General features: G+C 42.0%; 2 protein-coding genes across 2 annotated transcripts in view; one reads left to right on the top strand and one right to left on the bottom strand.

Moving 5' to 3' along the window:
- Window positions 1-14,382: 14,382 nt before the first annotated feature.
- On the bottom strand, window positions 14,383-36,476 carry LOC134224640 (uncharacterized). The gene is made up of 3 exons (XM_062704104.1): window positions 36,231-36,476; window positions 35,863-36,066; window positions 14,383-16,158 (listed from the first exon to the last, which is right to left on the bottom strand). The coding sequence occupies exons 1-3, from the start codon at window positions 36,302-36,304 to the stop codon at window positions 14,490-14,492; spliced, it is 1,947 nt and encodes a 648-aa protein (XP_062560088.1). The 5' UTR covers window positions 36,305-36,476; the 3' UTR covers window positions 14,383-14,489.
- Window positions 36,477-50,953: 14,477 nt separating this feature from the next.
- The window catches only part of LOC134224636 (uncharacterized), a 155,019-nt gene continuing 149,580 nt past the window's right edge, over window positions 50,954-56,392 (top strand). The window contains exon 1 of the mRNA XM_062704077.1: window positions 50,954-51,038. The gene's annotated coding sequence lies outside the window, so the exon portion shown is untranslated. The remainder of the gene's footprint in view (window positions 51,039-56,392) is intronic.

Raw genomic sequence — 56,392 nt, 5'->3', positions numbered from 1 at the left:
TATTTTGAATGCGAATAATGTCTCGTCCTCTTGGACGGATATAAAAACACGTTAATCTTGTATCATCGTGACCGACGCGATGTTAAGACGTTAGATTTCCAATTAACATCTATAAGAAAATCTGCCGAGGAAAGCCTCAGCAGTTATTACAGCCGCGTCAATGAGTTATTATCATTGATAATTGCTCAGATACAAACGGACGATAAACTGCGACCGAATGCCGCAGCACATATCGACTACTTCCGTGACAAGTCACTCGATGCATTTATCAGAGGATTGGATAAACCTCTGAGCATCCTGTTAAAAAGTACAAACCCAAAAACATTGGGTCAAGCTTACAACTTCTGCACTGAATATTATAATTTAGATATCCGTTCTGCCCCCTTCCGAAACGAACATGGTGGCCAATCATTGCCTAAGCCAAAGGAACCTCCAAAAATACCTTCCAGGACACAGTTTTTAAATCCCAAATTTCTACTACCGCCACCATTACCTCCAAGAAGGCCTAGTGTGCCTCAAAATTATGCTTTACCTCCCAGAGTCCCCTTGCAAACCAACCCATTTAGGCATCAACCTTCCCAAAATGCATTCTCATACAATCCATTTTCACAAAACCCCTTCAGGTCACCTCAAACTTCCCAAAGAGTAGAAGCCATGGAAGTTGACCCGAGTCAACAATCGAAATTCGTAAATTATGGTAATCGGCCGCCAATGAATTTAAAAAGGCCAGCTTCTCAACAATATCACCAAAATGTCAAACGACAAGCACATCCGTTAGAAAACGCATACCCTGTTTATGATTATTATGATAATTACGATAATTACAACCAGTATGCTTATCAGTACGATCAATCGTGCTACAACGAGTGCTATCCAGATTATCCGAGCCCATATCCCATGCAGGACGGCTCATATGACGAAGCGCCTCCTGCTGACAGCTTTGAAATAGGAGAAGCCTCTGGTACCGCTCCGCCAAAACAGAATGCTACTGAACAACAAGAACAGCACGCAAATTTTTAGAATGGCTCCCCGTTGGTAACCCCAACGATGCCTTACATAAACCTTCAAACAAACATTGGCGAATTCCCCTTTTTAATTGATACAGGGGCAAATATAAACCTAATACATCCAATGCTAGCATACAATTATTCATTAACAAAACCGTATCCTTTCACGGCAAATGGTATCAGTAGCGCTAATGGGAAATTCAGCGCTAACTCGGCGATTGATATTGAATTTTTTAGACCAAAAATACATTACCGAGCACAATTTCTACTACACGATTTTCATCCATTTTTTCACGGTATAATAGGTACCGGAATATTAAACGTACTCAGCGCAAAGATTGACGTCAAAAATAACACTCTCCAGCTAAGTAAAGACAATGAATTTCTGACTATTCCCCCACACAAATTGTTAGTTCCCTGGAAACAAATCCAAGACCATCCAGTTGCCTACCCCAACAATTGGCACTCGAACCACGGGCAAGCAACGTAGACAAAATGTTCAGAACGGCTCATCTTTCAGCCGACGAGAAGGACAAATTATTCGAGGTGATTGAACGGCATCAAGAAGTGTTTCATCAGCCCGATGCAAAACTGACTTGCAGTACCGTAATTGAGTGTGCTATAAACACCGCGGATGATATTCCAATCCACCAAAAAGTTTATCCATACCCTGCTGCATATGCAACAGAGGTAAATAAACAAGTTAAAACACTTCTCGATGATGGAATTATAAGGCCATCACGATCCCCTGGGACGTCCCCAGTGTGGATTGTTCCGAAGAAATCTGATGCCTCCGGAGACAAAAATTTCGAATGGTAGTAGACTACCGAAAATTAAATGAAAAACTTTATCAGACAGGTACCCGATGCCTGAAATAAACTATGTTATTGACCAATTAAAAGGTCAACAATATTTTATCACCCTCGATTTGGCATCTGGTTTTCACCAGATAAAGATGAAAGAGAGTGACATCGAGAAAACTGCTTTCTCGATTAATAATGGCAAATACGAGTTTACTCGTATGCCATTTGGACTCAAGAATGCTCCCGCGATATTTCAACGTGCAATCGATGATATATTAAGGGAACATATTGGGAAAATATGTTACGTCTATATTGATGACGTAATCATATTTGGCAAAACACTCGAAGAAGCACTTAAGAATCTCGAGATAATTTTAAAGGCGCTGAATGATGCTAATCTGAAAATTCAATTGGATAAGTCAGAATTCTTACATAAAGAAATTGAGTTTCTCGGTTATGTCATCACATCTAAGGGTCTTAAACCAAACATAAAAAAATTGAAGCGATAGAGAAGTATCCCGAACCATCAACAATCAAAGAGCTGAGATCATTCTTAGGAATGATGGGCTATTACAGACGGTTCGTAAAGGACTTTGCGAAAATCGCAAAACCCCTTACAAGCCTTCTGAGAGGGGAGGATGTACCTCAAATAAAAAGATCAAATTTAACGAAGTGGAATCAAACTGTTTTAGGAAAATGAAAAGTATTTTATCTTCCTCAGACATTTTAATTTATCCCGACTATAGCAAGCCTTTCATTCTCACAACCGATGCATCTGATTTCGCCATCGGAGCCGTCTTGTCGCAAGGTGAGGCAGGTAAAGATAAGCCTATCCATTTCGCCTCCAGAACTCTCTCGAAATCCGAAGAAGGATTCTCAGTACCAGAAAAGGAGATGTTAGCCATATTTTGGGCACTACAAACGTTTAGGAACTATTTATACGGTTCCAAATTCAAAATTCTCACAGATCATCAACCTTTAACTTTTTCTCTATCAGCAAAAAATACAAATGCAAAGCTTAAGCGTTGGAAGGCATATTTGGAAGAACACGATTATACCATTGAATACAAGCCAGGCAAAAGCAATGTGGTTGCTGATGCTTTGAGTCGAATAGTGTGTTCCATGACTGCTACACAACACTCAGCAGAAAATAGTGATCATTTCTATATCAAATCTACGGAATCTCCTATTAATGTATTTAGACACCAGGTTATTTTGAACAAAGGTCCCGATAAAGTCAATACAGAACACCCTTTGAAAATTTCACCAGAGTAAATGTTTTTATCAGTGATATTAACGACAATTCTCTATTGCAGGTATTGAAAACCATTTTGATGTTAATATTTTTAACGGACTCTTAACAACTAAGTATTTTATGGGTAAATTACATGATGTGTATTAAACTTACTTTGGAGATAAAAGCTGTTAAAAATCCGTTTCACTCAACGTCATCTCCAGGATGTCCGAGAAGAGAACGAGCAGTGGGATTTGATACACAAAGAACATTTTCGTGCGCACCGCGGCGCAGATGAAAATAAATGGCAGCTTTTGAGGAAGTTTTATTTTCCAAAGCTTTCTCAAAAATTGCATGACTTTATAAAAATTGCCGAATCTGTCATGAAAATAAATATGATAGAAGCCCTATTCACTTCCCTATCCAAAAAACCCCAATACCTAATCGACCGTTTCAAATAGCTCACATCGACATTCTTTTCATAGACAATCTTCAGTACTTAACTTATGTCAATAAATTCTCAAAGTATGCTCAAGCTCGTTTAATTGAATCGAGAGCCGCTGTAGACCTTATTCCGGCTGTAAAGGAAGTGTTATCAAAATTTAGTTTTCCTGAAACCTTGGTCATGGACCAGGAAAAGTCATTCATGACGGGTGAGCTAGTAAATTTTATAACACCAACAAAATCACGCCATATATAGTGGCTACTGGTCGAAGCGAGATGAATGGGATCGTAGAACGCTTCCATTCGACTTTACTAGAAATTTATCGAATAAGCAAAGCTGAGAATCCAAATCAAACCCTACAAGAAATCATGGACATTTCAATAATAAAGTACAACAACACCATTCACTCCACCACGAAACATACCCCATACGAAGTAGTCATTCCCAGCTCTCAAAGCTCGACAATATGTGAAACCGTTTATAGAAATTTGCTGGCGACACAGACTAAAGACCTGAAACGTCACAATCAAAAAGACAAAACATACAGAAGTTAAAGCAGGAATTGACGCATACGAAAAGACAAGACGTAGAGTAAAAACGACCCCACGATATAAAAAGATTAAAATAGCTAAGGTCAATAAAAGTACAATAAAAACAGATGACGGTAGACGTGTCCACAAAAACGACATAAAAATCAGACAAATTTGACTGACAAACTCCAACCTTTTTCAGAATCTCATCCCTACTGACAGAAGCATGGACGTTACACATACAACGACTGGAACAACCTATTTTCGTCTTCGACCACGGAATGAGCAGATTAAAATATTCATCGTATCGTTACATCCACCACTTCAGCATAGAGTCATTAAGAACACATGTCGTAGATCTCAGGAATAGATTTGATGAAATAGATAAAAACCAATTTTCGGAAATAATACTACAAAATTCGATGAAATTAATAAGTCTTTGGAAAGTATAATCCCTATTAGAAGGCAAAGAAGATGGGATGCTGTAGGAACTGTTTGGAAATTTATTGCTGGGTCACCTGATGCAAATGATTTAAAATTGATTAACAATAGCATTAACAATCTCATCTACAATAATAACAAGCAAGTCAAAATTAACAGAGAAATGACTCTTCAGCTAAAGGAATCCGTTTTCAAGACTAAAGAAGCTATTCAGTTATTCAAGAACAAATCTTCAGAACTATATTCAATAAACATTCTCTTTAACCTTAAAGATTTAAACGAGAAAATTGGAGATATAATAGATACGATAATGTTAGCTAAATTAGGGATTTTAAATGGGAAAATATTAACTAAAAATGAGAAGGAAATGTTTAGGAAAAGATTTGGAGAGGAAAATGTAACTGTCCATTCGTCAGCCGAAGTTGTCACCTATGCCACTACTTCAATAGCCACCAACAACCAGGAGATCATACTGTTCATCAAATTGCCGAAATTGGATCCTCGAGTTTTCATAAGATCCTGGTTTGCCCAACCTTCCACAATCGACAACAAATACACACGACCAAGAAATATTTCTTAATCCACCCATCTGAAAAATTTACAGTCCACACGCTAGAACCAACAATTTACAATTTGGAAGATACTGAAGTAGCCGATTCCTCATGTATACCCAATCTCTTGGACGGAAAAACAGCTGTCTGCAACTATACATCAAACCCTATCCAACAAGAAGTCATTTCAATTGACACACACCATATACTTGTCAACACCGCCAAAAACTTCACCTTTTCATCCGATTGCAGCGGTTCTGAGAGGATCCTCTCCGGATCGTATTTAATCCAGTACGAGAATTGCACCATACAGATCAATGGTGTCCCATACACAAGTAAAACCAGAAACATTGCCGGAAAACCGATATATCTCCCTTTGGACGGGATAACCATCTCTAAAAACGGAGACGTTTTGAACATCAGCATGGAACATCTCCACAAACTCCAGTCAGAAACCCGAAAGGAGTTGGATCTACTTCGCTTGGAAACCAAAAGCCTACATTTTCCACATTGGCCACTGTTTGGAGGAATTGCAATCCTCCCCATCATAATCGGTATTGCTATTTTCTTCAGTATTTTCTTCCATAGGACTACCAAGATCAAGCTGCAGACGGTACCAAGCAACAAGGAACATCATGGAGCAAAGGAGCCTAGGCAGGGCTTGGAAAATTTCAAAACCTTTTCCATAGTGGATACTATGAACCAGGAGGTTCATCTCTAAGGAAGGTCGAGTTAACGCCCGGCCACCCGGACTTAGCACATTCCATCGATGGCACCACCGACGTCAGCGATTTGGGTGCCCTCGGCAACGGCGACGGCACGGAGCTCGGTCAGCAGTATCATCGATTGGCATCGAGGCCAGGTGTAGGGTGCTGATATGGCATTATTAGGTTAGGTGGTAGGTTACATTAAGACAATAAATCAGTTTAAGTTTAGTAGTCAATCGACTTGGGTCTTTTTTAAAAAGAAATCCCAAACGCGAAAACGCGAACTCGCGCAAGCCTAAACAGGAGCGCATCACCAGAAGATATCTAATCGTGCAAGAACTTCGACGGTAGACGATGGTCATCGTACGCGTGGTTCAGCATATCGAACTACGCGATGAAATCCAGCGAGTGAAAACTAAAACGTTTTGCAAACGCATCGGAAATCTCAATCCTATCTACACTGATGATGGTCGGTGGTCAGTGGACGACTCAAGCATTCCAACTTATCCGACGAATCAAAGCACCAGCTGATTCTTCCGAACGCAAGTCCAGTCACACATCGCCTGATCCGAGAAATGCATCACGAACTTTTGCATGTTGGACAGGCTGGGCTTCTTTCTGCAATCAGACAGCAGTTTTGATTGCTACGCGCTCGATCAACCATTCGACAGGTGACTAGGTCATGCGTGAAATGCTTTCGATCGAATCCAACAGGCATTTCTCAGCTCATGGACGATCTTCCAAAACAACGAGTGAAACCATCCCCCGTCTTCAGCATTACTGGTGTAGACTATGCCGGACCGATGTCCAAAGGTGGTCAAAGCTTACATCGCGGTTTTCGTTTGTATGGCAACGAAGGCCGTACACTTGGAGTTGGTGTCCGATCTGACAACCGACGCATTTCTCGCCGCCTTGCAACGCTTCGTGAGCCGTAGGGGAGTTGTTTCGCAAATTCATTCTGATAATGCGACAAATTTTCATGGTGCTAAGAATGAGCTCCACCATGTATTCGAGATGTTCCGGAACCAGCACGACGTAGACAAGATAGTAAGGTTTTGCCACTTGAAAGAAATTGAGTGGCATTTCATTCCGCCAGACTCTCCCGAGTTCGGTGGCCTGTGGGAGGCTGCCGTAAAGAGTACCAAGACACACCTGAAACGAGTGATAGGAAATAAAATTGCTGCTCGTGGCGCGAAAGATAGCACACACAAATTCAGGCTACTATGTTGCACTGCACATTTCAGTGATGCCCTCAAAGAAGTTTGACGATCATGACTAAAGATTAGCAACCTGTCTTAAAATCGATTACTAATTATTGGGACGATTAATCAACACGCGGTTTTCGTTGGGTGAAAGCTGTTGAGTATCCCTTTTAGCTATGCAGGTTTTCTTTTAACCTGCGCTTAATGGGGAAACGTCAATAAAAGTATAATGAAAAAATAAATTTCCCCATACTAATTTGCATGCAAACTTGAAACGGCTTGTGCTAAATCAGTTTTAACCCAAATGAGCTCAAATTTTCAGAGGACACCCAGAACATGGTAAAGAATCAGATGAGCACTGTGGAGCAAAATCGATTTTATGAACCATCCTACTAGATATTATAAATTCAGTAGAAAATCGAATTATAGCCGCTATTGAAATTGGATTTTTCTCACAATCCATACGTTAAGCCTAATTTCGGAAGTAGTGCGCTGTATAGCACATCGCCAAATGAAAACAGCGCACCACTTCCGAAGTTAGGTTTAACTAGGGATCCTACATTCAGAGATATGCGAAAGCGGCCATCTTGAGCCAATCGAGCATTGTGAACTGTCAAAATCTGAGCCAAATGAACATCGTTATTGTTGCAGATCGAAAGGTATTGTGATTTTGGTGAAATAGATTTTATGAAAAGTTTTATCGAATAAACAATTTGTTTTGCTTTCGTAAGTAAAAGTAGTCTAGTTGATGCATTATATCGTGTTCATTCGCTATTTAATTTTAGCGAAAATGCACTGCTAGAGGATAGACAAAATAATCAAAAAGTGTCTTCGAATGTAAAGTCATGTGCAAGCCTAAACATTTTTCATTGCGGCAAGTGCTGGCAGCGTTTGTTTACGAAAGTAACAGCGTTGCTAAATCATCTGGAAAAGTATTCGCACATCTCTTAATATAGGATCCCTAGGTTTAACGTACGAATTGTGAGAAAAATCCAACTTTGTTAGCGGCTATAATTCGGATTTGCACTGAATTGATAATATAGTTGCATATGCAGTGGACGATCTCATCTCAAGGTGAATAGACGCGTTTGTTCACTCGTTAGTTTGTTTTCGCTTGTGCCTTATTCGATCGTCAACGGTATTCACCGTCGAAATGTATAGTGAAACAACGGTGAAAAGAACGTTGGCATTCCTGTTCCCAGAGAATGCTGCTCAGCCGTCTTTAGTTGATATGGCTCGCTTTGTAAAAGCACTTAAAGGAGACTATTTGATGATGGATGCGGCGTACAAAATTTCGGACGAGAAGTCCGTATTTATACGTTTCAAGACCCAGGAGGCTATGATGTTTTCACTGAAAAACAATAGCGAAGTGCTTCCATTAATTACACGAATGGCAAACATGCAATGGTACGAATGTCTATAGCGGGAAGAAACTCTCGATATGTGCGCGTTTATGATTTGCCACCAGAAATATCGGATCTGGAATTATCAACAGTATTGTCTAAATATGGCAAGGTAAAGCGAACTGTGCGTGAACGATTCCCAGCCGAATTCCAGCTGGACATGTTTACTGGAGTACGTGGAGTATACATGGATATAGAAAATGCGATTCCAGAAGTGCTTTATTTTCACCATCGAAAAGGGAGGATTCACTACGATGGCATGAAGGTACACACTTAAATTTTTTCACCGATCTCGGCTGTGCAAATCTCGGTTTAAGTTCGTTTGCTGATATATCGGCTGAATGGACGTATGATTACGGTGGCTCCTTTGAGTGCCGCAGTAAACAAATGACTTTTTCAGCTGAGATATCGGCAGAAATTCCCGAACCGAGCGCTCGGCTGTGCGAATCTCGGCAAAAGAATCAAAAAATGCCGAGCGGAACTGAGTGTGTAAAGTGCTTTACGTGTAAGGCAGACACCCACTTGAAAAAGGTTTGTCCGACGAAGAAAGAACGTTTACGTGTTAATGCAATTCAACAGAAGCAAGCGATCGAGATGATAGAAGATGATAGAAGAAGCCCTGGCTGCCGTCGGGAATGGTAATGATACCACCAACAACGGTGAACGAAACACGAACATCAAACCGAAAGCGAAAAAAATGAACGCAAAGCAACAGCAACCAATGGATTCCGTTGCAAAGCACAACGCAAACAAGCTACCTAGAAGCGAGAGTCAGAGTGATGACAGTCCCACTGTGCTCTCGTCGGGATCACCTATCGGGAAGCGGCGGTTCAGTGTACCAACGTATGAGTGGATTGCAGATGAAACCGAACGTAAACTAATTATTGAAGACGACAAGGCGAGAATAGCAACAGCACTTAATATTCCGCTGGAGCAGATAGAAGTTTATCATGATTAGTTTTTTAATTTAGCTTTAAGTGAAAAATGATTTTTTTTGTATCAATACAAAAAGGAGATAACGGCTCCGCAAAGTGTCATACACGACTGAGCCTAATAAATCAAATATTTGAATAAAAAAATAATTGCATATGCGATTATTGATTTACAATCAGAAACTTGTTTTCATTTTCCACCAATTTTAGCTATGCCAAATAACTTTTGTTTTAATTTTAATTGTAATTTATTGTCATAAGTAAGAGATAGGGTAAATGATGTACTTTGGACATCTGAATATATTTTGGACTTTCGGTTATATTTTGCGTGTTTTTCGATTTAGCTTTCTTTAAATAAATAGGAATCATGTGTCTCTTTGGCCTTTTTCATAATCACATTTATAACCACATTTATATAACAAAATAAACAAAATATAGCCAAAAGTCCAAAATATATTCAGATGTCCAAAATACCATCGTTACCCTACTGTTGAAACAATTCGATGAAGTTTAGAAGGTGGAAAGTTGGATGGGCCATTGTGGTCTACATGGCACAATAGGAAAAAAGGAGGTATTTTTGGCCAAAATTATGAATCCTGCAATAAACGGATTTCATCATAAAAACAAAGATAGAAAAGAAAAATATTTTTTCTGATTCCGATTTTTTCTGAGCCTTCTATGGGGTATGGGACCAATTTTCGGCATAGCATCGACATAGATTTTTGTCATATTCTACAAAACCAACGGAATTGGCATGCAATAAGCCTGCTTGATGCGTTGCGTTGCGTTGTAACGGAGTATTTCGTAGATTGCATACTGATAGTTGTCATGTATATTCTTTACCTTTCATACCCCAATTGCTTATGGATTTCCATTTGGGATTCAATGGAAATCCAATTGGGGGTCCAAAATGATAAAACATGAAAGCTATCATTGCCGGCCACGCCCATCTTCTCCGTTACTAGGAAAAGGAAGGAAATGATGATATGACATCTACTTAACGAGAGGCCAGCGACTCACCGACGCCCTCATAGATGTCAAGGAATTGGATGGTGGGTAGGGTATGTGGTTTAGGAGTATCATTATAAGCAAATGATAGAAAATTTGTGGAAATACGTTGGGAGTGACTTTGCTAAGAAATTTATGTCACTCCATTATCCTTGCCGATGATTTTCCTCGGATGGGACGAAGGTATTAACCTTGCCCTGGCTAATAGCCTAGGTTTAAGCGCCTTTGCTCGCTCTCTGAAACGAAAAAAGAGCAAAAAGAAATTAAATTCCCCTTCCCCCCTGATATGATAATGATTTTGATCAACAAATGAATTCTAAGTGGATGAATAAATGATCAAACGGCTGCAAACAAGCCTCTATTGTCGTAGCAGAAGCAAACCCGCCTCAATACGACAGGCAGAAGCACATGTTTGTGATTCAAACGCGATCGACTGTTGTTCAATTTCGATACACATAGTTGGGTAGAGATGTGAAATATTGCTAAAGTAGGATTCGATGGATACGGGGAATTGAATTAAGCACTAATGATAGTTATGTTACAAAAACTCGATAATTTACGAAAGCTCGTTGAAACACATTTTTGCGGCAAATGTAATAGCCTGGTAAATGTAAATATGCACTGCATAAAATGGTAAAACAGAATGTGTACTCACCATTTTCGTGTTCCCCAAAACTACTTACCTCCCACTGACATGAATTGACCTACCGTCAGCATACATGTATGGCTCTCAAATCTGATGTCCGAGGACACACCAACCCACGTCATTGGATACCCACGATCCTTGGATGCATCTGTATATTGGTCCTCTGTGCCACCGCCTAACCACGCCTAGCAACGCCATCAGGCTTGAACTATCTGCTATCGGGGCTGATGGGACATCAAACTTTGCATACTCCTGCTTTGAGACTTCGAAAAAGACATCAGCCAATGTGCACGAAAAGGCGTTCCTTCATTCTTCGGATTGGCGACGGTAACCTCCTCCGCCCTGAAACTGCGCCGAAATCCACCTTACAGTTTTATAGGTACAACTTTAAAAATCTCTTAAAATCAAATCGATGCTATACCACCAGTAACATTATAGCGGATATGGTTGTTCTCTTGAAACCTCATACAGCACTACAATAAGCAATGATATGGAAATGCTAATATCATCTTCCAAACTTGGACGTACATGTTTTGATAGCATTAGAGGCGAAAGTATAGAATTGATAGTTCCGTTAGGATACGGCAGGCATGAAGAATGTTTTTTTTTAGAAGTCGATTTGAAAGCGAGCGGAGGGCAATATTTGTGATGGCACATATCGCACGACCTTCCTTCTGCCAAGCTCCCGTATGAAGGGGGAGGGAAGAATATCAGTGTGGAAGCTGATATATCTTCACTGGCAAAAGGAAGGTGGTTTGACTTGCTCATATGCCATCGCGTGCGGAAGGATTTGCTATCGACGAGTACTGTCTCCAAATTTCTAATATGACATCAGCATTTAGTCGAATAGGATTTTTATTGCACAGTTCTGTTTTCTCATTGCGTAATTTAGACTACAATAAGTTTTTGTTGGGGTTTCTGATTGGCTAGATAAAAAGGTTCTCGACATCGTTCAAACGGTAAAATATTTGAAATATGGATTATTGCCCTTATTAAACCACGAATTATATGCGTACGCGTATTTGTTACCGCTATCAAAGCCGCTTTTTTCTCGAAATCCAAGCTTTCTTAACAATCAAGCCCGGCAACATGAGCATCAATTATATTAGTTACACTCTGTCTCAATGAACAATGTCATATAAGCACAATGAATATCAAAATATTTTTTTTAATTGGTGTAAATCCCATTTCGCTATGTAAAAAAATCATTCTAAAAGAAAAATTAGATGGATCTTACTTGCATATTAGCTGTCGTCTATAGTTTCTCCAGGAGAGTTGTTGAAGACTTGTACAGGACGTTCACTGTTGTAGTGAGCATCAGTGCGTTCGCTTTGATTTGGCTTCATTGGAAAGTGCTGGGTACACTCGGACTATTCACAAGTTTACATCGCAGAATCCCACTATGGTACCTCCATAACTCATCATTCCTGTAATAGACGGCGGTTGGTAGTAGTTTTATCCAGTTCGACGAGCATCCGTTGCGTAAAATTCTCCAGAACTGGGTCCTTGGGCGGGGCTAATGTAAAGCAAACATCGTCCAGCTGCTAACTTCAAAATAAATCCGGTTCATTTCAAGATCCTCATTTTAGTTTATTTTTTCCTGCTTTCAATTTATTCAGCACTTTTGACTGGAGCAATCGTTTTCGCGTTCGTATTCTTGCACAGCTTGCTCTGATCCCTCCATGCAATAAGCCTGCTTGATGCTAGATAAAATATTAATGGTCATACACTGTATATTCGTGTCACAGACAAATGGACGCAACAAAGATTTCCTAAAATGATCGAAAAAGTACTATTAGCTTCTGGCGTTGAAAATTCACTGAGTAAAACTTATTAAACCAACAAAGGAGGGCAGAACAGATTCAATTAGCGTCATATTGTGACATTAACGAAATGGAGATTCATTTATTTGATATTTCATTAAGATTTCTTTCATAATTATAAAAAGGTATTGTGGCAAAGAGTTAATCACGCTACTCGTCCAACACGTTATGACACGTTATGGTTAAATCTATAATTCGCTGCTATAATGTACAGTGATCGTTCGCTAATTGGGGCACAACCTCACCCCAACTAACGAATGCCGTTCGCTAATTGGGGCGTTTTGACAAGCGTCAATGTTGTTTACTTTTTGCATTGAACAAAGCATAATTTTACGCGCCAGAAAATATCGATCCCGCCAAACACGGAAACAAAACGTCAACGCGTTTTTGACATCACATTCTGACGTTTAGGTGCTTTTTAATTGGGTTTCGCCCCAATTAGCGAACCCCCAACTAAAAAGCGCCCCAACTAGAAAAACCCCAATTAGCGAACGTTCACTGTAGTAATGTCAAAATTTTGAATTTTGAACAACTTCCCTTCTCACTGCGTAACGCTTTTTATATGATAGATGATTTTTTCTTGAATTCTCCGCAACGTTAAGGCATAACCCTTTCCCTTAAAATGTTATGTGAATTGTGTTCGTCACCAAATTCAATTAAAGTGGCATTATTGAGTAACTCAGATTAAAATTTAAAAATAAGAAGTTTACCAAAACACCTGATTAATCCCCCTAGCGGTAATGTTGTCTTTCTCGTACATTATAAGAAAATGTATTTTGGCCATAACTTTTGAGCCCATAGTGCGATCAGGTGCGATCCAGCCTATTTTTATTAGGGAACAATGGACCAACGTTCTCTGACGAATGAAACTTGTTGCGAGTTAATCGGTTTAGAGTAAGTGCTTAAAAAAGAGTTAAGACCATTTTTGATCACACACATACAGACATTCACACACACACGTACACACAGACATCACCTCAATTCTTCGAACTGAGTCGATCAGTATACAACACTATTAGTGTTTGGGCTTTTTTAAATGCTTTTAGAGCGATCATATAGCTTCTACGTATACTTAGTACACGAGAAAGGCAAAAATGGGCAGTTTTTAAAATTCATGTATCTTACAAAATTGTGAATTTGGGCAGAATTTTATTCATGGTCCTCAAAGTTTTACTGCGGGGTATTGCGGGGTACCAAACTGTTTTGTTCGTTAAATATTGCGTAAATATGCTTTTACAAAACTACTAAAAACTAAATTCTGGACGGAGCAATTACTACATTATGAAGCCTATTACATAGATCTGTTTAAGAGCTTTGTAACGATATATAAATATGTTAGTTTTGAGTCGAAAACATGGCAAAGCTGTCCGTTTTCCCAAAAAACGTAAAAATATAATTACTAGGAGGGGCTAGTTTGAACGCCCCCCACCCCTCCCTAAAAAATCTAAAAAATAAAAACCGTCCTGATTATAGAAATATAGGTTATTAGCTGTGTATTCATCACATTTTACTCGCCCAAATCGAAAATTGGCCTTTTGGTAGTTTTGGTCACACCTTTATATGGGGCTGTCCTATTGTGCATGGGTGGGAGAGTGTTAATGACATATTCTTCGGATATGTTTTCGATTGGCAAAAAGCACATGGGCGGAATAGCTTTCATTAAGTATATTAAAAACTATCAACTTAAAAATCTTATTATCTAGAATGGTTATTTAACTTTGTACATAAATAATATTCTTCAGGTGAAATTGCGCAACTCACCAATTATCAATGTCACCATCGATTACTTCAATCACCTTATACTCCTGCCCATCCTCCAGTTCTAGATCAATATCGCCCTCTATAATTTCGATCAGTTCTTCTGTCTCTTCCTGCTGTTCCCCAGAACTACTCGTATCGTCGTCATCCACTTCCATTATCTCCATATCGTCTTGATTACTTTGGACAACGCCCTCGCCATCATCGTCGTCGTCATCGTCATCGCTGTACGCTTGGTAGTAATAATCATGCACGATCGTGGTCTCCTTCACTTCACTCATCACCACCTGGATCTCGGTTGTTTCATTCGATGGCAATATCGCTTCGGATCGCGATTCCTGATCGTTTATTTGACTTTTCTTGTCGCTATCGACTGATTTATCCTCTGGTGTCGTCTTCGCAGATTGTTTGGAGTCGTTGGAAGTGTCGTCGGGTTCGATACTTTCCGTATCCGAACATATCCGCAGTTGGTTGGGTTTCAAAGTAATTTCCGCAGGTTCCGTCTTCTGGTCCTCACTGTCGTCGTCTTCGTTTTCGTCGCTTTCGTCATCGGAATCAACTTCGATTATATCAGTCCGCTGTTCAATGATTGCGCAATCATCGTCATCATCATCATCAGCATCATCATCCGCGTCGTCGTTTTCGGCCTCATTTCTATCTGGTTCTACCTCCGATGGCTCCGATTGAGGTTCGGTTGGTTTCTCCTCACTTGGTTTGGTAACCGACGCTGTCGAAGGTGCTTTTGTTTGTTTGCTCACAAATGGGCCAAGATCGCAATGCTTGGTGAATCCCATATTTTGAATTTCGTGCACGCAGCTCTCTTCCACGCCGTTAAACCGCGCCATGGCATACTCGAGGATATAGCCCACTGAATGGTAGAGATATTTCACATCCCTTGACTCTGTGGCAGCTTTGTAGGAGTTCGAATGTAGTAAAGTGTTGATTTTGGAAATCACGTGTAGGGAGTACTCGGCGACATTGAGAAGTTGGCCTTCAAATTCCTTCATATGGTTGCCGAATGGGGTGTCCGGATGCTGCTTGTACAAAAGTGATTGCAGGGCGCTAAGCGGCGGTTGGTATACCGGTTTTCTCACTGTAAGTTTGTCGTTTGCTAATGCCAAAAGACTGCCCGCTGCTGTTGCTGCTGTTCGCGGTGGAAAGGATCGTCGATTTGTGTAGGTTTTCGAAGGTTTTGAGTTGTGCGAATTAACTGGGGCAGTTGGTAGATCTATGCTGGTTGTTTCTGTCTCACCTGAAACAACAGGCTCATTGAGAATTCTTTCTTCCGGTACATGCTTTGGAGATGTTGACGAAGTGTTTGCTGGTGGAGACTTGGCAGCTGATGAAGAAGGTAGGTCAGGAGCGGAATCCACAGGTTTTTTATTCAGCTGCAATGGAACCGTGGGTAGCTCGGCATCAGAGCCCTTCTTCGGTTGTCTTCGCACTTGGATTAACTTTCCGTTAGGTAGACGAAACGTTTCTTGTAGTGCTGCGATCCTCAGGTCCACTACATATCCGTTGATGGTGTGGTAAAGGGGGAGTCCCTCTACTGTAGATTTGTCTTTGGATTTGGTTTTATCAGCAGTTCCGTTATGACTGCTTGTGGTGTTGGCCTGGTTGTATTTGCATTTTCTGGTTTTGTTTTTATTCAAAGCATGTGCTTTATCACTAGAAATAGAATATAAAATATAAATACTGATTAGGTAGAGGTTGAGTACGTATAATAAGCGATGGACGGAAGAATTCCTCTGTCGGGGTTACCCAAAAAGAGCATAATTGTGTTTGGCATAACGAATGGAATGCCTGGAAAAGCCTAGAACCATTTGATATTACGACCATTTGGCATAACGAATGAAATAGCCTGGAGTCATTTGGTATTACGGCCGTTCGGCAAGCACAAAAAAGGATTATACAATGTTCTATTGTTCTATTTATGTCTTATTCTGGGCACATGCGTGCTTTTCAAGGAATAATTTACTATGCAAATACGTGCTTTCAAAGAACTAGTCTACTGTGTTCTTCTTCTTCTATGGCTCTACATTCCAACTTCAACTTGGCCTGTTTTCCAACTTAGTATTCTATTAGCATTTCCTCAGTTATTAATTGAAAGCTTTACTATGCCCGCCATTGCATGAGTATGTATCTTGTGTGACAAGTACAATGGATACACTATACCCAGGATGTCGAGGCTGTGAAATGCTGAGTTGACATCTGGGAAGGAGCGACCTACACAGCTCTGGTCCTCACAATTTCCAATCTCACGCTTCCACGGGTCTTCCGATGACAATCGACCGCCAGCTAAGGGTTTTGTACTTAGCTGGTAGTGTAGCCTGGGCACTGTTGTCCTTCTGACATCAGCTAGAGTGAGTGGGTGCGAAAAAAGGGACCATCGTCCCTAACCCCTAATCCCAAGGCGTTAAGCGACCCGTGCCGAGGGGATGCATGGCCAGGGAGGTGAAATAATGAGCTAGGCCTTTAACGGAGCCTGTGGGGTACCTGGGCACCCTCCACAGTAATTGTCCCTTACCGCGTCATGCTGGGCTCTGGCGTGGTGGACCTCTTTTCCCGAGCAACTCGTGGGACCAAAATGGAAAAACAAGTCAATTCTTCAATTAGTGGTAGTAGTGTAGGCGACAACCCCTTCGCAAGAGGTGGGTTGTTCAGGTCTCCGCCTAGGAGACCAGAAGCAATAGTCGGCAGCTCGGTGCGCAGCGCCAGCGTGGGTTACTTAACCATCTCCCAGGCTACGCCGGTAGAGGTTATAGACGGCCCATGGATTGCGAAGGCGATGAACCGCAAACCCAATCATCGACTTTGTGTCATCAAAGCATAATATCAGTAAGGACCTCAAGAGGAGCTTGCTAAAACTTCGAAAGTCGAAGTTGGACGCCAAGCTGGAGAGGGTGGTCGGGACGGCCAAGTGTAAACCCGTGAAATCCGTGGAGTCGAGGTCTATCCAGACTGAGGCTCAAGCGGGCAAGGTCGAATCGACCGAGGGCGTGCCAGCGAAGGCGGTGGTGCCAAAGTCTACCCAGACTGAGGCTCAAGTATTCGCGGGCACGTCGGGGGTGACTGCTCCAACGGAGCAGACACAAAACGGGGGAGACAGTCTCCAGGGGATGAGCTCCCTGGGGGCCGCTCCAAAACGCGGAGGGTTACTACCCTGAACAAGGGTAGTGGGGCTGGGAAACTGAACTCCAAAACCGGGGGAGGAAGGACCTGGAAAGGTCCGTCCACTCAGGAAAGACGGACGGCAGGTTGAAAGTTCTCAACCGCACCAGACCAGGGAAATAGAGGGGGATGACGCCTCCTGGACCCTGGTCAAGAACAAGAGGAAACCGAAGACGTCAAGGGCCGAAAAGAAGGCCCAGGCGAATGAGGGTAGCAAGAAGTCTAGGGTAGGCGCCAATCGCTCCAGGGGCGATGCCCTAGTCATCACGGCGAACGAGGCTAAGTACTCGGATGTTGTGAAGGCGATGAGGAGTGACGTCAAGCTCGGTGAACTCGGCGCCGATGTACGTCGAATAAGACGTACCCGGATGGGCGAGATGATACTCGAGCTGAAGCGGGGCGTCTCGCAAAAGGGCGCCGCCTACAAGAAGTTGGCGGAGGAGGTCCTAGGCGAGACGGTCAAGGTGAGGGCACTCACGACGGAGGTGAATCTAAGGGTTAAAGACCTGGACGAGATCACTGAAGTCGAAGAGTTCGTCACGGCAAGCAAAGCTGTGAACAGCAAGCACCCCATGGGGGGTTCGATGTGCCCGGCGTTTAAGCGTGCTGCAGGTAACGCAGCTGGCTTGCTCGGCCTCGCCCGAGTGTTTGGTGTGCGCAGGTTTAGAGGAAACGGCGGAACACGTGTTGTTCGTGTGCTCACGTTTTCGCGCAATGCGTGAGCACATGCTTGCCACATGTGGTCTGGACACTACCCCGGACAACCTAGTTCGGAGGATGTGTAAAGATGAAGTTGGCTGGAACGCCGTTTTATCGGCTATCGCCCAAATCGTCTCGGAGCTACACAGAAGGTGGCGCATGGACTCAAGGATGGCTAGTTCAGGCGCAAATAAGAGGTGGTCCAAAGGATCGGAGTCGGCTTCATAGGTCATACCGGTGGTCATGCTCTGTGGTCGAACTCGATCCTTTTATCGAACAAGTGGCCGCGCGAAGAACAACATGGTATCGTCGCTTTCGCGGCGTCGGTCAACCGGGCGGGTTCCGAGCCCGAGGACGGAAAGGGGTCCTCGTCAAGGCTGGGGCAGGCGTAGGCCTCGCGTCGGCAAGTCCCTCTGTGTGCTGGCGAATAGGCCCTATCGCAGAAAGGTCAATTTGGGGTGCACGCGGCATCATCATTCTTGATACCAGTCGTGCAGAGGGAAGCAGGCGCGAAGTCGACCCTTCCCACCTTCCGAGGACATAGGGCGTGGTAAGGCCACCTGGAAAGCCGGCAACGCGCAGGCACGATACCATGGTGTTCTTCAAAAAAAGCGAGTTACGATGTTCGGTGCTGCAAGGACACGCAGCTAACCTCGAGGGTGCGTTGTGCACTGGCCCCCTTTGAAGCATTACTTTCTGGTTGTACCGAAGGGACTATGGGCTTGGCGGCAATGGAAACGGTTTAGCGGGTCGGGGATGTAGTCCTGCCTCCCTCGGTGATCCCTAACCCCGCACTTCCTGGTCAACCCAGGATGTCTGTTGAGCAGATTCCCCCTCCATTGTTTAGGAAGAAAAAAAAGGCTGTCAAATTGCACTGTCGCGTCGCGTCGCATCGCACGTCGCGTTTACTCAGGCTTCGCCCTTAGGTAAGATACACCTTCCGTGTATTCCGCAAAACTTAAAGGCAGCACAGCTAATGACGTTACGACTCATACTCTCCCACTCCATCACCATCGGTGTATTCTGGAAAGTGTAAGTTCTCGGATTTACGCTGGTGATCTGGCCCAGTGACCCCTCGTGCATCACGAAAATTTGAAAAAAAAAACCCAGATTAATCCACCTACAGTGAGATTTTGACCCTTCCTTAGTCATAAGGAAATATTGTCAGACTCCAATATTTAAAACGAGATAAAATAACTGAGCTTCCCACGGTGATTGAACGTATAACGTGACAAATTAATTGCCTACCAAAAGGCGGATTTCATGGGTTGAGTGACAACAAAATGAACGAAAACGCACTGTACGTCATGCTGCCTATCTATTAGGCGCTCGTCGGATTGAATAGCTATTGTAACATGGTTAGTAACTAGCGTAACGCTGGTGGCATATACATATACTCGTAATTTACAGAGACCTCGATATTAATTAATCCAGAACTAACTAAATCAGTCATTGATCTGAACGAAACTTAATAGCGTTCAATAATAACATATATTTCGCCTTATGGATGTCTAATTTTGTAATACTAATCATGTTTAATACCTTAAAAATGAGTGACATTTTTATGTTAGTAAATTTCGGAATTTGCACACATACGCACACATACATGCATATAAGTGGTCTATTAGCGTCTCAAAACATGCTCACATTTGCTATCTAGCTTCCACTGAAGAAATTTTTGAAATCCCTTTAAATTTTTACGTTTTTGCTTTTCTGAGAAGATTGTTTGGTACATGCTTCTATATGTTGCTCAATTAAAATCAATTGTTTCTTTGAAACAAATCAGAAAAATATGCATATTTCCATATCATATCATTTGTCATAATTATATTTTCATTATTAAAGTGAATTTGTTCCAAATATCATACATTTTACTTCATAATTTAAGAGATTTATTGAAAGATTAATACGTAACACGCCTGCGTAACGCATACAAAGCGAAATTATATACACTTCCGAAGGAAGGGTCAAAAAGGAGTAAAGGGGATCAAGTCTACCCAGTTCAGAAAAGTTAGTCCTATTCCATCTAATTCTAACACTTAACGGGCGGTCTCTTAAAAATGGGAATTTCAATACTTCAATACTTTTCTATGAGAACATTAATGCTTCCAGAGAAATATTTCCTTATGTGAATGAATCCTTGGAATATTCAGAATATTGTCGCCCAGACACGTTTACTCCAAAATGTTTAGTTGTTTCAATCATGCCGTCAAAACAGAAATGATGCGCGCGGCATTGTAGGGTACGACGGGGCAAGACCTTCTGAGCAAGAATGCTTTTCTATATTACAATACAACAGTTCTTTTTTGTTGTATCTTATCTAACATCTAGACTAGAACGTGAATAAAAAAAAACGGTAGTTCCGATAAATGTGACTTAATTAAAACTCTGTTTTTGACTGGTTCAAATACACTACGGTGCAAGATGAGCATCCCTACGGGGCAAGATTTTCCGTTTCCGTGGTCAAACATTTCACTGTGAATATTTTAAATGGGTTCTAAAATATTCTTTGAAGTAGACATAGATGGTAAAGATTTTCATTGAAAAATGTTTATGTTTTTAAAAACTTTATTTTCTAATGCTTATTTCTTATAAGAAAATTCAAGTTTTCACCAACTTTTGCTAATTCATTTTATTTTATTTTTTAAATATTTTTTCAGTGTCAAGTCTTTCGTTGGACTATAGTTTAACAGTGTGCGGGGTTATTTAGAAAGAAAAAGGCATAATAGCGGTAACATTAAGAGGTGATCTTCTTGCCCCGGGTAGCGATCTTGCCCCGTCCTCCCCTACATTTTTTTAAGCGAACAAAGATCGTGAGAAAAGTTACATGGCGGACAATTTTGAACATGAAAATGTTTCGAAAACTGTTGAAGGATTTTAAGTAGACCGAGCTCCATTTTATTCAAAGGTGATTGGAAGGCCAAAGACACGAATCAACTCATCAATAGGATCAGAAGCATCATCGGGAAATGGCCGTTGTCCATCCACATTTGCTATTATTCATTAACTTTAAAGACTAAGGCCAACTCTTTATAGAACTGTACTTCTTTGTAGTTTTCTTGCCGAGCCATTCTTTTCATTCCCGCTATTCAGTGGCTACCCGTTAATTGTAACTTTACAGAAACGTATTTCGACAGTAAGTTCGTCTTCCGTGTCTCGTACTTAACTCGACTTACTCACTTACGGGTTAAGTACGAGACGTTAAAGGTCAAAATTCATAACTGTAAAGTTACAATAAAGTGGTGGAATAAGATGGAACAGTACTGACTCTTCCTAGGGCACACAATTAAACCAACTTTCAAAAACAGTGGTGGTAGTGCTACTGAGTGGGTTTCATTGGCGGCATCTGGAGTTAGAAACATGTTTTTCATAAATGGCGTTATGGACGTCCCGAAAAAAAAAGTTTTAAGTTTTGTAAATCAATAGTTACTTGATTGTTTTCAATAGTTTCACTATTTTTACACAAAATTGATTATATTAGCAGTCTTAGACTAATGAAACCATAAAGTTTTGCCAAATACTGTTTTTTGTTGTTGAATGGTAGAAAATTTGATGGAGCTTTACTACACCTACCATGGGAAGGAAAGGGTTAAGTTATGGATCATTCACAACGTACCGTATGGACTTAACAATCCATTATTGTTTCCTCAGCTTAATTCGATCAAATATTCGTAGGAAAGAAATGGACCGTTAACCTGAAATCCGGAACAAGCACCATTTGAAGGAGGCTCTAATGAACGAATGGGATGAAATATCATTCAAATATACGTAAAAGTTGGCATATTCAATTCCCAATTACATGTAGCATGTTGTTAATACCAAAGAACTCCATATGGATTACTTAAAACTAGTTTAGGAAACATTATTTGAAGTAATAAGCCAAGAATACTTTTTTCTAAGGCATTTTGGCGCATTTTATGTTAATTGCTCTTTTTTGTAAACACAAACAAATAGGTAACTGCATAGTTTATGTGCATTTGTATGATTGGTAATTCTGCCGTTGGACGCATAAATGTCACATGTTACAAACGAAAAAAAGGCCATTTGCAGTTTCAAAATACATTCATCCTATTATCGCAAAATTTTGCTTTTTCATTGACTTTGACCCAATAAACTATAGAAGAATATTCATATTTGTTGGGCCGGACTCTTCTTCTTCTTCTTATTTGCATTACATCCTCACACTGGGACAGAGCCGCCTCGCAGCTTAGTGTTCATTAAGCACTTCCACAGTTATTAACTGCGAGGTTCCTAAGCCAGGTTACCATTTTTGCATTTGTATATCATGAGGCTAACACGATGATACTTTTATGCCCAGGGAAGTCGACACAATTTACAATCCGAAAATTGTCTAGACCGGCACCGGGAATCGAACCCAGCCACCCTCAGCATGGTCTTGCTTTGTGGCCGCGCGTCTTACCGTACAGCTAAGGAGGGCCCCGGACTCAAACATTGCTAAAAACAACTATTTTTCCCACGTTTTTCAATCAAAACCCGGATGTGACACTTATGTCGCGAAATTCACTGGCCAGGCGAAAAATGTACGCATATTTGTCACACTGTGAACTGAGAGATAGGGGGAATGACGGCTTTGGCAGGTTTTGTTCTATTATTGGCAGGGGGTTTTTTTTATGACTGACTAGGCTCAAATTTGGCCTAAACATTCTTTGCGTATCAAAGAATATTGTGGCCAAATTTCATAAAATTTGGTTGACAAAAACCCCCCTGCCAATAATAGAACAAAACCTGCCAAAGCCGTCTTTCCCCCTAGTTGTTGTTAATTTGTTTTTACATTTCGCGAGCGACGATTGTATTTCTTTGGTGTGATTTTTTGCTGTCGGTAGAAGTGGAACCGGAAATGGAATATCCAATACAGACAATCCAGTGGCTGGAAAAGGACTTCCTCGGGTTTGATTTAAAAAATGACACAGGAGATCGTGTTTTGTTTGCGGAGCCGGCAAACATTCCATTATCGGTACAGCCAATACAGCCAACGAAATCCTTAGCTGTTTTTTCAAAGCTATTATGAAGTACGCTGACCTGAAGACAATTATCTTTTGGTTGGATAATTGTTGTTCGCAAAATAAGAACTGGTATTTAGGGTAACGGCTGTATTTTGGACCGGGCTCTTATTTTGGACCACCTAGCTGAATTTTGTATTTATATCACACAAAACTAAATAAAACGTGCAATATTTAAATTTTATTGCACAAAGAAACTATCCATAAGGTATTTCCTACATTTGTTTCTTATAAAATATTGCAATTATTAAGAATATTTTCACGTATTTACCCATGCCGGCTGGATTAGACCAAAAATAAGACGACATTGTAAAATTGAAGTCAACTTTCAAAAGCTGTAAGTTTATTTATACATAGATTTAAATCACGTGAATGATGTTGTTGACTTATTAAAACCTAATTGAAGCAGTTTCATAGGGTAACGGCTGTATTTTGGACCGGGCTCTTATTTTGGACCACCTAGCTGAATTTTGTATTTATATCACACAAAACTAAATAAAACGTGCAATATTTAAATTTTATTGCACAAAGAAACTATCCATAAGGTATTTCCTACATTTGTTTCTTATAAAATATTGCAATTATTAAGAATATTTTCACGTATTTACCCATGCCGGCTGGATTAGACCAAAAATAAGACGACATTGTAAAATTGAAGTCAACTTTCAAAAGCTGTAAGTTTATTTATACATAGATTTAAATCACGTGAATGATGTTGTTGACTTATTAAAACCTAATTGAAGCAGTTTCATATCTCGAACGAAACATTGTAAGTTTAAAAACAGTATTCTGAGGCATGTTCAAAATAGGTTCATTTTTATTGAACTGAACATATTTTCGACATATCTTTTTTTAAGTTCTAGTTCTCTTAAACTTTTGTTTTCACCAACCATTTGTTTCTCTAGTATCAAACCATTCATAAATTACTGTTCATACCACATTTATAAAATACCGTTTATTGATGTAAGCCCTAGAAAATGTCTATTAACCCAACATGTAACTGCTTTTATTATTTCCGTACGAAAATACTGCCTATGATCGCATATCAGTCCCACCTTTGCTGTAATTCCTATCCATATTTGTCCCATAATATGCGATTGTGAGCAGAATAGTTGAGAAATCTCTACGACAAGAACCAATCTTTGCTATAGCTCTCCGTCCGTGCTGTTTGCCAATGCAACAGAGTTCCGCGTTCTACGATTATGTTTCGTTTTGAAAAAGAATATGCAATGAGCAAGGAAGAACCAGGCAACCCACTACTATCAATGGCGCAAATGGAACAGATCTAACAAACTACATAAAAAATATGCAGGGTATGTATGCAGGTGTATACATCACGGCAATGGGCCACAAGTTTGTTTTGCTTTGATGATGCTGTACCGAGTGGTACTGACATTGAAATTAGTTTCAATACCCTAAGCTTGTAGATATTGTTCTAAGCTTTGAATGCCTATAAAATGTATTGCTTCACAAGGACTTTCAGGATGAAAACGTCGAAAATGCTGGAGATCACTAATTTAATCTAATAGTAACATAGCTTTGTAAGCAATACAAAAGTATTCGAGTGGTCCAAAATAGATTCAATAGGTGGTCCAAAATAAAAACAGGTGGTCCAAAATTAAATCTTACATATCTTCAGAATTTAAGATAGTTTGGTTATTTCGGTGGGATTTATAACAATTTTACCTACAAATCCTACTATTCACCACTTTTAAGTTGCATAGGGAATTGATCAAGCATTATTACAAAATCTAACTTTTATTCGAAAAATTGTTTGGCCATCTCCTAAAGCGGTCCAAAATACCTTCCTTACCCTATCCCATCGCATTACTCTACTGATAAACAATAATGAAATGCAGGTCAAGCGCATACTGTTGGAGAACTTTCAATCGGGACATACGTTTACGACCGATGACTCTTTCCATGCGGCGTTTGATTCCAAAATGCGTCATGAACATGTCGTCAGTTATGAAAACTTCAAGTCTGTGGTTGGCAATGCATAGAACAATGTTGACGTACTTGATATGCAAGCAACTGACTACTTCAAAGCTCACCGTTTTGGAGGTTCTATACTATTCCCCAGAAAACCGTTCCCCAGAAAACCATACCCCAGAATTCCATTTCCCAGAATGTACCATTCCCCAGAAAACCAATCGCCAGAATGTACCATTCCCCAGAAAATCAATTCCCAGAATGCACCGTTCCCCAGAAAACCATTCCCCAGAATGTACCGTTCCCCAGAAAACAGAATATATAGATAAACATGAATTCATTTTCTTGTTTTCTTACAAACATCATCGCAAGACCATAATTAAAATCATTTTCTCTTGATGAGTTGGATGTGCAATGGCCAAATAGGGTATCTGTTCCTATATCAATAACAATAAGGCACAGTGCACATAAAATACATTGATTTCTCACCCAATTATCAAGTACCGTGAGAATAATTATGCTCAATTCACATAATTTTTAATTGAGAACAATTTGGTGACTTCAAAAATGAAATAAACATCACATTTATGAAGTATTTAACTGAAAAACATCATCACCACCATGCACCCATTTCAATAACATTCTAAAATAGTTAATCCTATGCCTGTACCTATTTCAATAATACTACTTCCAACATAAACTACGCACACTATTACTCATGTGTATACGTAACGATATGATTGCAGTGATGCCGAATTCTCCAATGTTTTTTTATTTATTAGGAACAACTGAAATGTTATTAGAAATATAATTACAATATTTCAGTTTTTTTTTACAATTTTCCATCTTATCAGTTCAATTTTATGTTTGTCATAATTTATCTTTTCGATATACCTTATTTTGCAAAAATGTCAGTTGAGTTTCACATTAAAAGTTCCTACAAGCCTTTTTGAAATAACAATCTAAGTTGGCAACCCTTGAGGATACAAGCAAGATGTAAACAGTTTGGAATACGGACAAGGATAATTCAGACATAGTTCGAAATAAACCTATATCAAACTATAGGAAATCGCGCCCTTTTTTTTTTAAATATAATTGTATTAATAGTGAAAATGTGATGTGCTTTATGTGCTGTGAAGTGAATTTCATATGTAAACATTTGTTTTAGCTTGAAATTGAGTGGAAAACAACGTTGTGAAAACAGGTGTATCTGTTAGTAGCAATCGAGCAGTGCATCAAACCAGCAGCTCAGAGGTAGGAAAATATGTTTTATAGTTTTGTTTCTCATAATTTGAGTCTTGTGAACTGAAATATAGCTTAAACGGAATTTTAAATAATATTATAAACATTGAAGAATGTTGTCCATTCATTATTATGTACGTTCGATGTGAGACATTGTATTTAAATCGATTTTCAATTGGGTTTATTGACGATTGTGATTAATATACGGGCTGTTATTAATATGGGAGCATTTACCCTACAATGTGCCTTTTGTAATAATGACCATAAGGTGCCCGCCAGAGTAAGGTTCCTGTCAGAGTAGACGCGTCTACGCGACGTCGCACGAAAATTGCACGCAAAGAAATGACAATCAATAATAAGGAGCTGTCAAATCGTATGGACGCTTCGTTTCGCATTGCATTTCGCGTCTACTCTGCACCCTAATCGTGATGTGCGGTGCGACGCGACGCGACCGACGCGACTTATACGCAAAGGAATAAACTGTCAAACTGCAATGTCGCGTCACGTCGCATAGCATGGTCACGTCTATTCTGGCTTAGCGTAGCATATTGTCATGTCTATTCTGACTTCAACCCAAAACAGAAAAAAAATATCTTCTTATTTTGAAGCATGCCTTGATTGAGGAATCAAATAGGGACCCACGCATGTGCCCGGAATAAGGCAATCAAGTCAATGATTCCTTCTTTTAAAACGCGCATTTGCTCGCAAAAGGGCAAATGAGTCATACATTTTTTTTGACTCACACATTTGCCTCAAATACGCCTTCTTTCAAATCATGCGTTTGCACGGAGTGTAGCAAACAAGTGGATGATGCCTTCTTTTGAAATGTGAATTCACTCGCACTAATAAAAATCTACAGTTTCATTGAACAAAAATTAAAAAAAAAAACAAATACTGCCGTTACACGCATAACTGTCCCATGTACATATGAATGCCCGCTTACTATAAGCATTTGCCGGAAATAAGGAGAATCATAATTGAACGCTTCTAGAAAAGCACACATTTGAATAGCGGGCAGCAGGGACTATGTCCAAGGGCTTGACGACCCCTCCCCACTGCGAGTTAGGGGACCTGCCTAGGATGTGGTGGGGTTTGACAGTGGGCTCTGTTAAACTTCTACAAAAAGCTGCATGTATCCGTAAGCAGGTCCTATCAAAGCGACCGTGCGCCGCTCAAAGCACACTAGCCCAACCCAGTGGCATCGACAACGGCAACGTCAACGGACACGAGCGGAAATCGAGATATACAACGAATCTAGGGCTGACAGTTGTGTCATTCCACTCCTTGAGTAAAGCCGGGTGACACCGTCTTGAAATGGCGGGTGGGCTAATGCCACAGCTGCCTTCCGTCCCGTAAAACCGTGGCAGGCCTTGGGGCACGCCGTCCCAATCCAGCCGTCTGGCTTAACCAACCAGATGGGAGTAGGACCAGTTGATTCCTTCCTGGCTTACGCCGATTCGGCTCTGAACACCGAGGTGTCAACCCCCGCATGGCCTCACTGCATCTGCAAAGATAACCATGGGATCAAGAAGGCGACTATTCCAGTTGGGTTCGAGGGCAGCCCTAAGGGGGACCCAACAAACATGAATAAAGCTAAATTAAACAAACAAGCATCGGAAGTGAACCCCTTCGCAAGGAGAGGTTTGGAGAGATCTCCACCCAACGCATCGGGTGCGAGAGAAATGGAGATGAAGGACACGAGTAGCGAAGTAGTCGTCGTGGAGAGCGATAACGATACGCCAATAGTCGATAAGCAGCAGCACAATGCAGTGGAGGTAGGGTCGAGTGGCATCCTGCCGAGCTTGACCGTCGTCATGGTGCAACTCGATGACATTATCGACTTCACCAATGAACGGGGCAATATGTCGAGGGAGCTGAAGCTGAAATTGCTTAAGCTTCGCAATTTGGTTCTTGCTGCCAAGCAAGAACAGGAAGTGCTTGCGGCCAGGCTGGAAGGCTGTGGTAAAGCGGAGAAGAGTACACAGACTGCTCCCTTCTTCTCCCATAGTACCACAACCATGGCACAGGAGGCGTTAGATTTTGCCCTCAGCGACAGAGCGGTAGAGAGGAGAACAGATAAGCGAGCCAGGGACTCGCCTGGCATTAAGCGCTTTAAACAGAACGCAAAAAGGCGTCGGGAGAGCGCAAATCAGAAGAGCGGGCCCACGGAAGTTGCAAACATGGGAGAACGGCGTAAGAAGAAAGCTAGGACGAAACGAGCCATTCGGCCACCGGAGGAGGGAAGCCAACCCGACCAAGACAACCTGCGGTCGGACGGTCCCTGGCAAACGGTAGTAAATAAACCGAAGGTGAAAGCGGCAATCACGCGCCCGGCGAGAGCCAGACAGAAGGGTGAAGCACTTCTCATTAAAACAGAGAAAGAGCGCTACGCCGACGTGCTCAAGGCGATGCGCAGCGCCGAGAAACTGGCGGACCTTGGTAAAGAGGTTCGTAGCATAAGGCGGACGAGAGCGGGCGAGATGATCCTTGTCTTAAGGAAGGGCTCACAGGCGAACGGTACCTCATATGGAGCGCTAGCCCAGGAAGTCCTAGGCGAGAGCGTAGAAGTGAGGGCTCTACACGACGAAGTGACTCTCCAATGCAAGCAGCTGGACGAGGTCACGACATCGGAAGAGATCGCCTCGGCCATCAAGGACCAAGGTGGAGTGGTGGTAGCAAATGCGTCTATCCGTCTGCGAAGAGGACCGCAGGGGACGCAGATTGCCACGGTGAAGTTACCGGCCATCGACGCTAACAAGGTGATCAAAGTTGGTAAGCTGAAAGTCGGCTGGTCAGTATGTCCAGTCAGCCTCTACCAACCACCGGTAGTCGACAAGTGCTTCCGCTGCCTCGAACCGGGACACAAATCGTGGGCGTGCAAAGGGCCGGATAGGAGTAACCTATGTAGGCGATGCGGCGAAGAGGGCCATAAGGCGCACACGTGCGAGAAAGCACCATCGTGTACGCTATGCGCGAGCAGGAAGCAGGAACATAACCACGCTATGGGTGGACCTGCGTGCCCGTTGAGTGGTTATACGAGGAAGCCGTGCAAGTAACGCAGCTCAACCTCAACCATTGTGCGGCCGCCCAGCAGTTGCTGTGGCAGTCGGTAGTAGAAGCGAGAACGGACGTCGCTATCTTGTCGGACCCGTACCGCATCCCCGCGGATAATGGGAACTGGGTAGCGGATAGATCCAAATCAGCGGCGATTTGTACGACGGGAAGATACCGGATCCAGGAAGTGCTGAACACAAGAGCGGAGGGTACTGTTATAGCGAAAATAAATGGAGTGTACTACTGCAGCTGCTACGCCCCACCAAGGTGACCGCTAGAACAATTCACCGAGATGGTCGATCGGCTAACATCAGACCTAGTGGGTAGCAAGCCAGTAGTAATTGCAGGAGACTTCAATGCGTGGGCGATACTAACCGGAGAGGGCAAACGCTGCTAGAGGCTTTCGCCAAGCTGGATGTCGTGCTGTGCAACGAAGGCTCCAAAAGTACCTTCCAGCGAAACGGAGTGGAATCGATAATAGACGTAACGTTCTGCAGTCCAAGTTTGGTCGGTGATATGCAGTGGATGGTCGACGACGGTTACACCCACAATGACCATCTAGCTATCCGGTACAGGATAGGCAGCGAGGCAAGAAGAGAAAGCCGGAGAGCTACTCCCACAACCCGGTCGTGGAAGGTCGCCCACTTCGACGGTGGGACCTTCAGTGAAGCTATGGGTCTGGAAGAAAACACGGGAAGTTTAAGCGGCGACGAACTGGTTGCGGTCCTGTCTCGAGCTTGTGACGCGACCATGCCGAGGAAGGTGCGACCACGGAACTGCAGGCCACAGGTATACTGGTGGAGCGATGAAATTGCAGCCCTTCGAGCAGCCTGTCTCCGGGCTAGAAGAAAACGCAAAGGACACGCTCGGGGGAAGTGAGGGAGGAACGCATCGAGCAATTCAAAGCAGCGAGACTGGCTCTAAACAAGGCCATCAAAGAAAGCAAGAAAGCCTGCTTCGACAGACTGTGCCAGAGCGCCAACTCGAACCCATGGGGAGACGCCTATCGGGTGGTGATGGCCAAAACAAGAGGAGCACTGGCTCCTCCCGAGCGATGTCCAACGAGGCTGAAGACTATAATCGAGGCACTATTCCCGCACCACTGCCCAACCCACTGGCCGCCAGCAGCGAGGGTAGCAAATGATGAAGCGGTGGAGAGGGTGACGGTAGAAGAGATATTGACGGTGGCAAAGTCCCTCGACCCGAGTAAAGCACCTGGTCCGGACGGGATCCTGAATATGGCATTGAAGGCAGCAATAACGACTAACCTGAACATGTTTAGGTTGGCCATGCAGAAGTGTCTGGACGAGAGGACATTCCCGGATATATGGAAGAGACAGCGTTTGGTCCTGTTACCGAAACCTGGCAAGCCACCAGGAGACCCCTCAGCGTACAGACCAATCTGTCTTATAGACACGGTAGGGAAGCTACTGGAGAAGTTGATCCTGAACAGACTGTCGCCGTACGTCGAGGAGGTAGGAGGATTATCGAGCGAGCAATTCGGCTTTCGGAGAGGAAGGTCTACTCTGGGTGCCATTAAATCGGTGGTTGACACTGCAAAGGTCGCCATCGAATGCAAGCGGCGCGGTATACGTTACTGCGCAGTAATAACACTCGACGTGCGGAATGCATTCAACAGTGCGTGCTGGATGGAGATCGCGAACTCGTTGCTTCGGCTGGGAGTACCGGTAGGGCTGTATAAGATTCTGGAAGCTACTTTCAGAATCGATTATTGATCTACGAGACAGACGAAGGCTTGGCTACCGCCCCTATCACGGCAGGTGTCCCACAGGGATCAATTTTGGGTCCATTGCTGTGGAACGTGATGTACGATGGCGTGCTGCGGTTGAAGCTCCGCCAGGAGCCAAGTTAGTGGGATTCGCCGATGACGTAACCATGACCGTGTACGGAGAATCCGTCGAAGAGGTCGAATTGACTGCAGCCTATTCGATCAGCCTAGTGGAGGAATGGTTGCGCAGCAAGAAGCTACAGTTGGCGCATCATAAAACGGAGATGATAGTCGTTAACAATCGGAAATCGGTTCAGGAGGCGACAATTAGAGTCGGCGGCTGCGACATCACCTCCAAGAGATCTCTGAAACAATTGGGGGTGATGCTCGACGATAAGTTGAGCTTTAAAAGTCATGTCGACTACGCCTGCCAGCGCGCGTCGACGGCGATAGCGGCACTATCGAGGATGATGGCGAACAACTCTAGGGTATGCTCCAGCAAGCGCAAGCTGCTGGCAAGCGTGGCGGTTTCAATACTACGATACGGAGGACCAGCTTGGGTGTCAGCGTTGAGCGTAAACTGCAACGTGCGAAAGCTGGAGAGTACTCATAGGCTAATGTGCCTGAGAGTTATCAGCGCATATCGCACCGTATCTCGCGAAGCGGCATGTGTACTCGTGGGCATGATGCCTATCAAACTGGTGGTAGAGGAAGACGAGGAGTGCTACGCCCTCAGGGGCACCGATAACGCTCGAAGGAATATAAAGGCAGCAACGGTAGCCAAATGGCAGAGAGAGTGGGACAACTCGCCTAAGGGAAGGTGGACCCATCGCTTAGTCCCAAGTGTGTCGGCATGGATTAGCAGACCTCATGGGGAGCTAAACTTTGGCTTGACCCAGTTCTTAACAGGCCATGGATGCTTCAAGTGGTACCTACACAGGTTTGGTCACGCGGCTTCTCCCACCTGTCCGCAATGCCCAGACGTGACAGAAACGGCTGAACACATCCTGTTCACATGTCCTCGGTTCGAAACGGAGAGGAGTGCGATGTTGGGGGCATGCGGAACGGACACCAACACCGATAACATCGTCATAAAAATGTGCCAGAACCCAGAACAGTGGAGAGCGGTTGCAAGAGCGACGTCCAGGATAGCCGACATCCTGCAACGAAGTTGGCGCATAGAGCAGCAGCAGGCAGCCGTTACGGATAGCGGACCATGAGTCGTGGAAGTCGTGAATATATATGTCGATAATGGATGGGAACGACAGCGTCGCAACTGTATTCAGCTTGCGGCGAGCGCGTAGCCGCAGAACGTGGCGAAACGGCCGGGTTCGGAGGAGCTCCCGCTTTCGGGGAACTTCTCGTCGGAGTAGGTTAGATCCGCCGTCGGGGACTATCCGAGTCGTTCGCGATCGCGACCGAGGCGGGAGCTAAATGGCTCAATGAATAAGGTGAGAGCTGAATGGCTCAAGGCAAATGAAACTCGGTTATCGGAGTAGGCTAGGTCCACCGCCGGGGATCAGCTGAGTAGACCGTGGCGTGCGAATGTACCGGCTTCGGGTCGTCGGGGCACCATTGAACTGGAAGTTATCTCCACCGGAATCTTTGGATTGACCTCGGCACTCGCCCGGTCACCCGTTGAGACGGGTCGTCGGTTACGGGGAGCTTCCGACGTCGGGGAACTCCCTGTCGGAGTAGGATTGATCCACCGCCGGGGACTATCCGAGTAGTCCGCGACCAAGGTGAGAGCTGAATGGCTCATCGGTTAAGCAAGAAGCTGAAAGGCGCAGTTCATGGGAAATCGGTTAATCGGAGTAGGCTAGGTCCACCGCCGGGGACCAGTTGAGTAGATCGTGCCGCGTGAATGCACCTGCTTCGGGTCGTCGGGGCACCACTGAACCGGAAGCTATCTCCACCCGGAATCTTTGGCCTGACCTCGGCACTCGTCCGGTCACCCGTTGAAGTGAGAATGTGCGTAGGACTTGAGCGGATCTATGAACATGCATACCAGGTGAATGTGTAGTGTTGGTAATGTAACAGCCATCCACGAATGCGGGTCGTCGGTATCGGGGAGCTTCCGCCGCCGGGGACTCCCCGTCGGAGTAGGGTAGATCCGCCGCCGGGGACTATCTGAGTAGCTTGCGAGCACGTTGAGAGCTAAATGGCTCTAAAATAAAAAGGAAAGTAGATGCGTTGCTGAATGGCACAAGGAAAAAAGTAAAGGGCTTAAGGGCCCACGCTTTTGTGTGCTTGCTGGCACCAATAAAGGAGCCAAAGGGCTCAGACGTATGACAAAACATCGAAGAGAGGCACTGTGAAAGGTGTTGTTTTGGGAGGAGTACTTTTAGTACTGCTTTCCCCCACAGAAGTAATACTGAAAGGTAGTCCCGGGGGGAATTGTGCATTAGAAGAGAGGGTAACTCAAGTAACCTTCTGTTGCTTGGGTGGGTTTAGCGGGTCCGGCGGTCTGGCCTTCTGCCAACCGCGTCAACCCCACTCCCTGAGTGATAATTTCAGGTGTCTGTATGCAGATTTGCCTTCATCCCTCTATACAAAAAATAAACACATTTGAATATAATAATGTCATTTTTTTTCAATGGCTGATTCACAATATTAATGCTTTCACCGAAATATTACTTTATGTGAATGAATCCTTACAACATGCCGTCGAAACAGGAAGTATTGCGGCGCGCATTGTACACTTTATCAAGTGAATGGGAAAAGTACGACAAAAGTCGAACATTTTAAGCGTGAAAATGTTGCGAAAACTGTCATAGCATTTTCTGATCAACTAAGCTCTATTGTATGCAAAGGTAATTGTAAGGCCAAAATCACGAAGCAACTTATAAGCAGGATCACAAGCAGTATTTCAAAATTCGATGTGGCAGAGCCTTCCAGCGGTCATGTCATACCAGCAAAACTAAGCTGCGCCGCACGGCGAACTATGGACCATATGCTAATATTCATTAGTCTTAGTTTGAAGACTAAGGGCATCTCTTTTTACAACATAATCTATTATATCAGATTGAACTGTACTTCTTTGTAGTTTTTTCCCGAGCCGTTCTTTTTATTCTAGTTTTTAGTTGCCAAAATCTTTTTTCTTCATTGCAGGAATCTATGAAAAAAATCTGGGATATGGTGCATTCTGGGAATGGTTTTCGGGGAAATGTTTCATTCTGGGAAATGGTTTTCTGGGGAATGATATATTCTGGGGAGTGGTTTTCTGGGGAACGGTTTTCTGGGGAATGGTTTTCTGGGGTATGGTTTTCTGGGGAATGTTATAGAATCGTTTTGGAGTATACGATAAACCACTGCAAGCCACGCCCGTATGTGGATTCCATGCAAATAATGGAGTTTAAAAAAGGCCGTTATGAAATTGGATACGCAAACAATATCAACAGTAAAGACCTTAAATACTGCAAGTTGTTTTCCAAGAAGCAATTTAAGTTGGTTGTAAAGAATTCATCCTTATTTGATACAAATGTGCGTTGGCAAAATGCTCCTCTAGGAATTGAAGAAGAAAAGAAAACTTCTCTAATAAAAGTGGTTCAACCTGTTGTTACCGAAAAGGAAAAATCGTTTTTCATTGATGTTGGGACGAAGCAAGAAGCGTCTGATTAATCTTTGTACACTCGTTTCATACTTTGATTAAATTTTATCGCCATAACATGTCACAATAATTATGAGTTCTAGAAAAAAACGGGTTTGCTAAAAGGTTCCTCTTTATCACTTTTTACAGGCCTTGAAAATTTAAATTATGTCACAGTTTCATATCGTCTTCTCCCAAGAGGCCGTTCACGTTATACTTGGAGAGGTTCTAGACAATATAATACCTCCCCTACTCTTTCATGGACAACCTTTCATATAAATTCTGAAAGTAGGGAAAGACCTTGCATGCTTACCAGCCACCCTTCTAAACTATCCATGTGGATTGTAGATGACCCTAAATGCATGGTATATTTTATGGACGGTCCTCAGGACACATCACGCAGTGCTATGTGTCTTTTTGTGTGATTGTTATATCTCCTTTTTTTAATGTGACAAATATGCGTCAATTTATCCCGGTGTGACAAGTATGCGTCCATTTGTTCGAATGTGACAAATTGACTTCACATTTTTTTCGAGTTTTCTAAAACCTCTGTTTTGACAAAATATTTCGAAAATACGTATCAAATTATGACGTTGAACAACAAAACCACTTTATGTCGTCTTGTGCTTGTCAACCGGATGACTGATATTATACTGATCATGATCGTATAACTATAAGGAATATTTTTCTTGAAAATGAAAAATAATGCTAATGCTTCAAAAACCCATATGATCGTGTACAGAGATGAACCGGTCAAGGGCCGAAAATCTCTTTAATAAAGATATAAAAATAATAAAAAAAATCTATGCTTCCGAACTCTGGACTTATTACGGACAGCTTATTTATCAACTAAAATTATGTATAAGTAATTTATGCTGAAAAAGCATCCATCCCAGAATATAATGTCCCGCCAGTAAAATAAATAAAATACTCACATAATCCCCGGTGGACACCGCGGAACCGAATTGCGTAGCAATACCCGATCGCTGTTCACCTTGGTCTGCACCTGGTTCTTCTCGAAGTGCATGTGGCATATTTTCATCTTATCGCGATCCAGCTTCCCGGCGATCAACGGCGTCCGGTTGTGCTGGTTGACAAAATTGATCCATTTTTGTAACAGTTCTGGTTCCTTTGGAAAACTGCAAGAAAAGGGCAAAGCATAAGCATACATACCTATATACAATACATACAAGTAACGCCAGTCTATGCTATAAGTGTGTGATTGCCCGTCTCTTCTACCAGGTAGCTCTCGCATAGAGGAAAAAAACAGTGCTATGAGAACACCCCCTTGCAGAATACTCACCTAAAAAAGGACACCTTGCCATTCTTCTTCCGTATGTTCCCGCACTTATCGAACACGCAACCAACATGAACCATTATGATTAGAGGTCCGTTTTCACCGAAAATTTCATAAATTATGTTTACTGAAAAATGATGCCGATGCAAACATTGACTTTATAGTGAAGATATGACAGTTATGAGTTCCGATACCGAGCCCTTGGGTATGATATGGTTCGTATCCGACCAACAGATAGTAGCACGCCGCTGAAACTTTGCAAGCTCCAGGTTCATTGGCCTCCATATTGGATTTGAGATTCCTGCTTGGTTTATGTCTAGGATGCGTCCGTGCTAAAAGCATAGTCTGAACTTCGGTTTGCGACGACCTCTTCCGGAAAACATTGGATGTAGTATATTTGCATAATTTTATACAATACAATTCAAATTCAAGTTTTTCCGTTGTTTCCTAGTAGATTTCTTGCGGTTTCAAGTTATTTAATAGATTTTTTGCAGGTTCAAAATTTGAATATTTTGAACAATAAAGACATTTTCAATCAGATACCGAGATATTCGAAATAACAAAGATATAACTCATAAACAATAGCGACTTTATTAGAACTAACGAAAACCTCCTCAATCTCATATACTTTTCAATACAATATTAATTTATTACCTATGTGCCTACTCAGTCAACCTTCCAGCTAATGCGCTTTAAAGCTTTCAACTTATCAAAGTTTTTCTCACTGCATGCGAGCTTGTATGCAATAACTTTGGTGATTGTATCTGTTCCCATGTTCACGGGTACAAACCATCCACCAAACAGAGCTTTTCGCAGTTTACAATGGGTACCGCATGATGGCAGCACAAGTGGTTACATTGCTGCTGCATCTCGTCAATGACGGGTATACTTTAAGGCGGTTGCTAAAGCTTTGACAGTGATCCTATAAGAATTGGTGATTAATTAGCTTATCAAATACTCGATCAAATCAATAGAAAATTGCCGATTCACAGTGCTTACATTTCATTTATTGCTATGAAGAATATATCGAGTAATTGGAGTAAGTCGTATTTTAGACGTTTGGATATATGTATTACCGAATATCTAAGAATATTAGTTTATTAACATTCCTATTAAATACAATTTTGCTTAACTTGCGATTAGCATTATTACGCACACATATAAATATAAAAAGTGGTCTAAAATACCCCCGTTTTTTATGTTTGCTCTGGGTAACTTTATCCGTTAACAGCCACGGACGTTTTTATTTTCAAATTTATGACTGCCATGCTTTCCTGTGTTGTTTTTTCTTCTTTAATGGTTGTCCATTTCAACTTGAACTTGGTCTGCTTGTCAACTTGACATTTCCACAGTAATTAATTGAAGATTTTCTATGCTTGCCATTTGCATTAGTAGGGGAAGTTTACCGGTTTTGGCCACCTTAGTGCCTAATTTTAACCCTTATTTTGAACATACAGCAAGCTGCTAAAAATAAGCACTCAAAACAATGTGATTAACAAAAAAAAAAAATGATTGCGTGATAAGTTATCTTATTTTCTTGGTTGATCCATATTCTATGTTTCAAAATTTTGATTTTTAATTCCACCTAGGGAGCGTCTACAAATAACGTAACGTTTGGGAGGGGGAGGTGGGGGTGGTTGAGCGAAATGTGACGATCCATACAAAACTTTCAGATGTGTCTTACAAAAATTGTTACATGGGGGAAGGGGGGTTAAAAATGCTCAATTTTTGCGTTACGTAATTAATGTATCGTACCCTAGTGGTGATGATGCCTTTCTCGAAACAATCGGTGCACATCAGGGGGAGAAGGCGGAGTACTGAATCCCTACCCCAACATGTGCGACATCTTGATTTGGTTCTAAACTGTAAACAACAGTGTTAATTCTCTACCAGCTTTTTGTTATGGTGAGGCAATTTTTATGCACACTTTTGTTTTCGATATTTTATCAAAATTAAACACTCAATCATGCAGCAATATAACGATGTGATATGCTTGAGATACCTGTTTGATAATAGGGACTCGAAAAAGAATTTATTTGCAGTAACTAACCGAATATAAAAATGGTCACATTAACGATTGCGCCCTAACACCGGTTCTAAGCTTCGATGCAGAGTACACGAGCTTTGTTCGCCAGTGACAGGCGTATGAGGCCCTTGGTGCACATCGCCTCAGTATAATAGATTACAACTATTATTGTCTACCTTAAGGCGTTTACAAACGCTTGCTTTATATAGATAAATGGATAATAGAGATGTCCGATTATCGATCGATTAATCGATTAACAAGCTTAATAAACGAGTGATACAGTTCAATCAAAGTTAATTGCTTATTTTCGGGGATTAAACCACCCGACCTGGACATTAACTTACAATGTTGTGAAAACTCATATGTGAATAGAGTTTAGACTGGTGCTTTAACCAACTAAGCTACGAAGGAAGAAGCGGAGTGCGAGGAGATAGAACAGCTGTGCCGTTCTCAAGAAACACGCAAGTTCTCATCAGAAGCTCAACGCATCTCGCAAAGACTTCGTGCCGCGAGCCGAAATGTGCCGAGATAAGGATAGGAGCATCTTGACGGACGAACGTGTGGTGATCGAAAGGTGGAAGCAGCACTACGAGGAACATTTGAATGGCGCTGAGAGTACAGGCAGTGAAAGTCGAGGCAGCGGAGGAGATGACTACGTCAGTTCAGCGGACAATGGGAGCCAACCAGCCCCCACCTTGAGGGAAGTTCCTTAACTTCCCTCAAGGTGGGGGCTGGTTGGCTTCCATGTCGTCCAACAGCTGAAGACCAATAAAGCAGCTGGTAAGGATGATATCGGAGCTGAGATCTTTAAGATGGGCCTTTAAAAGCTAGTCACTTGCCTGCACAAATTGATAGTCAGAATCTGGGAAACTGAACAGCTTCCGGAGGAGTGGAAGGAAGGGGTTATATACCCCATCTACAAGAAAAGCGACAAGCTGGAGTGTGAGAACTTTCGAGCGATCACCATCCTTAATGCCGCCTACAAAGTGATATCCCAGATCATCTTCCGACGTCTGTCACCATTAGTGAATGAGTTCGCGGGAAGTTATGAAACCGGCTTCGTTGACGGCCGCTTGACAACGGACCAGGTCTTTACTGTACGGCAAATCCTTCAAAATGCCGTGAATATCAGGTCCTAAGGCACCATCTGTTCGTTGATTTCAAGGCGGCATACGACAGTATAGACCGCGTAGAGCTATGGAAAATTATGGACGAGAACAGCTTTCCTGGGAAGCTTACCAGACTTATCAAAGCAACGGTGGATGGTGTACAAAACTGTGTAAAGATTTCGGGCGAACACTCCAGTTCGTTCAAATCGCGCCGGGGACTAAGACAAGGTGATGGACTTTCGTGCCTTTTGTTCAACATTGCGCTAGAAGGTGTCATGCGGAGAGCCGGGTGTAACAGCCGGGGTACGATTTTCAACAGATCCAGTCAATTTATTTGTTTCGCGGATGAAATGGCCATTGTCGGCCGAACATTTGCAAAGGTAGAAGAACTGTACAAAAAGGAAGGAAGCAGTGTTACGATAGACGGGGATACCTTCGAGATGGTCGAGGAATTCGAGAGTAGGAATAACAATCAATAATAAGGAGCTGTAAAATCATATGGACGCTTCGCTTCGCTTCGCACTTCGCGTCTACTCTGGCCGCACCCTAAGCGTACTGCTCTTGGAGGCGCGGGTAACTCATACAAGCAGCTTTTGCAGAGCAACGTATATTCGTCGTTACCAATCGACGATACCGACGATATTCACCGAAAAAAAAAAGTAAGAAGCAGTAATCGCAGTTGCCGCAGGTGCAACCGGAGCGGAAGGAGAAGTACCCGCCCGTGTTTGTGAAGGGTGATCTTACTTACTTACTTATGGATCCTGTACACCTCCGGTGGTGCAAAGGGCCGACTTGAAAGATCTCCATCTTGAGCCTTGCCCGGCTATCGCTTTAACCTGTTGCCATGTTAGATTTCGGTCGACTGCTTTTATTTCTTTATTGAGGCTTCGCCGCCATGAGCCTCTGGGTCTGCCTCTGCTGCGATGTCCCGCTGGGTTCCAGTCTAATGCTTGTTTACAGATTTCGTTTCCGCCCCTACGTAGAGTGTGGCCGACCCAGCCCCACTTCCGATCCCGAATTTCTGTTGCTATCGGCCTCTGGTAACAACGACGACGGAGCTCGTTGTTTGAGATCCAGTTGTGAGGCCACCAGGCCCGAATTATATACCGCCGGATTTGCGCCCGAAAATTGTACTGAAATGTATATTTATTACACTTATGACCACCTCGGCACGAACCCGCTCAAGGCTTTGCTGCAAGGGCTTCACGACTTGAAGGAAAAAGATCTCATTGCGGAACTCGAGAGCTGTGGCCTGAAGCAGTGGCCGTGCACAAACTCGCTAGTCACGTCAAGACGAGGAGATATCGCAACCAGTTTTACCTGGTACACTTTGAGCACGGCTCCAGCACGTGGAAGGACCTGAAGTTGGTCGGGGTTATAAATTACATCGTCGTTGACTGTGAGCGATATCGGCCAGTGCACCGCGACATCACGCAGTGCACCAACAGCTTCAACTTCGAGCACGGCACCAGGATCTGCCGCATGAAGCCGTGCTGCAACAAGTGTGGCGAACCCCATCCGACCGAAGGGTGCGACAAGATGGAGGTGGCTGATCCCAAATGTGCCAACTGCGGCGACAAACATCGGGCTACAACCAAGGACCCTGCTGAAGAAGAACCGTCTTCCTGCTTTGAACGAGGCGAACTTTCCGGCCATCCCGGCTCCCCGACGAGCGATTCCAATACTTCCACCTTTGCAACTTCACAAACGGCTGGCGGCTGCGCAGCATCGATTCGAGCTCCAATACCACACGCTCCATCCACCAGCAAATGGTCCCCATTTCCTTCCCCTGGATTCCGTCGTCAGGACAATGGGCCCCTTCCGGCCGAGGGCGACCCACTGCTCTACACATCGAAGCAGCTGGTTCCGATTTTCACCCAACTGACAATGCGACTGCGCGGTTGCAAAACACACTTCGACCAGATCTTCACCTGGGCATGTTTGTCATTGAAAATGGCTGCTAGGGTGGGTCACTTTAGAGCAAAATCATTGAGATGGATGGTTTCCTCGACAAAAGAGATCGACGTGACCTTCATCACGGAAACGCACATGAAGCCCGAGTTGAGTGTACATATATTCCGGACTTCCGTGTGGAACAACTTCAATTATCGTCTACTGCCAAGTCTGCAGATCAAGATCATCCTTTGGGGTAGAAGTCACCACTTCTGTCGGAGTAATCACCCTCATCGTGGCCTACTGCCCAACTCAAGCCAAGGAGATCGATGGTACATCGTCCGCCTTTCGGAGGGACATTGTCAAGCTTACGTCGCTGCAAGGCCAGTACATCATTACCGGTGACCTGAACGCGAAGCATAAAGCCTGGGGCAACAGTCGCGGCAATCGAAACAGTGCCATCTGGAGGAAGGTCAGTTCACGATCCTGAGCCCGGATTTCCTCACTCGGCTGAGTCGGTCCGGAGTCCGCGCAACGTTAAACCTGTACATAACCAACATAGACGATCAAATCTCACAACCGATCGTGTACCAGGAGCTCAGCTCGGATCACTATCCGGTGGTGGCCGAAATCGGTTCATCGACAACCGTAACCAACGCTCCAGAAGGAACTACCATCGAGTAAACTGGCAGCGGTTCCAGCAGTACGTGGACAACACCACCGACTACGAAGTGCGTCCGGAGACGCCAGAAAGTATCGACCGCCAACTGTGCGACATCGAATAGGCAATCTCGGTGGCCAGAGAGCAGCACGTTGCAATGTTGGCTCGTCAGGTAAGCAACACAGATCTCATTCGTCTTTGCAACGTGGTTCGCAGTACAGTACCAACGCACTAGGCTGCCTGCACTCAAATACCCGTTGCAATCGTTTGACAAAAGTAATCCAGGCCTGAATGGTGGACCTTAGAAATAGTGATTTCCCAGATCCGCGCTCTCCCAGACTTTAGTTGACCAAAATTCTAATATCCAAGCCTCGACCCATTATAACTTTGAGGTCTAATGGGACAGCAATGGCTCTAAGGATCGCTTGATAACTCCTGTAGAGAAGGTTGCCGAAATAGCTCGCACAATCTTGGATCATCATTAGTCCATACCAACGTCCTCAGACGGAACAAGTCAATCTCTAAAACATCAGTCATGGGCTCAGGGCTGAAAATAGTCATCGTCATAGCACGAAATGCCACAGTAGCGACGAGTTGCAGTGTCTTCATGACGCGCACGACGTTAGCTTTCGTCGTGTAACCAAATCGTCATGACAACATCAAAGAACGAAGACTTCATACCGGTATTCTTCAAGCGGCAGCTGCCATGCGAAGATTTTTACTAATCCTTTGTAATTATGAATTTGAAGCAACGTATGAAAGCATTATGAATGTTATCGATACATTTATGTTATTAGAGTTCCTAATATTTGTTTATTTGAGACGCTGTTATGTTTTTAACCAGTCTGTCTATAATGACGTGCAATCAATTGTCTGAAGAAGTGACAACGAAAATCGTCATAATCTTTTGGGCTGCACGACTATCGTCGGCGGTAATCATGCGGCGCGAAGAAGAAAACGAATAGGTGTTGCGTCGTGCAATGTTATAACGAAGACTTTTGTTTCGCTTGACGAGAAGGACTATTGTCAGCCCTGGATGGCCTTACTCGATGTCGAGAAGGCATTCAGCAATATATGGTATGATGGCCAGGTGTACAAACTACAACGCTACAATCTTCCCAGCTACCTGGTGAAAATCTTCAACAATTATCTGTCAGCAAGGACATTCCGGGTCTCAATTGGAAGAGCGAGTTCCAATGCGCACAACATGCTAATTTGAGTCACCTTATTGTTTTTCAAATCAATAGTTTCTCCGAATTCCTCCTGATTGAACAGAGTGCATTTGGTAGCTGAAGGTCCATACTTTCATATGGCTGGTGTCTGATCTGCCACAATTTGCCTCAATTAAAGCTATGCACATACACTGAAAGCAACGGCATAGTAACGTCTACCATATTGAGGGTAAAATTAAAAACATTTTACCACTTGATTTGTGCAGAACGCAACTCATATTTATCTCAACTGTGTATGTTGTAAATTTTACCATATGCAATATCCAGAGAAGAGAAGTAATAGATTAAACTGTGTTATTGTCAATTTCTACTACGTTCTGCAGTGTTGCACATAGTAAATTTAACTGCGAATTTATATTACAGTTTACTGTGGGTGAAGGCGGGTATAATCAAAGAGTAAACAAACAGATCTTCAGTAAGATTTTTTATTATCGTTTTACGTCATCGTTATTTTTTTCATAAAAACAATTTTCCGGAGAATTCATACGACTGCGAAAACGACTGCCTAACGTTAGAATTTCGAGGTGTAATGCTTAATCCGGAATTCCTTCTGAATTTGCGCTGCAGCAGAAGACAAACCATTCTATGTGTCCTTCAGTAGTAAGGTCCTGTGGATTCTACGACGGCAGCAGCGTCGTAGTTCGTTCGGAGGGTTTTGATCCGAGGAAGCTCGGGAAAAGTCCCTTCAACCTTTTCCGTGGATGGTTGCGGAAGTGGTGATGGCAAAACATTTTCCTACAATAGTATAGTAATTCACAAATCTTTCCATTTATATTTATTATATAAACTTACCGTATGCGGCAGGATTTGTTCAGTTTTCCATATGAAATGATCTTATAAGGAAGCTCCTCGCATATGTTGCAAAGAGCAGCAACCTTATCACAAAATATCCTACAAAAATCGTTATAAATTGCAGATTAATATTTTCAGCCGTTTAATTTGTTAAATTACCAGTATATGTAGTTCATTGCTTGGTTCAGTTTAAACCGTCCGAAAACTGTTACTCTTTATGCTACGTACACACCAGTCAAGCAGTTGGACGAACATTGGCTCCGCCCCCAAGAAAACGCTTCGGTTGCTGCTTTGTTTGAACGTGTGTGAAGTTGTTCGAACAACCATTTGACAGTTGGCGGCTCGGTTGGAAAAAAATAAAACGGTTTGATTTTGGTTAGAGTTGTCGGGGGTGGAGTCAAGGTTCGCCGAACATGTTTGAGCATTTGTAGTGAAGTTGAACAAACCCCCATATATTTCTTGATGGTTGGTGCTCGAGTTGGTGCTTCGGTCGTTCGTGTGTGATATTGTTGGTCGAATAAATTGATTGTTCGTGTCGCTGTTGGTAAAACTTGAGGAATGTTTGAATAAACGAGAGGTGGAGTCAATGTTGGTCAAACTGCTTGACCGTGTGTACGTTCCATTAGATATTTTCTTTCACCCGTAGCAACCTGTCAACTCTGCCCGAGATTGTCAAAAGTTCCAATATGGAAGAAGGGAAAGTTATTTTCGTAAAAACGCTGCACAGTTGAAACTACTATGCGCAATAGTATAAATAGTAAACAAAACATAGTTATGATAACTATAATGTGGTTGTTTTGCAAAATATCATAGTTAGGGTTACTAGTTTGATGCATAGTAGCGATAAACATGTTTGTGTAGTTGGTTTTACGACACAATTATTATCAGTGTAGTAAAATTGCATAAAATAATATGAAAAAGTCGGATAACTTCTTCAATATATCTCCGAAATATCTACATTGTTTTTAGGCAAACGTGTGATTTAATGTACTTGTTCACTTTAAAACATATCCATGTTACTATCTCTGAAACTCGATTATGCATATGTACAACATGTGATAGATTTAGTTCGGAAAAGGTATTGGAGGGTAACCACCCATTCGGTGGGCTTTGATTCCACGACCCTAGTACGCTAGACAGGTGCTTTCCCTACTAAGCTACGAAGGACCTCCGTCGTCCTCCGCAGCTTAGCGGGTACTGATAAAACCAAATTCCCAGCACCAGGTGCCAGCCGAACTCTCTCAATACATTTTCAGAACTAACTCTCTAATATGTATTTTTGTACACATGCCAATCAAGTAGTGACCTTCAGCACCGAACCACCGGATGATTCTTGGTGCTTTGCGACCTCGTCTAGCAGCTTCCGTTTGACGGGTTCGAGGGTGAGCTATGCGTCAAACCGGCTCTCTAGGGCGGTCGTCAATGTGTCGTAGGAACTCGGCAAACTCCTCAAGATTATCGCGACCTGAAGATTGTCCCGCGTTCTTTAGCCTCTCAAACAACTCTTCCATGGCGAAGAGGTGCTCCGCCATGTCTTCGCTATCCGTGAAACGTTAATCGCAGATCTGCTTGAAAAGCGAAACTTTTGAGGTTAGGGTTGCTGTTCCGTGGTGTTGCTGTATCGCATCCCATGCTGCCTTTGCTGTCTTGGTCGCACGGATCAGTCCGTGCTGTTTTTGCGAGACGAGAAGACCGATGGTGGACCAAGCCTTGGAGTCCAGCGTATTCCAGGCGTCATCGGTTTCCCCTTTGCTTCTTGACGCCGGGGTCGATGCACCGCCACAGATCCTCTCGAATGAGGAGCATTTTCACCTTGAATTTCCAGGTGGAATAATTGGAATTATTCAACTGTTGGATGTTGAACCGATTACCGTCCAAACCAAGAAATCTAAAATGGCGCCAAATTTTCTTTTGTTTGTTTTGATAACCTGTCGGGGATTTATGCGCAGCGAGAGAAATAAAACACAACGTCTGTTGTCTGGAAGAAACACGTACGAGCTAAGTCTTTATTTTTTGCTGTTAGATACATGTGGTTGTGGTGGATGTGTGCTGTAAGCTACACTGAATCAAATATAATCCAACAAATGATTAAAATTATTCGTTGCTGGCACGGTTGTGCCAACAAAGAAATCGATCAATGCAGTTACGCCTCTATGAAACTAAGCGCGAGATTTTAATATTAATTTCATCGCCCATCAAAATACACCATTGTATTTCGTCAGAACTTGCTCGATCAGCATTCTTGCGCGATGTTTGGCAACCAGGTTCTTTTTCAGGGTCCTGTTGGGATGCTAACTGACATCATACGACTTGAAACCTTCGCGCCGACAGATTATTTGAGCTGTGCTGTACGCCGCAGTGAGCCTTTCGCTAAATCACGCAAGGAAATCCCAGAATTGTTCCGAACTGCTCTGCAGACTTTCACTTGTAGTTTCTTATCGTATTTCTACGGATATTTTGTTCTACGCGATCCAGCAATAGTTTTTCCGATAAAGTTTGACAGTTTTTACAGTCAATTTCGGTAATTTTACATACTTTGAAATCATTCATCCTGACCATGTTCCATTTTCGATAACTTTTGAAAGTGAGCATCAATACAAAAGATATTTTAGTTACAAGATAAACATTGTCGCTGTCGTCGCTGTCCGGAACATCTTTTGCTGGCGAGGATAGGGGATCTGAATTTCAACGAAGGAAAAATACATACGATTTGACAGTTATGTACCACATGTTTCGGACAGCAGAACAAAGGGAACCGAAGCGACAATCTTTATCTGGCAGGAGGAGAAGGCGAAGCACTGAATCCCTACCCCAACATGTGCGACATCTGGATTTGGTTCTAAACTGTAAACAACAGTGTTAATTCTCTACCACCTTTTTGTTATGGCGAGAGCAATTTTTATGCACACTTTTGTTTTCGATATTTTATCAAAATTAAACACTCAATCATGCAGCAATATAACGATGTGGGATGCTTGAGATACATGCTTGATTATAGGGACTCGAAAAAGAATTTATTTTGCAGTAACTAACGGAAAACTAAAAATGTTCACATTAACGATTGCGCCCTAACACCGGTTCTAAGCTTCGATGCAGAGTACACGAGCTTTGTTCGCCAGTGACAGGCGTATGAGGCCCTTGTTATCTGGTAACTAAAATATCTTTTATTATAAATTCAGTAGAAAACCGAATTATAGCCGCTATCAAAACTGGATTTTTCTCACAATCCATACGTTAAACCTAATTTCGGAAGTGGTGCGCTGTATAGCACATCACCAAATGAAAACAGCGCACCACTTCCGAAGTTAGGTTTAACGTATGAATTGTGAGAAAAATCCAACTTCATCAGCGGCTATAATTCGAATTTGCACTGAATTGATAATATCAATACTGATGAAACTTTCACCATAAATTAAAGAAACCTTCCGCAACGATGTGATGTATTTTACTTCTCGGTACGGGCACTAGAGGCGCGCCACAGTAATTGGAAAGAAACGGCCAAATACTAAGTGGATCAAGCTCTACCCCGGACCGGGGGTTTACGAGAAATTTACGGATTGGAACTTTTCTCGACTTACCTGGACTTAAAGTATCATCGTGTTAGCCTCATAATATACGAATGCAAAAAGTGTGGAAGGTAATGCCAATGAGAAGAAGGAGAAGCCAGGACTTACATTAAGTAAGTATGGTACCTCATTGACACATTTTCAGGACTTAGCCGAGGTTTTGATTTGGTATTCAATAACTCTCGAATTTCTGATGTGGTTCCCGCATAATTACAAACTGTACATGGATATTTTCCCGTGCGGTCAGACAACAGTATCATTTACTGTTGACAACTGTAAATGAACAATCTCATATAAAGTTTTAACAGTTTGCTGGTACGGTTATTTGACAAATAACAATATGTTGAATGGGTTGTTAAGTTATGTCACCATAAAAATCGTCTGTTTTCGCGTGCAAAATTTTTCGCTCAACGAGTATGATAAAATGTTGACATATAATGCAGGAAATAAAGAACATTTTAGAGACAGCATGTTATTTGTTGACATTTAGTGATGTTGTCGAGCAGTTATGGTTGAATCCATCGAAAAGTATTCGATAACCGTAACGTAAACTGTGAAGCTATATCGTACATCGTAATAATGATTCTGACCATATATCATGTTGTTTTTTATTATGCGGGGTTGTTATTATCAATGACTACTATTTTAGTATTATCATAACAGAACTCCGTTCCGGATTATTAGGAAGGCCAGGTGATGGTGCGATTATAGCAGATTAAGAACTTTGTATTAACTCTAAGATCACCGTCAAATAGGGTTTCCTGGAGGAACTTCTGACGGAATTCCGAAGAAATTCCTGCACTTCTGGATGAAATCCTAAAGGAACTTCTGAAGGAATACCTAAACGTACTTGTTGCGGAGCTTCCAGATGAATTCCTGGAGGAGCTTTCAAAGGAATTTGCGGAGAAATTTCTGGAGGAACTTCAGGAATTTGCATGAAATTAATTCAGACCAAGCCACGCAGCTGCGCCGCCGCCACCGATCACCAACGGCGTGACGCCGTCTTGCTGCCGTCGCCACCGCTGACTGTAAAGGGTCGAACACACTGCACTGTCATTGCAGACTTCAACTTCATCGTATATGGTCGGATTGGTGTCAGGCCATTAGGCCGAAGGCCGTTAGGCCAAAGGACATTTGGCCGAAGGTCATTAGGCCGAATGGTCATTAGGCCGAACGGTCATTAGGCCGAATGGCCATTAGGCCGAATTAGCAAAAAGAAGCAACAAGTGAAAAATGAGAGGTTCTTCCTTCTCCCTTCTTGTATCTTCTTTCTTCTTCCTTCATTCTTCCTTCTTCTTTCTTTCTTCTTCCTTCTTTCTTCTTCCATCTTCCTTCTCCTTCTTCTTCTTCCTTATTCCTTCTTCCAACTTTCTTCTTCCCTCTTCCTTCTACCTTCTTTATTCTTCCTTAGTAATTATTTCTTCTTCCTTTTTTCTTCTTCCTTCTTTTTTCTTCCTCCTTTCTTCTTCCCTCTTCCTTCTTCCTTGTTCTTTCTTTCTTCTTCCTTCTTCAGCCTTCCTTCTTCCTCCTTGTTCCTCTTCCTTCTTTTCTTCTTCCTTCTTCATTCTTGCCTCTTCCTTCCTCCTTCTTCCTTCCTCCTTCTTCCTTTTTCCTTCTTCCTTCTTCCTTCTTTCTACCATCTTCTTTCTTTCTTCTTCCTTCTTCTTTCTCCTTTCTTCCTTCATTCTTCTTTCTTCCTTCTTCCTTCTTCTTTCTTCCTTCTTCCTTCTTCCTTCTTCCTTCTTCCTTCTTCCTTCTTCCTTCTTCCTTCTTCCTTCTTCTTTCTTCCTTCTTCCTTCTTCCTTCTTCCTTCTTCCTTCTTCCTTCTTCCTTCTTCCTTCTTCCTTCTTCCTTCTTCCTTCTTCCTTCTTCCTTCTTCCTACTTCCTTCTTCCTTCTTCCTTCTTCCTTCTTCCTTCTTCCTTCTTTCTTCTTCCTACTTCCTTCTTCCTTCTTCCTTCTTCCTTTTTCCTTCTTTCTTCTACCTTCTTCCTTCTTCCTCCTTCCTTCTTCTTTCTTCCTTCTTCCTTCTTCCTTCTTCCTTCTTCCTTCTTCCTTCTTCATTCTTCCTTCTTCATTCTTCATTCTTCTTTCTTCCTTCTTCCTTCTTCCTTCTTCCTTCTTCCTTCTTCCTTCTTCCTTCTTCCTTCTTCCTTCTTCCTTCTTCCTTCTTCCTTCTTCTTTCTTCCTTTTTCCTTCTTCCTTCTTCCTTCTTCCTTCTTCCTTCTTCCTTCTTCCTTCTTCCTTCTTCCTTCTTCCTTCTTCCTTTTCCTTTCTTTTTACTGCCTTCTTTCTTCTTTCTTCTTCCTTCTTCTTCCTCCTTTCTTCTACCTTCTTCCTTCTTCCATCTTCTTATTTCTTCTTTCTTCTTTCTTCCTTATCCCTTCTGCTTTCTTCTTATTTCTTCCTTCTTCCTTCTTTCTTCTTCCTTCTTTCTTCTTCCTCTTTTTCTTTTTATTCTTCCTTCTTCCTTTTTACTTCTTCCTCCTTTTCTTTTCTTCTTCTTCAGTTCTACTTCTTCCTCACTTGCACTAGTCACTTCTCACTCCCCAGTTCTCATTCGGCCTAATGACCGTTCGGCCTAATGACCATTCAACCTAATGCCTTTCGGCCTAATGACCTTCGGCCTAATGACCCAGCATCGGTCGGATTCATATGCGATGAAGTTGAAGTCTGCGATGACGCAGCGCAATGCTCATCCTATAAATAATCTATTACGCCGCCGCCGATAAATTTTCAATCGGCGCCCAGGTCTACTACTATAACACAGATAAAATAGCACTTTACGCGATCAGCTATGTTCAATGAAAGCACAAAGTAACTATTACGAAAGTAAGTTCTGAATCGCTGGTACATATTTTGTCCTGGAAAATAAACTAAATATTTAAGACAACCCTATTATTCGAAATATCAAATATGACATGATTCTCAAAAATTTCAAATGTACTTTCGTTATTCATCCCCCTTTGTAAAACTATATTAATTTTAAAAATCGTCACGGTATCAAAAGTTGTAACCTAAAAGTATGGTAAAAGTGTCGTCTCAGTCTTCAAGGGTTTTGTTTTCAGTTGCATTGAGCGGTGCAACACAGTACGACATCTTATAAGCCGATGGCAATCTCTGCTCTGATATGATTGTTAAACAAGAATGCCTCTAGCTGCTACTGAGCATATCAAACCACAGCATTGCGGACTCGAGCAATCAAAATGAATTCCATTTTTCGTCGTCGTTGCAAAAAAGAAAACAAGTGTAGTGAGCCAAGTGGTGATCACTGATGCTTCCACTTTATAAGTTGAACTGAAACCAATAATTGAATTATCACTTTTTATTTTAGTCATTGATGAAACATCCCATGAAATTATGAAAAACCATTCTTCTCCATTGACAAGCCACGCGCGCTCATATCCGGAAACGCATGCGCCTGGTACTTCTTACACTAATACTCGAGTAACTCGAGATGATCGCTTTTAATTTGGCGAGAGCAAATCACGTTCACCGCCAGTTCAGTTCAGTGAGATTTCCCATCGCGTTCGGAAGTAAGTACCACGGATGGTGTGCTGTGGATATCGTTTCCGTGGAAGGTGCAGAGATTGGTGGTTGAAGAGGGACAGCACAATATATACGGCTAGGGATCGAAGTGAGATAGAGTAGTTATGCATTTTCGCCAAAAGTGGAAGCGTTTCCGTTTCCCTGTCCATCGATAGACAATCGGAAACGGCGACGGAAAATCCTGGGCAACTGTGTAGCGTGAATTCTGGTGACAAATTTAGCCGGACCGGAAAATTACGTAAATCGCCGAAATCGGGAACAGAAAATTCCTAGCAAGCAAATCGGATGAAATAATTACAGTGAAAAAATGCGCACTCTTTTTGACACCGACTCAGTCAAGCGCAAAGTGTAGGCGCAGATGTAGCGTGAAAATCGAAGAAAAAACGCAATGAAAATCGGCAAGCAGTCAGTGGGTTTGAATTTGAATTTAGCGAGGGTGATAAAATTAAAGCAGAAGAAAAAAAATGTCCCTCCATCTTTCACGAGTGAAAGAAGTTGTGAATCGTTTTGACATCGTAACAGTTGACGGTGGCCGTCGGGGCAGTCGTGGTGTTCTGCCGTTTCTTGCACGTAGAGACGATCGTCTTGAGGCTGCCGGTTGAGTGGTTGTTGTCAGTGGATTAAAATGTACTGTCTTGAACTGTAAATCTGTTGATGGCCACGTGTTGCATGTGTGACGGTCATGTAACACAAATTATTGTAGCATGACAGAAAAAAAGTCATGAGCTACCGTGACATTTTTTCTATGCGACATAATATGTGTCACAAATGAAACTAATGGAATATAATTTTGAAGGTGATGAATGCATCACCAATGGAGCTAAATATTTGAAAATAATACAGTTAATATAGCTGAGCTCGCTTTTTGTGCTTCTTTACGCGGATTTTGGGATTTAAAAGTTTAATTTCCTATTTTCCGGGTATTAGCCAATTTGAAATGAACAATAATTACAATATGTATGAAAACTCGATTTGCGTATACACAGCAAGTGAAAGATTTAGAAAGATGAACGGTTTACGCAAAATTTATACAAAATGTTTTTTCTTTCACGCGGTAAAACCAGTAGAAATCGATTTCGTTGAGCCATTTCTTACGTTTATTTTTAAAATTCCACGTTCACGGATTATCGATATTGATTTATTAGCTTTTTTTCGGCGTGCAACTTTTCAGAAAATCAATAAAAGACCATTTGAAAAAAATTACAAGAAAGTATGAGCCATAACATGTGTCATAGAAAGTGTTTATGCTGATATTTTTCCAATAGTATGCTGTTTGTGCTGACGACGTTCGTTCTCATCATTAAAAATTCAGAGCTAACATCTAAGCGTTGACTACGACTTCAGAATATGTGCCTACCATATTATAAAATAAAACAGAATCACTATCCTGAACTGCAATCAGGTTACGAATTATGCTTCTATCAATCGTTTCCGTTACACACCACGATCTATAGTTACCCGTGATCCGGGGAACAATTGATGAATTTTTAAAATTGTTTTTGCACATATTTCCTCCGTAAGTGGTTTCTCATATTTTTAAAACGAATACCTGCTACGTGTTATAACGTATTAGGCAAATTGTTCTTGAGTTATTTGATAATTTTAAACTGGTTTTAAAAAAAAAAAATTCATGGAGCTTTTTTGACTCTTCAATTTAGGGAGTAACTTTGATCATCAAACGTTTCCAATCATTTATCTATGTATAAAACAAACGTCGGTAACACCGACTTACCAAGGTAGAGGCAATTTATAGTTGGAATGCATCGATTATTTGGACAAAGGCATCATCACCGCTAGTGAAATAAGGAATAACTGGTGTAATATGCACCCCTGGGGCAAAACGACTTTTTGGGATATTCGGCGATGTTTCAGGAATATTTTCATGAATGTTTACTACTGGATCGCTAGTTCGAGATCCGAACTACATGCACTATAGTAAATGCTCTGGAAAAACTGCTGAAAATGTATTCATAATGGCAAATGGGTCGTTTTGCCCCGAGGGTGCATATTACCTCAGTTTCCCCAACCTGGGTTTTCAACAATAAAAATCAAAATTTTGAAGCCATAAAAATGTAGTTCAACCAAAGAAAATACAGATTACTTATCACACAATTATACGTACGAGCTATTTTTTGTTATTATATTTGGATTTTACAGTGCTTTTTTGAAATATATATATGGTAGAAGTATCATTTTTACTTAGATAATCAAAAACAGGTTAAGAAAAAATAAATCTGCTCGAATAGTTGAAATATTAGAATTATTTAAATGATTTTTTAGAAGTCTGTAAAAACGTTCTTTTCTTAAAGCAGCAATAGCTTTTAAATATATAAGAAGTGTCTCTTATCGTTTCGACGATTTATTGTTTTGAGAAATCTTACTCGGGATATAAAATGACGATACACTCAGTACGAAAGTATGAACTCTCCGGGGTTTGAACCCCCCTCCCCTATGAAAAAATTTGTTTCATTATAAATTATGTTTTGTTCTTACCCCACTCGCCATAAGCTCTTTACGTAATGAAGTGTGCAGCCAAAGCAGCCAAACGAAATAAATTTTGTTTAATATTTCCATTTTTCTAAAAGTGATCACAGCTTTTATGCATCTGCTTTAGAACATTCATTTGCACTACCATCATAGTAGATAGCGACACATTCACAGGCGGCAGCGAATATTGGCTGCATGACACAATTTGTTCGCGGGTATTGCTATCTATTGCTTGAATGGTATGGTGTCTACAATATTATAATTGTCATAAGAGAAGGTTGTACAACATTCTGTCCGGTACAACAATGTGACATGATAATAGCTTAGCAAAAAATGTACTGTGATGATCATCACTGCACCCGACAACAAGTTGTTATTCCTAGTGGATTCAATTGTTGGCAAATTCCGAATATTTAGCAATGAGAGGAAATTGCGCAAAAGAAAAAACGACGCTTTTCGTTACTGAGAACATCGCCAAAATGTTGACCACCATGCAGTTGATGATTTCTGTTCTGGGCTAGTTCTAGTGGAATGTGTATAAACATTTTATCGGATGGGGTTGAGTTAAAGTTATCCCCATAATTTGTCAGCAAAACATGTTTAGCATGATCCATTTCATTATATTGACCAAGTTATAGGTTTCTATTTATTAGTTCGAATTCCTATTAGCGCTAAAACACGTTTCAAACTGATTTACGTTGGCTATATTTTGACTCATTTTGAAACATTTTAAAAAGGCTCAGCAGACGTCATCTGGAATCTGGGTATAACTTCACTCTTTTCAATATGCAGAAACCCTAACGCGATTTCTTTCTTACTAGCAATTGTGATAATCTCGAGGTTAAAATATGATCGCAGGGGTTTAGAGCAGAGTGAAGCGATTTCTTCAGAATGTCGGAACGACTTGAGCAGGGACATTAGCTTTGAGAAGATGGATGATAAGCGGATTAAACTGAGTCATCGTTTCATCGATGTAGATGATATGATAGGAGAAGCGGCTCAAGAGAAGATAATAAGTACATCATCCAGTGGGTTCGTGCTGGTATTTGCACAATAAACGGAGAAATAGATGAGCCTGTCATGGCATTTTTTCTTCCCTGGAGTTCACAACAATTTCAATAAATTTATTTGAAACGTGCATTTTAGCTGAGTTCGTGGGCTTGAGCTATGCTAAGAGTACATTCAAATATCATTGGCGTAACTATAGGGGGCTAGGGGGCTATAGCCCCACCCAGAACTAAATTAACCTCTCTAGAATGTTTGCCACTTTTATGTTTTAATATTGCACTTATCTAAATTCTTCGATCAGTATGTAGATGTTATGTCTATATCAATCCAGATATTTTTAAAGACTAAAATAAATACTCTCTTAAACAATTAGAAAATTCCCTACAAAAAAATATAAAATTGTTACAAGAAATCAAGGTATGAGCAATAAATAAATATAAAATTTCTGTCAAATAAAACAAAATGGCAAAACAATTAAAAATTTCCACAAAACAAAATAAATAAAAGCAAAAATTACAAAAAATTAAATGAGAAAGAAATAAGAATTCTTTTTTGGATGGATACAAAACTCCACAGGCGTCTAACTACCCAACAAACAATTGCTTGGATTGAATGAGCTTAGTTTTAGCTGAATAAGCCAAGATTGTTGCGAAATAAGCTCGTTATCACCCTCCAATGCTTGTTGGGTAAGTTTCACATGTCTTTCTAATCGCATAAAGTTTTTCTGGAATCTGACGACAGAAAATTCGCCTTTGCTGATCATCTCAGAAAAGAATGGTTCTGAGATGAACTGATAATGCGCTTCTTTCCAATCACAGACAACATTAGAATTTTGAAAGAAAATTTTTTTTTATTGACTTTCATTATGAGACTTTTCAGCCTGAGGCTGATTGCCTTCCTGTCTCAGAGAAAGAAAATTTCTTTTGTCTACTCTGACATCAACGTCCGACATTTTGCCATATATTGACAAAAAACTTCTTCAGCGTCGCCAAGCGATTACGATTTCTGCACTTTGAAGTATGTTCGTCTCGTGGGCTCCCATTTCCTCTAGTGTATCGGAGAAAAACCGACGAGTTTTCCACAATGTGATCAAGATAAATTTTGTGTGAGCGCGGGACAAAAAAAAAGTTCATAGTTTAATACGTTTTAGTATAGATAGTAGAATCCAGAGTCTATTATATATAGAGTTACACAAAGAGTGAAGCCAAATCTACCTATTGAATTGTCAAAACGTGTTCACTATCGAGCAGTAAAAAGTTAAAACAAATGCTTTCGTTGGTATGGCGGAAGTATTGTTATCGCATGGCGAATTATAACGTATGAATTAAAATGTATTAGATTTGTTCTTGAAACAGCTTCAAAAAACTTCAATACACCCCACAATAAAGTTGCAACAAGAAACTCACGTGTTTGCACTCTGTGGGTGACTTTGGTTATCGAATTAAAAAGTTTTAGCAGTGAACACTCCCGTGAAGTCACTTTTAAGGGTTGAACAAAAAATGAAAGCGTAAACAGAATAATGCAAGACTTATTCAGAAGGCGTAAGAAGATCCTCTTTGCGCAACTCTATATAATAGACTCTGGTAGAATCTATAGAAGATGAAAGTTACGGCTGAGTCGATTTTTTTTGCCCGTGCACACGCGCATATGGACGTCACAGCCCCTTAAGGTTTCCATTGAAATCGTGACGTCAAGTGCCTGTTTGGAGACACGTTTATTGTAGTTCGTTTGGAGACAGAGGATTTGTCTTCGTTCATATATATAAAAGATATCTAGTATGCTTTGATTTTCAATTTAGCTATTTACTATAGCGACGACAGCGACAATCTTTATCTAGTAACTAAAC

This window comes from Armigeres subalbatus, chromosome 3 (assembly GCF_024139115.2).
Source record: "Armigeres subalbatus isolate Guangzhou_Male chromosome 3, GZ_Asu_2, whole genome shotgun sequence".
NCBI lineage: Eukaryota > Metazoa > Arthropoda > Insecta > Diptera > Culicidae > Armigeres > Armigeres subalbatus.
This window is presented reverse-complemented; position numbering and strand designations above follow the sequence as displayed.

Bases quoted from the DNA above. Each gene is read 5' to 3' on its own strand.
- LOC134224640 (XM_062704104.1), bottom strand. From the start codon at position 36,304: ATGGTTCATGTTGGTTGCGTGTTCGATAAGTGCGGGAACATACGGAAG. The intron at 36,067-36,230 runs GTGAGTATTCTG...CTTTTCTTGCAG, and splicing joins GGCAAGGTGTCCTTTTTTAG to TTTTCCAAAGGAACCAGAAC. The intron at 16,159-35,862 runs GTGAGTATTTTA...TTCTATTTCTAG, and splicing joins CGGTGTCCACCGGGGATTAT to TGATAAAGCACATGCTTTGA.